General features: G+C 35.3%; 5 protein-coding genes and 1 non-coding gene across 6 annotated transcripts in view; 1 reads left to right on the forward strand and 5 right to left on the reverse strand.

Moving 5' to 3' along the window:
• The window catches only part of LOC130963235 (GDSL esterase/lipase At5g33370-like), a 17,274-nt gene extending 14,547 nt beyond the window's left edge, over positions 1 to 2,727 (reverse strand). Inside the window, exon 1 of the mRNA XM_057889369.1 lies at positions 2,679 to 2,727. Within this exon, the coding sequence (XP_057745352.1) occupies positions 2,679 to 2,727 (49 nt within the window). The remainder of the gene's footprint in view (positions 1 to 2,678) is intronic.
• Positions 2,728 to 5,326: 2,599 nt separating this feature from the next.
• LOC130960394 (small nuclear ribonucleoprotein SmD3b-like) lies at positions 5,327 to 7,021 on the reverse strand. Its single transcript, XM_057885777.1, has 5 exons — positions 6,626 to 7,021; positions 6,397 to 6,449; positions 6,228 to 6,294; positions 6,094 to 6,150; positions 5,327 to 5,627 (listed from the first exon to the last, which is right to left on the reverse strand). The coding sequence occupies exons 1-5, from the start codon at positions 6,782 to 6,784 to the stop codon at positions 5,568 to 5,570; spliced, it is 396 nt and encodes a 131-aa protein (XP_057741760.1). The 5' UTR covers positions 6,785 to 7,021; the 3' UTR covers positions 5,327 to 5,567.
• Positions 7,022 to 17,150: 10,129 nt separating this feature from the next.
• LOC130963236 (uncharacterized) lies at positions 17,151 to 21,291 on the reverse strand. Its single transcript, XM_057889370.1, has 2 exons — positions 21,070 to 21,291; positions 17,151 to 17,573 (listed from the first exon to the last, which is right to left on the reverse strand). The coding sequence occupies exons 1-2, from the start codon at positions 21,289 to 21,291 to the stop codon at positions 17,151 to 17,153; spliced, it is 645 nt and encodes a 214-aa protein (XP_057745353.1).
• Positions 21,292 to 30,844: 9,553 nt separating this feature from the next.
• LOC130962336 (uncharacterized) lies at positions 30,845 to 36,116 on the forward strand. The gene is made up of 3 exons (XM_057888556.1): positions 30,845 to 31,127; positions 32,258 to 34,881; positions 35,232 to 36,116. Exons 2-3 carry the CDS (start codon positions 32,338 to 32,340, stop codon positions 35,505 to 35,507), a joined length of 2,820 nt encoding a protein of 939 aa, XP_057744539.1. The 5' UTR covers positions 30,845 to 31,127; positions 32,258 to 32,337; the 3' UTR covers positions 35,508 to 36,116.
• A 138-nt stretch (positions 36,117 to 36,254) lies between these two features.
• Positions 36,255 to 38,707, reverse strand: LOC130961633 (F-box protein SKIP8). Its single transcript, XM_057887604.1, has 4 exons — positions 38,545 to 38,707; positions 38,139 to 38,198; positions 37,479 to 37,674; positions 36,255 to 37,072 (listed from the first exon to the last, which is right to left on the reverse strand). Exons 2-4 carry the CDS (start codon positions 38,166 to 38,168, stop codon positions 36,531 to 36,533), a joined length of 768 nt encoding a protein of 255 aa, XP_057743587.1. The 5' UTR covers positions 38,169 to 38,198; positions 38,545 to 38,707; the 3' UTR covers positions 36,255 to 36,530.
• Positions 38,708 to 64,385: 25,678 nt separating this feature from the next.
• On the reverse strand, positions 64,386 to 64,493 carry LOC130964773 (small nucleolar RNA R71). The gene has a single exon (XR_009080847.1). It is a non-coding gene; the product is annotated as a small nucleolar RNA R71 (small nucleolar RNA).
• Positions 64,494 to 72,089: the final 7,596 nt, after the last annotated feature.

The raw sequence follows: 72,089 nt of genomic DNA on the forward strand, positions 1-72,089 counted from the left end.
GGTGAAAATGGCGGGTTTTTTTTCGGATTTTTCAAAAAAATCCGAGGATAATTGGGTAAATTAGCAAAACCCTAAATGATACATGTAACCTAGTTCAACCGCTGCAATTCAAAAACGACTCTTCCTTTCTGAACGTCCAAAACGGCTCTCTATTTCTATTCTCTTTCTCTCTTCTCTTTGCCTCCCGTCGCCGCCGATTTTCACCACTTCCTGTTGCCATTCATCACCGCCCGTCGCCATCGCCTGTCGCCGTTCATCACCACCGCTCATCACCACAGTTTTTTCTTTTTCTGGTTCGTAGAAGTTACAGTACATACATTCCTTTTTTTCATTCAGTTCACTCCACTATCTCCTTCTCTTCCCTCATAAACCTCTCTTCCTCCAATTTTTTTTCTTTCAATTTAGTTCACCATGTCAACTTCTAGACCAGCCCATAATTCTGATGCCCCTGCCCCTGCCCCTGCCTCTGCCTCTGTTGGCCATGCTGCTGGAACTGCTGCTCGTCCTGCAGCTGCTGTCCGTGCCAGTAGAATTGATATAGGGTGAAAATATGTTAGTGTTGTGGAAGAAGAAAATATCAATGACACCATATGTAATTTTTGTGAAAAAAATTATGAGAGGAGGAATTACACGGGCAAAGGAGCACTTAATGATTAAGCCTGAGATTGTTGCTGGATGTAAAATGGTCTCAAAGGATGTTATTACTGGATTATGGGAGTTTTACAATTAGAAAAAAATAGAGGAAGACAAAGTTCTACACCGGCAAACACCAAGGAACATAGTGTCAATGCTAGGGAGCTTGATTTAGATGGTTTGGATTGTCAGAGAAAGATGCTCAAGGAATTAATAAAATTTCAAATCCAACTCTAATAGCAGCAGCTAGAGGGGGTGTAAGTTCTATGAGAGGTCCAATGGATTTGTTTGTGAAAAGACCCAAAACTGCCATTGCAAGAAACAAAAAAGGAGAAATTGAGGCAACAGAATATCAATGAAGCATGTAATAAGGAAGAGGTTCGTAGAGTTCATCGATACATAGCCCGGTGGTTCTACCAAGCTGGGATTCCATTGAATCTAGTGATGTTAAAGAGTTTTCAAGAAATATTGTGGACTGTTGGAAACTTTGGTCCTAATTTACCTGCTCCCACTTATCATGCTCTAAGGGTTCCATTCCTTAATGAGGAGTTAGAATACACCAAAGACTTGTTGAAGGGTCATAAGGAACAATGAAAAAAGTATGGCCGCTCTATTATGTCAAATGCTTGGATGGATAAAAGACAACGGAGCATTATCAATTTTTTTGTAAACTCTCCTGCTGGGACAATATTTTTGAAGTCTATTGATGCCTCTGATTATGTGAAGACGGGTGAAAAAATGTTTGAGCTTCTTGATGGTATTGTTGAGGAAATTGGGGAGCAAAACGTTGTTCAGATTGTAACTGACAACGGGAGCTATTATGTTCTAGCCGGTAAGTTGCTAATGGAGAAAAGACCGAATTTATTTTGGACCCCATGTGCTGCCCATTGTTTAGATTTGATGCTTGAAGACATTGGGAAGATACCATTAATCCAAAAAACCATAAAAAGTGCCATTTCTTTGGTTAGCTTCACTTATAGCCACTCTAGCACTTTATCCATGTTGAGACACTTCACAAATGGCAAGGAATTGGTGAGGCATGCAGTCGCCCAATTTTTCACTTCATTTCTCTCTTTGGAAAGGCTTTATGAGGAGAAAGAAAATCTAAGAAGAATATTCACTTCGGACAAGTGAGTAAGGAATAAGTTGTCAAGGAAGGCAAAGGAGAGGGAGGCAACAACGATTGTTATTAGGCCCTCCTTTTGGAATCATGTCAAGTACACTCTTAAGATTATGGGTCCTCTTATTCAGGTGCTTAGACTTGTTGATGGGGAGAAGAAGCCACCAATGGATTATATATATGAAGCAATAGAGAAGGCAAAGGAATGTATCATGAAAATATTTTTAATGATGGGAACAAATATTCTGAAGTTTTTAAAATCATTGACAACAAATGGAATTACTAACTTCATCGTCTGTTGCATGCAGCTGGTCATTTTCTGAATTCGGAGTTGTTTTATGATAATCATTGCATTAAGTTGGATTTAGAAGTTACAAAGGGGTGGTTTAAATGTATCACTAGATTGGTGCCAAGTATAGCAGTGCAAGAGAAGATATTGAATGAGCAAGCACTATATAAGGCCCGACAAGATTAATTCTCCAATGCATTATTAACTTGGTTAGAGTGTTAATTAAATTCTTAAGACATTTATTTTAATTTCATAGCATTTTGGTGGCGGACATACGGGCATGAAACTCCAAACATGCGAGACCTTGCTATCAAAATTTTGAGCTTGACTTGTAGTGCTTCAGGATGTGAGCACAATTGGAGAATTTTTGAGCATGTAAAATATCACTTAAACTCGTTACAATTTAGAAGTAATAAACTTCCAAACTCCATAGCTACTTAGATTATATTTAATGCTTTTGCAAATTCATACCAAAAAAAGAAATAGGCTTGATCATGAAAGGATGAAAAGTTTGGTATTTATAAAATATAACCAACAGCTTATCGAAAGGTACAACCTTAAAGATGAAGTTGACCCTATTATACTCAATGACATTGATGAGTGTAATGAGTGACTTGTTGGAGAACTTGGGACTACCACCTTTCAAAGTGATGATAATGTGAAAGATGATACTGATTTGGTTCATGAAGGTGACAACACTTTGAGTTGGAACCTTGTGTTTGAAGCAATGGAGGGACATGAGCTTACGGCAAATACTAGGAGAAGACAACAAAATAGAAAAAGGAAAGAACCTACAGCTCCAAATGGTGGACCAAGTGGTTTTAAGGCCTCCAAAAAAGGAAAGGCAACAATTGTGGAAGAGGAAGAACCAGAATTTGAAGATTCAGAAGATTCCGAAAATGAAGAAGAGGAGATTCAATTTAATGATACTGAATCAGATGATGATGAGGGGGCAGAGGGGCACGATAATAATCGTGTTAATTTGGATGAAGTTGATGAGAGCTAGAATTTAGATGGTTTATTTTATCATTTGTTAGTTTAAAGACATGATGAGACAATAGCTTTGGTCTTTCTTTTAAGTTTTTAGTTTTTATGTTCTATGTCTTATGTTTATTTGATTATTTCCTATATTTACTATTATATTTGCGGCATTAATTGGATGTTTTATAACTAGAAAAATAATTATATATATTAGATTTTATAGTTTATTATATTTGCAATTTTTCTACATGTTTTTTTTGTACACATGCATTTTTTAGGTAATCCGCCATTTTTCACAACGTCATCCGCCATTATTTTATGGCGGATTTTTGACTCACCACCATGAGCTGCCATCCGGAATAAAAAACTATGATATGTACATGTAATCCTTCCCCTCTCTCTCTATTTTTTTTTTTTTGTTGTCCACGATATTTTCCAATCCAATAGATTAAGGACTAATTCGTTGCAAATCTAAATTTTATTTAAGAGTCTGTCACTAGCCAATAAATTGTTGCATACACAAGACGGAAAAATTTTTACGTATGGTGATTTTTATAATTTGATCATTTTTTTTGGGGTCAAACATGAGTTAGTCTTGAATCAACGTTCCTCTTAGCACGGCCCATTTTCTACCCCAGCACCAACCAAATATGAGGATCTATAAAAGACCAAAAAATAAAAGAACTATATGGTTCTCAACATTATGGGAAGGCTTTGGAAAATGAGGAGATTTTAGTGTTGTAGATAACAGAAACGATTTACACAACTAAACGACTAATAACTCCCCTTCAAAATGTTAAATTGTATTTATTTGTTGAATACGTGAAAAATAATTGTCCACTAACATAAATTGTAATCACATTGCCATGCTTCAAAATTTTTTATGTTTAAGAATCATTTTCAGGAGATATTTGAGAGAGAAGATGGAAGTCAAATACACAATTCTGGGAGATATTTTATGGAGCATTCGAATTGTTCATTTTGCATGAGATATTGTTGAGAAATCCAATTAACGGATTCCGCCACCAAATCTTTGCATATAACTTAAGATTGTTTTAATGAGAGCAAAGAACCTGATAATTCCTTTAACTCCTTATACATGTTACCATGCATACAGGCTTATATAGAAAACTTAGACATGATTGATCCCTGCAGCACCTTAATCAAGCTCTAACAGTATTTGCTATTTCTTAAACTGAAGTGTAACAAGTTCTTGTTGATTATCAAAAAAGAGATCACATGAATAATTAGTAAATCAAACAAAATTAATGTCGACCCTTCATCTTGAATCAAAATAAGAAAAATTACTTGGCAAATTTCATCTTTCCTTGACACAAGGTGAAACAATTCTGCGTTTCACAAATGAAGCAGTTGTAATCACTGGATGACAACTGGACTATAGAGAAAGAATAATATGAAGATGAGCTTAATGTGGCAAAAGCAGTTTGCAATATATCACAAATGTCTTGGAGTTCAGGTGGAGCCCTTGGTGATACATCAGGGGAGGAGAAGATTAAAATGAATAAAATAAGCTCTAAAGATGTATGAACGAAGTTTAGCATGGCCGGTGATGCAAAAGCCAGAGCTAGATATGATAAGTAGGTTAGGCAGAGTCTGTTAACTTGCAACCGGTGGAGAAACCAGAATAACTTAAACGCAGCTTCAGTAGGTGCTCCTCAAACTGAAGTGATCCTAATGGCATTCTAAGTGTCAGTGTAGAAGATAAGGTCATGGAAATCAAAAAAGAATAGATGACCATTACAAATGTAATGAGGAAATGAGCTAGGAGTGAATTAGGAATATGGTCAATGAGATATTGATACTAATAATGGTCTTGAAACTTATGCCTATACAACATGGGAAAATAAATAAATTAAATAAAAATCAGTGACAAAGACAAGCTCACTAACTACTTGGACGCTGAGGCAGTGTTTGGGAGCCAACAATACCATGAAATGAGATGACTAAAAATGTTACAAGAAGGAGAGGCAAGGGAAATAGCATACGGATGGATGCCACCATCTGTTTGGTTATGCAACAAAGGATTGAACTTTGGAGGGTAAAAAGAAGTTGAGTTTTGAGTGGCAAGGGAAGAACACCATGACCGACCATCCAATGCCATTTAAATCCCTTTCTCTATGGCTTCCAAGACCAAACACACTTTAAGTGCATTTGGTCATTTGCTTCCTGGTGATTCCCCCCCTTCACCATCCTACCAAGCATAGACACGGGAAAATTTTGAGGCTTCAAAGACACAAATTGTTCCTGATTCACATATCAGATGGCATGGAAAGACTTGGTGCTGAACAGAGTCAAGAGCAAACCATTTTATAGATTCTATTTAGAGCACACTAGTAACAGGCATCTAGCAGCAAGTTTCAATATTTAACATAATATAAAATTATCCTAGAAGGAAAAATTGTTAGGAACACATTCTTCAGAGGTAACTTCTATTGGAGTTTCTCTCATAACATGAGTCTTCAACAACAAGCTTAAACATCATATCCAACAGACAGGGCAAATGAGAGACTATACGAATGGCAATCACCTGCGGACAGGTGGTACACCCCTTCCAGGTGCAGCTCCACGGCCAGCAGCCTGAGCCTACATAAGCAACAATTTTCAGTTACACCGCATGTATTAAATCAACAAGCCCTTCAACTACAACAATTTAGAATAAATAACAGAATACAATAGAATGTGATAGTAATATATGGGGTGAAATAAAACAAAAATACAGAATGTAATAGATTCTCCATTCCATTGTTAGAATATCACAAGATAAAGTATGGAGAAATCCAATTGCCATACAATGGAAAAGGGGGGACCAAGAATGTCTCTAAATTATATGGTCTCAATCTACCTTCCATTCGATTCCATTAAAATTGGAGGGGAGATAAAAAGGATTGTATTCAATATCATTCTATCCTATCCTATCCTATCCTAATTTTAAATATACAAACAATGAGACCTAACACCATTCACCCCATTCCATTTTAATCCCATAACTTTCCCTCTATCCAAAGCATAGCAAGAGAGTGAGATCTATAAAAAGGAAAAGGAAAAATACCTTTGCTCGCATTGCAACTGCTCTGCCTCTACCAACACCCAGAGATGCACCCTTGCCCTACATGAGATTCAAAGGTGTAAAATGCCAATAACAACAAACAAAGTATTCAATCAAAACACAAAAATAAAATGTACCTTAATTCTTGCATCCAAGCGCTTAAACATTGGAGCATTTTTAAGCATGTCTGGTATGACCATAAACCTGCCCCCCCAAAAATCATAGCCTTAGTTCAAAAAATAGAATTAATATATCATTCAAACACGCAGCAACATATAGTAGATTCAATCCATCCAATATCCATACCTAACTTTGCTTCCTCGAATAAACACATGCTCAAGTTGCGATGTCCTTCCATCCTGAAGCAGGTCAAAGAAAACATCAGCCAAAAATTCAGTAAAAACTCACATTACGAAGCACATATTATTTAAAATATTTGCAATAACACTAAAAATTTCTTCAAATAAGTTTGTAACGGAGCATAAGATTATTGATTCGAAAAAAAAAATAGCGATGTTGGGGGAAAATGGTGAACCTTCGCAGTGTATGTGATACTCTCGAGTTGGCAGTTCCAGTTGTCCTCACACTCAATCATGCTGCCACGGTAGAGTTCTCCGCTTTTGAGCTCAACGGTGACAACGTGACCCGAAGCCTCGTGAAGAAGCTTCACTGGAATTCCCAAGCTTCTACTCATCTTCTTCTTCTCTCTTTCAACGAAAAACCCTAGGTAATGTACTTGATGACCCTGTGCAAAATAATTATAAACAACTACGCAAATTCAAAATATACAAAGAGGAGAAGGCGGCGAGAGGAGGATGCGAAGCTGCTTCGCGGTGGTGTCAGTGAGAAGCGAGAAGAATTGAAGAACGAAGACGAAGAGAGTAGAGAGAAATTCAGCCAATTAGGGTTTCGGATTTCCTTTTGGGCTTTAGGGTTTTTGTTTTGACCCAAAACGAACTCGCTCGTCCCGATGCAAAATACATTGGGTGTTTTTGTCATGAAATATATTGGGTTGAACCATCTTGTTTCAATTGTTCTGGTAATTAACCGAATTGGGCTCAGGTTCTTATCAAACTGGTTTGACCATCAGCTCCGGTCCAATTTCTAGAGCTATGTATATTAACTTAACGTAACAACTTACAAGTTAATCATGACCAAAAATAAGTAACAAGTTAACCAACGACCAAAAACACCTAGGACCACAAAAAACCATAACAAGTTATCAAAATATCTGACTCCAAAAAAAAAATATTAATAATGAGTAATATATAATTATAATCAACTGAAGTGATGAACGAAATCCAAATTCCAATTCTACTTGTTTAATATATGAGTTTAAGTTTAGGTTCACATTAAACTTGGTATGAAGAAGCAGAACCACCAAAATTTGGGGTCAAACAATCAAAAAAGTTCCTCACGTGGGTGGTTTTATTTGCAACAATAGAACTTCTTAAAAAGGATGGAGTCAGTTTTTTACCCCCAAGAGAGAAATGATTTTCATTAACAAAATGTATAAGTACATTTTATTAATCATAGATAGAAATAGAAGAAAATGAATGAGGCATTATACATAAGCCCAAATCAATTAGTTTGATGGCACAATGCCACAATAATATCTCTACTTTTTTTTATCAAAAAAATGGAGCTTAATGTGTCTCAAAATTTCAGTGGCACGAGAAAAACAACAAATTTCATAAATCCTCTTAGCAGTTAGCACCAACAGGCAACAAGGAAAATAGTGAAATAGATAAGATAAAATAAAATTTTCATAAAATGTTGGTGCAGACGTGCAGTGGGCCAACTGCAGCTAATTAAAACACATGTTGAGGAGTGAGGAGGACCACTGAATCTAATAGCCCTAAGCAACTCAAGAGTCACATTCTAATCAACCGATGCAATGATCCTTCAACAATTGCTGTGTTTGATTGGGAACTCACGCATTAAAGATTTGTTGGCTCCTGAAGGAAACAACATGTTTTGATTTGCAAAGTTCCAAGTTGCAATTGATGCCTTCGTCTCTGCCTTTGGAAGTTTTTTCACATTTCGGCCACTGAAATATCTTTTGCCAGTTAGACTTAATATATATAGCGTTTGTTGATTTATGACCTTGACTGCGAGTAAAGATTTAATGTAACAAAAAATATACTACTTACATAAATTTCAGTTACACATTGAATACACTATTAAAATAATATTTAAAAAATTCTGATACCCACAGAAATACACTAACGATAAAATAACTAATAGAATGAATAACATGACAAAACTTTTTTTTTTTTGGAATAATGGAGCTCAACATTAACATGAGAAACAGTGATGGATCCAATAAACTTTGTTAATAAAAACAAAATATATATAATATAATAATAATTTTTATAATAAAAATATTATGTTATATAAAAATTATTTATTAAATTATTTATTAATTATTATATTTTTTATATAAATATATGTATTGTTTAATTTATTTTTAATGTATATTTTGTATTTTCATATATTTTATATATGTAGTTATTATTTTTAATGTACATATAACATAATTATTATTATAAGTATATTTTATTATTGTAAAATATGATTAATTTGTAAAATATCTAATTTATAAATTAAATACTAAAATAATAATTTAAATAATAATATATAATTTAAAAATCTATTTTTTAAGTTTTATATTTTAAAAAAATTGAGTAATTTTTTCTCAATAATATAATTAAAATGTCTCTCTTTCTATATATATATAATAGTAAATAATTATTTAGAAATTCACTTCGTATATAATTAGAAGTCAATTCTTACTGATATTTACAATTGAAAAAGTTTTTTTCAATTAGTGCAGTTACTACGAAAAGAATTAAAGCTAATTTAAAAAAAAAATAATACTCTTTCAAGTCAATTTTTAAGAAAGAACACCAATCTCTTTTTTTTCGGTATCTCACAATATTCCTCAACCTGATAGGCTAATGATTATTCCACTGCGGTAATGAGCTCCATTTTAAGAATTTGCCAGTGGCCAATGAATTGCTGCATGTAAAAAGCGAGATTCAAATTTCCGACACTTGCTTAAGCGGAATAGTAAATTAACCACTAGACCAATCCAACTTAATTATACTAATCTCATTTAAATTGAGAATTAATTATTCTAATAGACATCTAATATAAAATTCTAAAATTGATTATTAAGTACTAAAAGTTGAATAAAAAAATATTATGAGATCAAATTTAATAATTTAATAAAAACAAATAAAAATTTATCATATTCTACTCAAAACAATTTTAAATTATAATAAAAACACTTATCCCCACAATAATATACATAAATTATCCGTCCTTGAGAACAAACTAAGAGGTTTCTGGCATTGTTAATTATTTTAAAACTATATAAACTCTAATTTTCCAAATCAATTCCCCAGTCTCCTCCCTCCTTTCCTAGTTCTATATCTCTCTTTAGTTCCAAATCAATTTCCTCGTTATCTTTGATTTCTTCAAATTCAATTCCCTTCCTCTAAGATAATAGAAAATCACACAAGACAAAAAAATTTACAAGATGAAAAATCAAAATTCCCAAATTAAGCAAATGAATTCTCTATTTCATGACATAATCTTTATTTCTAGCAACTGATCATGTTGATGAACAAAGAGATTTAGCATTTTTATGATTCAAGTATCATAATGAACTGAATGAATGAATATATAGTCTTAAAATAATAATGGCATACAAAGTGAGTGCACATATATTCCGAGAAAAAAAATTAAAAAGAATAAAGAAGGTTATGTACAGGTTAAAAATCAATTTTATGTATTTGTATATATATAAATATATTTATTATTTAATTTATTTTTAATATTTATTTTGTATTTATATATATATATATATATATATTTTATATTGATAATCAATTTTGTAATTAATTTTTTTATACACGTAACATGGTTGAAGAAGAATTAATCGAAGAACTTAAGAAAACACTCTTTTAAAACAGTTGGCTATTTTCGTAAAATTTAATAAAATTTTAAAATTATTTTATCATTCATATCTTTTAAAACTAATTTTATGGGCGTTATAATTTTTTAGATAATATTTTAGCAATTTATTATTTTTAAAATAAGAATGATTTTTATTATTATTCTAGTAGAACGAAAATTACGTCAACAAGTTTTAATTCAAATGCGTATTCTCTCTATTACGAGTTTGAGTCTCCTTATTTTTTGATTAAAAAAAGGACGGAAATTACAATTAGAATTAGAATTAGATATTAGACAATAGATAATTATTACTAAGTCAAAACCTTGAAAGGTCGTGGACAATAAAGATAGCAAATGGTTAGCTTTTCCCATTTCTCACCTACAAAATATACCATATTGCTCCTTTCCGATTTAAAGAATAAAGGCATGCCAAATGCAACCCTAAAAAAGAAACAATTACAAATTAAAGCACGCCAATCTTTTCTTTTGTGGTTGAGCATATCATGATATCATGCCTTTATTTTAAGCCAAGGGAACAAAATATAAGAACAAGGAAAACTGGAAAAGAATGTAACGCATGATTCGGAGGCCTATGGGCGTATCAAAGAAAAGAATGTAACGCACAGAAATAAAGTTGATAGATATTTGAAGATTTGTCTCACCTTCAATACTGTTTACGTAATGCTTGATATAGTTTCAAGTCTTATAAGATAAAATTCAATAACTAAATTATTTTAAAACCAAATAAAAATAATTTTAAAAGATTGAAATAATAACAATCTTTAAAAGATGATATTAGTTCAATAAAAATAACAAAAAAAGAAACGATTAAATATCGCAAATGACAAAAAGATTTGTATATTTGATCTAAATTTTTGTATAAATATTTACATAGTTATTCGAAAAGTATATAAAAAAAAAATCAAATAAAAATTGATCTCTAAATTATTATTTTTTTAGTCATTTGCGTAAAGATAAAAGTGCAAAAGAAAAATCCACATAGCATAAAATTAAAAAATGGTTAAGAACGGAACAATCTCATTATTCTAAAATTATTGCAAAGAACTATATTAAAATCTAATTTTAAAATTTTTTACCAATATGTTTTTATATTTAATTATTTTTATCAAGTTAATATTATATTATCTTCAAAACTTCTTTTGGTGTTTTTATTTTCTTTTGGAAATTTTTGCTCAGCGCTTATATCAAACACTTTAATATATGATAAATTTAACCTATTGAATTTTTGTTAACAAATATTATATTTACACACACCCAAAAAGCATAAACTTATCTCATTTATACTGAGATAAATAATACAAATTTCTCACTTATTTTATTTAAAAATAAAATAAGAGTAGATCAATCTCTAAAAAGATTAGGTTTAATTTATATGCTAAATAAATAGCAAAAAATTATTATTTTTCTCGTTAATAATATAAAGATTAAAATTATTAAAAAAGATGAGTAGTAAAAAAAAGAGAATATAGACGGTGGAAGAAGAGAATTTTTTAAAAAAGAGACACAGAGTGAAGTTTCCAACAACGCCGGAAAAAGATACAAGGGAGAGAGTGTTGAGGCGGGTGCTTTTGATGTCAAGAGAGAGGATTTTAGGAACTGGAAAAGGAGATTATGGATTAATGACTGCAAGTGGAGATGGTATCCAAAATGCTACATTTGTGGATAACAACCCAGAGATGGGAGGTGTAGGATCGATTGCTATTTCTAATGGGAATGGGTCTATGAAGATCTCTTTCAAGGACAAGGTGGTGGGATATCAAAGACCTCTAGGATTTTGAGAGTTGCAGAAAATCTCGTAGGGATAAGATGACTATTGGTGCGCGAAATTAGAATTCGCACTACTTCACTGGCAAGTGCACTGGATCATCCAAGTAATACCTCAGGTGAGTGAGGGTCGATCCCACGAAAATTGTTGGATTGAGCAAGTAATAGTTATTTTGCTGGACTTAGTCAGGCAAGCAGTAAAAGATGGTTGTTATGTAAAATGCATAAACAGTAAAATAGTAAATAAAGAAAGCAAATAAACAAGATGGAGTAAAATAATGATGAGAAAATAGTTAAGATCTTGGAGATGTTTACATTTTCGGATTACAATGTCTTACCAACTATTTTAACAATGAGTGATTCATTCTATGGCAAACCATAACTGATTAAAACCTAATCTCTTAGCGATTTAACCTCCTCTGATCTTACTAAAACGCCACAGACAAGGTTAGTTAATTCAGATCAGAGGATGAAATTCAGAAAACTAGTTTAGCGCCACAAAAACCTCAATTACCCAAAGCTAACCGGATTTTATGTCACATATCTAATTAGCCCAGGTAAATTACAGTTTATGACGAATGTTTTCAAGCTGTAGCTCAAGCGAGATAGCTCTCTCGAGAATTCTAGGAGCTCATGTAGAAAAAAGAGTCATACTCTCATTCCACCCCAAATTCATAAGATTAAGAACGAAAACAACACCTTACAATTGAATCATACATTAATTAAAATAGAAAAATAATAATCTTAATCCATAGAAATAAACAGAGCTCCTAACCTTAACCAGGAGGTTTAGTTGCTCATAACTTTACAAAGAAAATAGGTTTCTGAAAAGTGAAGAAGAAGATCTGATGTGATCTCCTCGATTTAGACCTCAGTGATCTCCTCCTTAAATACTAAATGCTAAACCTAAAAGATATTATTTTAAATTAAGAATTACAAAGATAAAATAAGATAAGCCTGAGAAGTGCTAAAATCCACGTGGAGGCCTAATAGCATGTGAAACGGACAGTAAGCTGGCGTTCAACGCCAGGATTGGACGTTGAATGCCAAGAGAGGAGTTGCGCTTCTGACTGCTTACCCCTTTGCTGGCATTGAACGCCAGGTTGGGCGTTCAGCGCTCAGGGAGAGTTGACAACATTTTTGTTTCTTGCTCCAGGCTTCTCCAAACTGCTCCGAATTTCACCTAAAACCATAAAAACACAGAAAAAAAACTCAAAGTAGCATCCAAAGGTGAATTTTGAACTAAAACATACTAAAACTTAATAAAATCTAACTAAAAACAATATAAAAATAATTAGAAAAATGGTATAAGATGCCCATGCATCACAACACCAAACTTAAACTGTTACTTGTCTTCAAACAACCAAAAACGAAATAGAACCAAATGGAAGAGAAAAATATATCAGGTTAGAGTTGTCATTCAAGCTAAAGTCTAATTACTGAATGGAGCTATTAACACTCTATTTTTGAATAGCTTTGGCATCTCACAATCCTTTGAAGCTAAAAAATATTGGCATCCTTTTAGAACTAGAATCCGAATGATATTATTGGTTCTTTTCTTTAAGATCTTGTTGATATTTGAACACAACTTTTATTTTCTTTTTAGTACTTTGCATCTTTGAGCCTAGCCGTAACTCTAAGGTAGCGTTTATTTTGAGGTATTGAGACAGAGACGGAGAGATTGAGACTCAGTATTATGTTTGTTGGTTCAAAGACTAGTACTAAAATTTCTGTTTCTGTCTCCAAAATTTCAGTATTTCAGTACCTCCCAAAAGTGGGGACACAGGAGACTAAAATTTTTAGAGATGGAGACTGAAACTTTAATAACATTTTATATCTAAAATACCCTCATTTCAATTAATTAATTCCAATTTTACCTTTTGTGCAAATTAAATTAGAGTTTAATTCTTGTTTCAATTTCTGTCTCCCATTTTGCACTAAACAGAATACTGAGATTTATTTCAATCTCTATCTCTTAGTCTCTGTCTCTCAGTCTTAATCTTCCTGTCTCTGTCTCTCCACCAAACGCTATCTAAGTGTTTTGTTCAAGTTTAACTTGATACATAAACACCACAAGCACTTAATTGGGGGAACCCTTTAGGTTCAACTTTTTACTTGCTTTTATTTCCAGACAGTGGTGCTCAGAGCTTTAAGCGTACTCTTTACAGCATTGGGTCATGACTTTAAGTGTTCAATCTCAAGGATTACTTAACACTTTCACACCACAAGCATATAGTTAGGAAAAACTACTCGTTTGAGCTTTTAGATCAATTTTGACCCTCCTAACCATTGATGCTCAAAGCCTTGGGCCTTTTTCTTTTGATTTTTTTCTTTTTATTTTCTTTTCTTTTTGCTGTTTGTTTTGCTTCAAGAATCATTCTTTTTAATTTTTCAGAGAATCAATAATACTTCTCTAAATTCCTGTTCCTCAAGAACCAATATGCTCAACTTCAATATCAAACATGCACAGTTAATTCATACATTCAGAAAATAGAGATAAGGCCACCATAGTGAAGTAATCAGAACAACTCATAATATAACTCAAGACCTTATGTATTTTACTACTTCATTTTTAATAGACTTTTCTTTTAAGCTTGATGAGAAATACATAAGACATCTTTAAATAAAACAAAAAATAAACTACTAAGCTAAAAAGAAAAGAGACCTAAGAGTGACCATGCAACTAGAATAGAGAATAGATAATAAATTGAAATACTAGAAAAACGAGATAAAATAGAAATAGGGAGAATGGAACTAGACCACCTCGTGATGACGGCTACCATTCCCTCTGGGGAATCCTCTGGAGCATTTAAGCTCCTCAATGTCACGTCCCTGCTTCCTCTGCTCCTCCATCAATCTCCTTTGATCTTCCATCATCTGATGGAGGATAGCAGACTGGTCCTGACGCTCCAGCCTCAACTGATCAACTAATGATGTCAGCCCCCCTAAAGATGTGGTCAACTGATTCCAATAGTCACGGAGAGGAAAGTACATCCCTTGAGGCATCTCCGGAATATCCTGTGGAGGTGGTGGAACTGGCTCTTGCTGTGATCCTTATGCGGGCTCCCTAGCGTGCTTCATACCCTTCCTTGTGATGGGTCTCTCCTTGTCAATCAGGGTATCTCCCTCTACGTGAGCTCCAGCTGTTGCACATAAGCGGTGAATGAGATGAAGGAATGTCAACCTTGCTTGAGTGGAGGGCTTGTCAGCTACTCTATAAATCTCTTAAGAGATCACCTCATGTACCTCCATCTCACTGCCGAGTATGATGCAGTGGATCATCACTGCTCTCTCAACTATAACCTCAGAGTGGTTACTCATAGGGATGATCGAATGTTGGATGAACTTTAACCATCCTCTAGCCACTAGCTTAAGGTAAAGCCTACCCAGTTGGTAAGGCTTAACTTGAGCGTCCCTCCTCCACTAAGCTTCAGGCATGCAGATATCAGCAAGAACTTGGTCCAGCCTTTGGTCAGTGTTGACCCTTCGAGTGTATGACTAAGGATCATTTCTTGGTTCTGGCAACTGTAACGCCACCCTCACACTCTCGGGGCTGAAATCTATGATATACCCTCTGACCATGGTGCGCAAGTTTTTCGGCTCTGGGTTCACGCTTGTATCTTGTTTCTTCGTGACCCAGGCGTTGGCATAGAATTCCTGCACCATCAACACCCCAACTTCAGACACAGAATTGGCCAGAATTTCCTAATCCCGTCTCAGAACTTGGTCCAAGATCTCCGAGTACCCATTGTCCTTCAGCCTAAAGGGGACTTCGGGAATCACCCTCTTCTTCCTCACCACATCATAAAAATGGTCTTAATGAGCCTTGGTGAGGAATCTCGTGGTCTCCCATGGCTCGGAAGTGGAAGTGGAAGCTTTTTCTTGAGGACTCTCCAGTTTTTGGTGCCATAGATGTAAGATATCAAAAGCAACAAGTGGAGCTTCCAACACCAAACTTAAAAATTTTGCTCGTTTCCGAACAAAGAGAAATACAAGAAAAGGAAAAATAAAGAAAATAGAAAGAGTAGAGCGAGGGGATAGGGTATAGAGGCTTCGGCCTTGGGGAGGGAAAAAAGGAAAAATGAAGAAAGAGAATGTGTATGGTGAAGAATGTGTAAGAGGGGAAGAGTAGTGAAAGTGTGTTAGAGGTGGATGAAGTGAGGAGTATTTATAGGAGTGGGGAGGGGTGGGTTCAGTCATGGGGAGGAAAAAATAGGGAGAATTTGAATTTGAATATGAATGGAGTTAGTGGGAAGAGAGATTGATGAGATTGATGAGAGGTTATTGGGTAGAGTAAAAGGTGGGGTGAGGGAATCAAGGGAATTGATGGGTGATGTGATGGATGAATGTGAATGGAAAAGTGGGTAAGAGGGGAGAGAGAAGGGATAAGAGTGAGTAAATAGTAAAGTGGTTGGTGGTGGGGAAGTATCCTTGGGCCAAAGACTTCAAATTTCAGCATGCTGCCTCCCCCCTGGGCATTCAGTGCTAGCTTTGGCGTTGAACGCCAAAGGGGGATCCCTTTTTTTTGGCGTTAAACGCCCTAGGGGGACCAAAAATTGGTCTTGAACTGCTCCTGTATAGACGTTAAATGCCCAAGCTTCCATCCCCCTTCTGGCACTGAACGCCAGTGCTGGTGCTCAATGCCAGCAAGAGGCATCCTCCAGGGTATTCTGTTTTTCTGCTATGCATTTCTGTTTCTGTTCTAAGTGCTACACATGATCACAAACGTTAGAAAAATGAGAAAAAACTATGAAAATCAATAGAAAATAAAGGGATATGAAATCAAATTCAAGTAAACTAAAATAGCATAAAAGAAAGTAAAAGTAAACTAGAATACGTATGGTTGGGTTGCCTCCCAACAAGTGCTTCTTTACTGTTATTAGCTTGACGGACAGCTCCTTTATGGAGGTTCATAGGGGCTCAGATCTTCACCCCTCATAGTGAACTTCCTTCCTGTACTCTCATGAATCAGTTCAACATGCTCCAAAGATAGAATCCGGTTCACAGTGTGTGGTATGACTGGACTTATTGTGAAGACTACTCTTATGCCAGGTGAGAAGTCTTCAGTTGGAATCTTCTTATTCCTCTAGTCTTTGGGTACTTTCTTCTTGGTTCCTCCTTCCTCAATGATTGGTGGTGAATGCCCAACACCAAACTTAGGTTTGATGTCAGGGGGGTTCTGTATGGCTTTGCACTGAGAGAGAAGGTTGAAACACTAAGTGCTATATTGTAATACCTCCTTTATTATAGAGAGAGTGATGGTTGGGCATCTTAAACATTATATGGTCCTCCCATAACCTCAGAATCAACTCTCATTTCTCAACATCTATCAAGGCCTTCCCAGTAGCTAGGAATGGCCTTCCTAGGATGATGGAGTCGTTCTTGTCCTCTCTAGTGTCAAGTATCACGAAGTTTGCAGAAAGGTAAAGGTTCTCAACCTTCACAAGGACATTCTCCACCATTCCATATGCTCGCTTCAGGGACTTGTCTGCTATCTCCAGTGAGATTCTTGTGGGATGCACCTCTTGGATCCCCAGTTTCTTCATCACAGAGAGATGTATCAAATTTATGCTTGATCCTAGGTCGCATAGTGCCTTCTCAAATGCAATGGTCCCTATAGTACAGGGAATTAGGAAGCTTCCGGAGATCCGGTATTTTGGAGGTAGCTTCTTTTGTACTAGAGCACTGCACTCCTTGGTCAATATGATGGATGGAAAAATGCTGGTTAAGAATTTCTAATAAAAAAAGTGTTGTCAGTACAGTATTAACCGATGAAATACCCACTATCAATTTAATTTGTGTCACAATTAAAATCAAATAACTGGGAGTAGAATTCCCAGGTTGTTTCCCAAAGAGTTGACACAAGGTGCAATTTTTGAAGTGGAGAACGGAAAAATAAATGGCGAGAAATTAAAGCAGCGATATAATTAATTCCAATTTTGTTATGTGGTTTATTTCTCTTTTTTTGGGGGGTTGTATTAATTTTCATTAAAAAAATTTAGAAAAAATTTGATAGAATGGCTTCAACCTTGTCAACCGAGAATGAGAAAATAAAATCTGGATAAATACCAATACCTATTACGGGTATAAGGATAGAAATCGAAATAAATAATTCTCGCGGAGTATTTGAAATAAGAGATTTTGGTTAAGAGAGATAATTAGAATTTCTACCCTTGTTGTCTTTCCCCAAGTGCAATAGTAAAAGTTTATTACTTCCACTCAGTTATCCTCTTGCAGTTACAAAAGAAGGTTAAGTGGGTAGCACTAACTCTAACTCACAAGTCCTAGTCACTTCCTAGGAAGGACTAGAGTCAGTAAAAATTGAGTTAGCCAGCAATTCTCAATTACGCTTGAGTATTACAACTCAAGGGTTTTCAATTAATCAACTCCTAAACCAAGTTGGGAGCTCTACTCCATTAACATGAATACCATTTTTACAAACATGTAAAAGGAGTAAATAGGAGACATGGTAATTAAAATTAAATTAATAAAATCAAATTTAGCACTGATAATTGATTAAAAGAAATTAAACAAGTAATAGAATTAAATATAAAAATAATTCATTGCATTAATAGAGTTCAAAAATAACAATATCCAAATATGAACACAGGGCAACTAAATGAAAAAGAGTAATTGAGTTATTAGAAAAGCAAAATATAGAGATGACGACTTCAATCGAAGGTAGTAGTAACTCTCTCAATATCCAATCCAAAGTAAAAGCTAAGAAATCAAAGAACCTTAGAGTGAAGTAGTGTTTCTCTCTCTAGAATTCAAAAAAACTAAGGCTAAACTAAAGTGAAGTGTGTCCTCAGTCTCAGCTATACCCCTGCCTCTAGTCTGCGTTTTTGGACTTGAAACTGGATCCAAATCAGTCCAAAAATCGCCCCCAGCGAGTTCTGATATGTGCAGCACGTGACGCTCTGTCACGCGTACGCATCGGCCACGCGTACACGTCGCTGGACTTCTGCGCTTGTTACGCGTACGCGTCGTTGTGAAATGCGCCAATTCACGCGCACGTGTTAGCCATGCGTGCGCGTCGCTCCTCGCTTCTAATCTCTTTAATTTCTTGTATTCCTTCCACTTTGACATGCCTCCTCTTCATTCTTTAAGCCATTCATGTCCTGTAAACCTGAAAACACTTTACAAACACATCACGACATTGAATGGTAATAAAGGAGAATTAAAAATTAACGATTTAAAGGCTTAGAAAGCAAGTTTTCAATCATGGAACAAAATTAGGAAGGATTTGTAAAACCATGCAGTTTACATGAATAAGTGTATGAATAATTGATAAAATCCACTCAATTTAGAACAAGATAAACCATAAAATAGTGGTTTATCAATCTCCCCACAGTTAAACATTAGCATGTCCTCATGCTAAGCTCAAGGAAACCAAAAGAGTGACGGAAGACAAAGGTGAGACATATGCAATGCAACCCATCTATATGAATGCAACTACATGCTAAAATGCTTCAACCTACTTGGTTAAAAGTAAATAAATTCTCCAAGACAAACATAAATAAATTCCACTAATTCAAATCACGCAATAAGATATAAGTAAACTGACAAGAAGAAAGTTCATGAAAGCCAGGAACACAGAATTGAGCATCGAATTCTCACTGGAAGTGTATGCACTCTAATCACTCTAGTGTTTGAGGGTCGAGTCTCTCGGTTCTCTACTAATCTTTCTCTCTAAGGCTTGCTTTTCTTATACCAATCAACACAACTAATGCACAAATACACATATCAAGAGGTCTTTTCAAGGGTTGTAATGGGATTAGGGTCAAGGTAGGAATGTATTTGGTTAAGTAGACTAAAATTCGAATCCTTGATTAACCTAAACTTCTCACATAGCCTAAGACATTCTAAGTCATTACAATGCAAAACCTAGCCATCCATTAACTATTTTTCCACAAATTCATGCACCTTGATATCTTTTAAGTCAAGTCATATGCATTAGTTCACTTATTAACCTTGGGGCATTTTGTCCCCCTTTTTTTATTTGCTCTTTTCTTTTTTTTTCTCTGTTCTCATTATTCATATATTTTTTTCTCTTTTTTTTTCAGTGAATTAATGTATATGATTAATGTGCTAGATGTATGAGCAAGTGTTCAAACTGTTTTCACATTTTCACATAAGAAAATAAAATACCCAATTCCTTAAACATGTATTCCCCATTTCAATTTTCCCACACTTAATTCATGTGCACCTCACTAGTCTAAACTAATCAAGGATTCAAATTAGAGACATTTATTGTTTTACGCTTAGAGTTAATGATGTGCTAAAATAAAGAATAAATGGGGTAAGATAGACTCAACATGGGTTGCAAAGGGTAATGATAGAGTAAGGCCATATGGATATGTGAGCTATAGTAAAACAAGGCCTCAATCACATACGTGTATGCATATATTAAACCATGAAAATATAGAATCAAGCAAGATATAGATCACAATTTTAGAGAGAACAACACACACCATAATAAAATATTGGTTGATAAAATACAACCAAACAAGTAGGCTCAAACATCTCACTAGTTTTGTGTGTTCGAGTTCTAAAATCATGTTCTAAATTAAATATCTTCAAACAAGTTTAACAAAAATTTTGATTCAAATTAGTGAAATGCTATAAAATAGTATCTTAAAAAAGAATTTATCACTCAACCAAGTAATACCTAAATGCAAGTAACTACTACTCATGCAAGTTATCCTATCTAACAAAAGAAAAATAAAATATTGGTGTTGAGAGAGAGAGAGAGATGTTACCTTCGGAAGTCAGTTACCGACCTCCCCACACTTAGGGCTTGGCACGGTCTTCCGTGCCATCAGTGATGAGCAAAGTGGGGTTGGGAGCATCACTTCCACTATTCGGCTCATCATGGCTCGCCATGCTGTCATATGAAGTGGAGTCCGGGGTATCGGTCTCTTTCGGAGGTAGGCGAGTGCTGAAAAGGAGCTCCTTCAAATAGTTGTATCAGCGCTTGTTACGGTGCTCTATTTGTTCAATCCGTCGGTCTTTCTGGTCGAACCTCTCAAGGACCTGAAGTAACAACTAATTGTGGAAGGTGCCTGTGGTGTGGATGATGGTGTGCATGGCATTTTTGGAGGTAGCTTCTTTTGTACTAGAACACTGTACTCCTTGGTCAGCACCACAGTTTCATCTCCCCTCAGGGCCATCTTCTCAAAAATTACACTTTTTAAACAGGCCATATAGAGGAGTTTTTTTTTCCAACACCTCAGCAAAAGAAATATTGACTTGTAACTTCTTGAGGATTGCCAAGAATTGAGCAATTTGCTCATCCCCGGTCTCCTTTTGCTCGTCTAGAAAGTGTTGTAATTTAGGCTCTTTCTTCTCTAAAGGGACATGTACAAGTGCACTTCTAGTCTCTTCTTGAGCCTTGTCCTCCTTCAAATCCTCAGCAGCTTGCTCTTCCTTGGTTTCGTCCTCCTTGTCCATAGTAAGAGCCTTGCACTCTTTTTTTTATTTACTTTTGTGTTGCTTAGAAGAGTGTTGGAGAGTATCCTCTTACTCAACTGACCCACTTGTATCTCTAAGTTTCGAATTGTACAAGGTAATAATCAGGCAATATTTTTAAGAGAGATACTTGCTACAATTAGATAAAAATTAAAAATTATGTTTTATTAACCTTTATGATTAATTCAATGGAGATACTTGCTCAATATATATATTATCTAAATAGTTAAAGAAGAGAAAAAAAAGATATAATACTAAATAAATAAATAATTGTCAAATAATATAGAGTAAAAATTTCGTATTCTATAAAAAATGTTATAATCTTCAATGTATTCATTATATAAAATAAGTAAGTTAAACTTATTATCAAAATTTAAACACAACTAAAAATATTATTGAAAGTGTAAAATTTTTAATAAATATTATTGTTGATTTATTCGTACCTAATTATTAATTATTTTATTATTTGTTTACAATAATTTTATATAGTTGATTAAAATAATTGTCATATTAAAAATAATATTTATTATTTACAGTTTTTTAACTTAATTTTTTTTTAGTTATACTGAGAGCAAATAAAAATAGAAATAAAAATAATTTAAAAACCGAAGAAAGAAAGAAACTTCATCTTCAAAAATTTTAAAATTATATATTAAAGAAGAATAGTCGTAATATATAAATTGAGACAATAATTTAAATTTAAATTAATCTAAAACTAATTTAATCAAATACTAATATTATAACTAAATTAATTAAATAATATTTAATCTATTTTAGTCCTTAGACACGTATAGATTAGAGTCATTCTCGTAGATTAAAATCATTCTCGTAACAACAACCAATTGAAACAACATCATAAGTTCAAACATTTAGAATTCGTGTAAATTCAAACCTTCCCTTTGTTAAATAAACTTTATCATCCGCTATCCATGCAATGCGATAAGATACAAAATTGCTACACCGAGAAACTAAGCTGACCTTTATTCCTCTCAATGGCATTGCATTGATGCAAAAAAAAAAAAAAACGATAAATTCTGAAAAAAATCATAATATGTTATAAAATTATTTTAATTATGAAAAGCTTAAAATAAGAAAATTTAAATATATTACTAATCCTTGAAATTGCATCTCTGAGTTTGACATGAATTTACTAAAACTTAGCTTAAATTGAAGAAATTCAATCTCATTATGTGCTCCACTTCAAAGATTTTTGGACAGATGTAAAAAGTATAAACGGGATGGAACTTGAACTTGGCCTATAAAACTCCGTGAAAATAATTTTTCAATCAAAAATTGAGCTCCTCCCAAGAAAACTAACTTTACCCACAATTCCATTAGGTAGGTCATAATATGTGAGTAGATATCCAACTATCATTCGGTAAAATAGAGTTTACTGCCCTTCGTTGGACGCTTAGATATCCATGTAATTAGAACCCGAATCAGTGAATACAACTTGAGATGGTATTTGATGGATGTGGTGTAATGTAACGATTGCGGCAAAAGACAATCACACTGAAATATTAGACGAAAAGAATAAGTTGGAGTAAGAACAATCAATAAATTATCAAAAGAATAATATAATAGAATGAGTATATAAAAAATTATAAATTATACCTTAAAATAATTAACTTTGATGGAAAACGAAGAATACATTCTTATTCTATGAAGTAGTCACAAAAAAATAATAAATTAAAAACAATAAGTTGACTATCAGATCTAGATTCACGAACCACAAAAAAAATACTATATATAGCCTTTATTAAAATAAAAATAATTATAGAAATTAGTTATTATTAAGTTAATTTTTTATTATTTACGTTATACATCATATATTTATTTGCCGTAATTGAATAAGCCATTATCATATCATATTCATTTTTATCATGATTAGAATCATAGATTTTGTTTTAATTTTTTAAGGTAGATATCAATATCAACTTGTCAAGAAATTACGATTATTTTAAAATTATATTACAATGGTTGAAAATTAAAATTATTGACAATTAACATAATTATGTAGAAAATAAAATATAGCAACTAAAATTTAATTTGTTAACTAATTGAAGTTAGGTAGACAATATTTGATAATTATTTTAACATTTAATTATTGATATCTATTATTATTATTATTATTATTATTATTATTATTATTATTAATATAAATGGGTCACCATTAACGTAATAACTTGCCACTAATAAAATTATTGCATAATGAATAGAATTAGAATTGTATCAATATAATTAAAATGATTAAAAATATTCTTAATCTATAATTAGTTTAATAATGTATTAAATATTGATTTTATATAATTAAAATAAAGATATTTTTCTAAATTAGTATAATCATGCATTATTCATTAAATGCTAATTATAATATATTGTAATATAATTATAACAAATATATTTTTCTAAAATAAATTTAAAAGAGATAATGGTGTTTTCATTTTGGAGAAAAAATGAATTTATAAAAAATTAGCACCTCACTTTCATTAGTTGATAATGCATTAAATATTTATTTTATGTAATTATAATAAAGATATTTTTCTAAATTAGTATAATCATGCATTATTTATTAAATGCTAATTGTAATATAATTATAATAAAGATATTTTTCTAAAAATAAATTTAGAAGAGAGAATAGTGCTTTCATTTGGGAGGGAAAAAAAGTTAATGAGTTTTATTTTTATTTAGATTTTAGGCTTTAATGGGTGTCATGTTCAAATATAAATAGTGTCTTCAGAGTTTCGGTCCCAAATACATACTAAAGCCGCCTCCGCCTCCGCAACTCTTTTTCCATCAGAAGAATTGCGATTCAACCCTATTAGGGATATAAAAGGCTTTGGTTGAAGAAGATCAAAGAATCAAACTCTTTCAATCATACTCACGAATTAGGGTACGCTTCCACATTCAAGTATTTCATTCTTAATGATTTAATATGAATGATCTTGGGGTTAAGAAATTCCAAGAATTTCTAACATACCATACATATATTATTTTTCTAAAATGTTGTAAGTGAAGTTTGAACTCTAAACTTTAAATTTAAAAATTTTATTATTTATCATTATCTATCCAATCTTTTAAATAAACATATAAAAAAATTTGTTTGTATCTTGTTAGTTCTAGAGGTGAACGCGAATCGGATATGGTCGAAATTTCGATTCAATCCGCACTAAAATCATCGGATCAGATCGGATCCAATATCTGCAGTTTTTAAGTCTGAATCTGATCCGATCCGATCTGCATATTTGCGGATCGGATATTGGATATATCCAAAAAACATAAAAATATTTTTAGAAACTTATTTTTTTAAAAAATATCAATAAAATTCATTTTTTCTATTCTTTTAAATATGTCTACTCTTAAAATAATATTAAACATACTTTTTTAATAATAAATTAAAATAATATAACGTATATGATAATTATTAGTTGAAATAAAACATAAAAAGAATATTTATTTATTTTATTTTTATTTTTGCGTATACGTAAATATGCGGATACCTATACAAGATTCGCAATCCGATCCAATAATCTTGTGGATCGGATCCATATTCGCAATTTTCAGATCGAATTTAGATAAATACCGCGGATATATGATTCATGAATACTTCTAGTTAAATCTTAAATTCATTTAAAATTTTAACCAAATTTATTTATTTATTTTTTTGGTTAACAAGCTCGTCAATAGACTTCATGCTACCTTAGATTGTCAGCTTACATATTTAAACAAGTTTTAAACAGATCAAAAACTAGATTCGGATTGAATAACTATAATAAAACATAGTCTTTTAACGATAAAACCTGACCTATTTCTGTCCCACGAACAAAGTAAAAACAAGGTATGATACTACATATAAAAATGTAAATTTTTCAAAAATTACTGAAAAAAAAAAAAAACCTGTGCAAAGAACGACAACAAGGGATAAAAATGGGGTGAGTACTATAGTGAATTCTAAGATTCCACCAAGTAGGGCTTCCAAAAGAAAAAATAAAAAATTTGCTCATGATTATTTGTAGGGCTTCCAAAAGACCAAAACCGAGAGTGAAGCACCAGTGATTCTGTAGGAATCATTGAATAGGACTAGAAGTAGGAGTAGAAGTTCAGCCCCCTCTTACCAGCAACTTTTGTTATCAGCTTTTCAATTTTTGGGGCTTTGTTGTCTCTTTCTATTCCTAATGGTGTGTCCCTTTGCCCCATTCATCATGCTATTGTAAGTTCTAAGTTCCCTTTCACACGTACATAATTGATTAAACTGACTTTATTGTTATTTTCAATTATAAAATATCATATGTATATTAAAAATCGAAGAGTGTTAGAGCCAATAAATTTTGTGATTTGTAGCCATCAATTAGCCGTTATTAGTGATTTTAATGGTGTGAGATTTCATCTAAAAGTGAGAGATCACTCACTTTACTTTTGCTAGTTAAATACTGGCCAAATTTTAATAAAATTACTATCTTCTAGACTTTTCCTTAAAAATCAGTTAATATATTTGTATATATATTTTTAATATAAATTTTATATTTTAATAGATATTTCATATAAATAATTAATGTAATAATTGAGTTTTTTATACACGTAACTAACATGATTAATAGATTATTTGCCTAAATGCTTTTGTGACATAAGCACAATTCTTTATCTAAAATATATATTTTTTAATTCACCAAAGTCTTATGTTTAAGAAAATGATAGCCCCATTGTATAGGCCATATCTCTAAGCTAATCTTATCAACAATGTTTAAACTTCAAAATATTTGTAAATTATTCACCAATAAAAATTTATGAAAATTAACTTAAGATTTTAATTTGCATTTATAAAGAGTTGATTTCTTTTGTCTAAATAAAAAGTTGATTAGTGAGAAAATTTATTCACCAATAAAAAATTTCTAGAAATTAACTTAAGATTTTAATTGTGCATATATAAAGAGTTGGTTTTGTCAATGAGTGATAACTTAAATGACATAATTTTTTTATACTCACCTAAGAGATCTCACCTTTAAAATCTCCTTATCTTCGTAAAAAAAATTACAAAGAGTTGATTTTTTTTTGGTGTCTGACCAAAAAAAGAGTTGATTAGTGGGAAAAAAAAAACCTTGTTGTCAAGGACAAATGATTCTCTAAAGTGAAAGAAATTAAAAATAAAAAAGTAATTATCATTAATTTATAATATATATAAATTTTATTATTTTAATTTAAAGATATAATTTTATTTTTTTACTTGAAAAGAACTTAATCTATTGTGAAAAATATATACTAATATTTTTAACTAAATATGATTAAATTTGTACGCAAGAGAAGAGAAGAACTTGAAAAAAAGAACGAAAGTTATATAAAAACACAATTAAATTAAATTCATTTCCAAATGCTTTACCAAGTCCACTCTACTATTTTGTAATTTGACTAATTGTAACTGTGGCATGTGATGCGATTTTCACTGCACTTTGCGGCTTGCGCGACGGTTTATCCGGATCGCCGTTCCCGCGAAATTAGCTTGTTATAGTTTTTAATTAATAATTAATCATTTTGTTTAGGGAATTAATTTCATAATAAAAAAATAATTTAAACTATTGCATTTTTTCTCGTCAGAATAATGCAATGCCAAATGTGTCGCATTCGGAAAGTCCCACACACACAGATATAGAGGGACCCAACTTTGGGATACGCGTTAGCCAAACAAGTCTTCCACTGTGGGACCCACTGTTCTTTCTTTTCACCGTTTCCTTTGAAAACGAAACGCTCTCTCACTCACTCTCACACTATTTCTTACCACTCAATTGAAGGCTCTGTTTGGCGCGCGCCAAGTCCCTCTCTCATTCGCTGTCATGCTAGTAAATACTACTAGTAGTCAAATTTCTTCTATTTCATGCATTAATTGTTTTTTATTTCTTAAAAAATTCTATTATAATATAGTACTCTTATTAGTTAACCTTTTAATAAAGAATTTAATTATAATGTACGGATATAGTAAAATATTTTATATAATTATTTAATTATATTTATTATTTTGATCATATTTACAATTAATATAAAAATAGTTATTTTATTAATGTAATATACATAATTTGATACATATAAAATTTTATTTTGTATTAATGATGTATTAAAGTTAAATTCTTTAATAAAAATGATAATTTTGCATCACTAGACGTAGTGCGTTTTTGTTCTTTTGGTGTAGATATCACTAAATGTATTTAATTCTAAAAATTTATTTATATGTTTGTTAGTTTTGTGATATTTATTTTGTTTGATCTCAATTCTATTTCTATTTTAGTAAAAAAATTGAATAAATAATTCTTGGAAGCCTTATCTAATAATTAAATATATAAAAAAATTAAATTTAACATAATATTTTTATTTTCAAATAAAAGATATCTTTTACTATATATATATATATATATATATATATATATATATATATTCATTTCTTTTCTTTTTTAATATTTAAACCAAAAATATTTATAATTAAAAATTTACTATTTTAACTAATCCATATTTCTTATTATTGCACGCACATTGTTTAACCTCTAAAATAGGGGGATTAATTTTCATATCAGCCCTTATTGAAGATTGAAAATTTTTTAGATATTTTAAGTAATATTTTATTTTAATTAAAAACGGCCACAGATTAATATAGAAAGAAGGGTGCGTTTAAAATGGGCTCAATGTTTTAGTTATGGGACTCATTAGTGTGCTTTCACCGGATATGGAAATAGAGAGAGATAAACGAGAAGGTGGGACAGCTTTTTGTCATTTTTAGGTGAAAGAACTCGGACCCTCCGAGTTCTTTGTTAAGCAAAAATAAACAAACAAGTCGGAGGGTACGACTTGTTGATGGCTGGAATTCGGATTTTAACAATACAAAACGGACCGTGCGTTTTGTATATATATATTTTTTATCAAGCTAAACATGAAATTGTAGGGTCCGAGTTCCCTTTTTTAAATATTAATTTGAATCTGCCAATGGTAAACGGTGAGTCCGATTTAGGTTTATTGAAAATATCAGATTCCGTGTTCTTCTTCAAGTTTGCTCGCTTCTTTCTCTATTTTTCTGCATCTGTATTTTTTTCCCTCATGGTATGTAACCCAAAAATTTGTTAGTATGATTTCTGTTATTATTTAGTAGAGTAAGAAAAATAAATGATATAGTACTTTTGAAAATGTATTATTTTAAATGATAGAGTACAAAAGTAATACACATTTTTATTCATCTTCTAACAATAACAACAACAATAATAAACTTCCTAACAATAATAATTTTAATTATAAAATATTAAAAAAAATTCAAAAAAACCTATATCTGGTAAAAATGATAATAATTCCTAAATTCAATTTCTAACCACAATAATAATAATTAGCCACTTAACAATAATAATTATAATTACGAAACATAAAAAAATTTAAACGGAGAAATGAAGAAGAAGAAGATGGGAGAAGTTATTGCGCGATGCGTGTCCAGACTGCATCAAATCGGACCGTGCGTTTAGTAAAATGCAACTCGGACGGTTCGTGTGGTGAATGGGAACTCGCATGGTCCGAGTTGTGGTTTCACTGACACCACAAAATTGTAAAGCACCTCTCTCTCCCATACGAGAGTCCAACACCACTCATGCATCCATATGCAAATTAAAAAGCGTTTAAATGAATCAAATAATTTTGTGCTTAGTTGCTAGTTAAATACTGGCCAAATTTTAATAAAACAGCTATCTCCTAGACTTTTCCTTAAAAATCAGTTAATATATTTGTATATATATTTTTAATATACATTTTATATTTTAATAGATATTTCATATAAATAATTAATGTAATAATTGAGTTTTTTATACACGTAACTAACATGATTAATAGATTATTTGCCTAAATGCTTTTGTGACATAAGCACAATTCTTTAGTCACCAAAAAAAAAAAATTTGTGCTTATTAAATGCATCATTTTTTATGTACAGTTAAATTTTATTAAATAAAAATTATAAGATATTATAGAAAAAAATATTAATAAATTTATAAATATAAAAATATTAATACATATATACATAAATAAATTTTAATATATAATATTTTAAAAATAATAAGTATAATTTTTATTTTAAGATAAATAAATATAAAGTATATAAATACATACAAAATATTTTTTATTTATTAAAATTAATTATTATGTAGCATTATTATTGTTAGTTATAAAATAATTAAGTTATTTGATATTAATTAAAATAATTAGATTATTCGTTAAAAAATTTAAAAATATTGTAATAGTTAATTTTGTTAAAAAAGTATTATTATATAATATAATTTTTTATTTAAATATTTGTAAACATACATTTTGTTCAAAATATTATATATAATAATATATTTTTTAATGTGCTCAAAGTTATCATTTCATATTAATATATATTTTAAAATATTATATATAATACATAAAAAATATTGATTTTTTTTTACACTTTTAGACAAACATTTCTAAATTTCTTTATTTATATTCTTAAAAATAAAAATAAACAATATCATTTTTATTTTTTTCTAAAACATAGGTAAAAATTTACTTCTAAAGATTACATATATAAATACCTTTACGATTATAAATCTTTACATATATACACACTAATTTGTAAACTTTATAAATATGTATGCAATAGTTTTTTTATCTCTCTGATAGCTTTTAAATTAGTCATGGTGACTAATATTTGTAACAAATAAAAAAATAAATAAATAAATTTTTAACCTTTTTAATGGAGTTATCAGTTATTTATTAAATTATAGCTAGATAATTAGTTTTAATTTTTTGAATTTTACTTTGTAGTAATAACGAAAACATCGATTTTATGTAAAGTAAAAAAAATATAATGAAAATAAAAATATATATAATTATATAGAAATATTAATTATAATTATAAAATTTTCACGTCATTCTATAGATTTTGCTTTTTGTAAAAATAAATTTTTATTTATATTTAAAAAATAAAAATAATGTTATTTATTTTTATTTTTATGTTTTAAGAGTATAAACAAAAGAATTAAAAAAATGCTTACTTAAAAGTGTGAAAACATAAAAATATTAATATTTTCATGTATTATATATTTTAAATAAAATTCACGTTTATAAATATTTGGATGAAAAATTATATTATATAATAATATTTTTTTAACCAAATTAACTATTATAATATTTTTTATTTTTTTAAAGAATAATATAATTATTTTTAAGTAAATATAAAATATTTTAAATTAAAAATAATATTGCATAATAATTAATATTAATAAATAAAAAATATTTTTATATATATTTATATGTTTTAATTTATTTATATCAAAACAAAAAATTATAATTATTATTTTTAAAGTATTATATATATATATATATATATATATGTATACTAATATGTCTTATATTTATAATTTTTATCGATATTTTTTTATAATATTTTTTAAATTTTATTTAATAAAATTTAATAATTTATAAAAATTGGTGCGTCCAATGCATACAAAATTATTATTGGGCTAGTTTTAGAAATACCCAAAAAAACAAAACAAAACAGGAACAAATGTGAAGATGAACAGAGAAGAGAGAACGAAAATGATGATGATATGATGGAAGCAAAACAAGATTAGATTGCCTCAGAAAAAACACTGTCCTCATATTCATTCATTCATTCTTTCTCTCAGTAGTAATTCTTTACTTCGCTTCCAATCTACGTTCACTTCACTTCCAAACTCCATTTCCCGTTACGTTTCGGATCTTTCTCCACATAATATTGCCGCCATTACCACAATTCTTTCTCTTTCTTCCTTTCTCTCTTTCCATTCTTTCTTTTTATACTCTTGGTAAGTTGTTTTTTTTTTTTTTTGACAAGAAAACTGTTATTGTCGTGTTTGGATGCTATATTTTACTATTTTTTTTAATCACTGTCTGTTTTCTACTTGTTTTATTTGAAGGAAGTGTGGAAGGAGAAAAAAAAATGACTCTTGGGTTGAAGGGAAACGAATTGATAATTGTGATTTTGTGTTCTTTTCTTTGATTATGAATGTAGGTTTCGCTTCAATTGTTTTTCCATGTAGAGGGATTTTTTTTTCCTTAAAAAAATAAATTCTCGTTACAATCTTTCTCGGAAGCCAAACAGAGCTCTAACTTTTGTATTAATTTTCTGATTTTATTTTATTTTATTTTAAGTTTTTGTTCATTTTTCTATTCACTTTCTGAATTCAATTATGCCAAAACCCTCTTTTTCCCCTAATATCATGATATGATATATGGTTCTGTTTTACATCGTTGTTGATTTTCTCTATTAGGTATGTGTTTTCTCTTTTCTGTTGTTTTCTTATCTTTGTATTGCAACAAATTTGGAAGGAGGAAAAAAAATTAAGAAAATTTTTTTTTTTTATTGTGGGATGAATGAATGGTTTATTGGGACTTTTAAGTCAACTCTCAACTACACTTGTCACTGTCTTGGGGAATGGGGAGGAGTTGCATCATTAAAATTGTTCATTGAATGCTACAAGTTTTTAGCAAGTCTATGTGCATCTCCTTTAGTGTGAAACAATGCATTCAATTGTGTTTCCAATTTCACGTGGCTTCAATTCATGTTTCAATGTTATCTGGATCCCCATTACTCTATCATTCTGTGTTTGGTAGAAAAAAACAAAGTACCTCCCTTAAATTTGATTTGCATTTTTGTTTTTTCTCATCTTCAAAGATTAGTAATTTAGTTCAGTATGTCATGGCTTGTGTCCTAACCCTGATTTTTGTTTCTTTTTTCTCTTGAGATATGAAGTATGAACTTTATTGATGTTAATAAATGCAATTTAATTTAAGAGACATGTTGTAGATTGTTCTGCTAATCCAGTGATATGATTGTTAGGTCCACAACTTTAGTAGACTGTTAAGCATTTTAATTTTTTACCATAAATTTCATATGCTTTGGAACTGATTCACTTGTGAACATTTTCTTTGACAGATAACTGCCATATATTAAGTGAGGAACTAGTTTGCAGCATAGAATTGTGAGTGGTGAAAATTTGAGTTTATGTTTGTGCGATGCAATTCAGTGAAAAGCGAAGTGATGAGTTGTTGAAACCTTCTGAGGACATGGTATTTGGTTTGGAGCTAAGAAAGTTCAGCTCAAAACGGCATAGCAGCTTGAAGACCGCAAAAGAAAGTTCTGCGTTGCCCCAAACAAGTCGAATTCCAAAGGATGAGGATAAGTTGAAATTGAAGAGCAGCATTGGTGCAGAACACCTTGATATGAGGCATAAAGCGAAGAAGGATGCAGAGTGGAAGATTGAGAATCGAGGGAGCTTTAAGAGAAATGCAACTGATAGCGATGAGCTTGTCAAGCACATGTCGAATTTGCCAGGTTATCTCCTGCAACCTGATAGAGGACACAAGTCCCAGGAGAAGGCCTTTAATGTTGGCGTTCTAGATTGGTCTCGGCTCGAGAAATGGAACCACAACCACAACCATATCCCAGTTCTGTCTAGCAACTTTGCAGCATTCAGTAGCAGTGAATTATCATCAAGAGCAGTTACAAAATTGTCTACTAGAAGTGTCAGTTTCAGGGAAAAAAATGATGAGAAAAAGGGTTTGGCTTCTTCCTCAAGAACCAGGCCATCTAAAAAGAATAGGGAATGCCTTCCGGGAAATTCTAAACTTCTCTTTCCGGATGGCCGACAATCTGGATCTTCTAGAAGCAAAACTAAGTGCACTGATGAGCAGAGAATGGCACCCTTGGCATTTGAGTCCTTAAGCAAAACTCATTCAGATGTATCGCTTGAGAGGCGGAAGAGGAATGATCATAGTAAAAGAACTTTACAAGATGGAAATTCCACTTCAAATTCAAGGCGGCACCATGGGGTCTCACATGTTCCGAAAGAAATTTCTCAGCAGAATACAAACAGCTGGCAAGAGTATAGCCGCAATAAAAAGGAAAGACATCATAAGTTAAGCTCTGATATCGGACAGCCAGCAGTAATATCAAAGAACAAAGAGGTCTCTTTAAGATCTAAGAAAGTGAATTCAAGCAGCAGGGAAATTGGGAAAAAGGTGGATCAGTTGCAGCAGTCAGATTCCAACAACGGTCACAAACATTGCCATGATTTCCGGCTTTCTGAGTTAAGATCATCTTCTGATGAAAAGCGTTCAGAATCTAGCCAGAGTAGTTCGTCATATGTTTCTCTTCCTGAACAGGTTTGTGCTGAAGATGTATGTCCTGAAATCCCTCGTTCAAGTACGCTCAGTTCCGGGGTTGAGTTTACTTCTTTGGAAAGAGTTAGACGCAGCATTGGTGCTAGTCTGGATATGGATTGTTCTTCTGTTGTGTCTGAGACACCTGTTTATGCCAATAGGATTTCTAAACGTCGTTCATTAGGAGCTTACTCCGATGCTGATTTGTTTGGCACCAACCAAAGAAATCAGAGCGTTTTAAGTAATATAAAGGAACCACTGAACCAAGAATCGGCAGAGCTGACTTCATCCAGCCGGAGGGGCAGGAATATATCCCACAGTCGCCGGTTTAGCTTCAGCTTAAGTCGGATCGGAAGAAGTTTCAGCTTCAAAGAGCCTCCTACACTTCCACGATCTAGTGCTAATTATGTTGGTGCGAAGTCTGGTCCAGTCACGCCTGAATGTTCCATTCGTTGGGATAATCCTGGCAAAGAGAAGGCAAGTAGTACCCGGACCAACCCTAGCCCCTTGCGGAGGTTATTAGACCCTATACTGAGGCACAAGGCATCAAGTATACACCATTCTGCTGAAAGCAGTCAGACACAAAAGGGAAGCATGAATTCAGTTAGCTTCGCGGCATTAAGAGTTGATGAACTACAGCCTTCTGAAAGAAGCAAGGGATCAATGGTTCGTGGCCTTTTGCAGCTTACAATGAAAAATGGACTACCTCTGTTTAAATTTGTGCTCAACAATGAGAAAAATATTTTTGCTGCTACCAGGAGAAGTTTGTCACCACTGGAGAAGGATGATTGGGGCACATATTTTACATTCTACCTTGTCAATGAAATCAAGAAAAAGAGCGTTGGATGGATGAGTCATGGTAGCAAAGGAAAAAGCTCCGGTTATGCCTACAATTGCATTGCTCAGATGAAGTTTTCCAGCTCTAAAATCACCAAGCCAATCGATCAGAACTCTAACAGGCAGCGAATGGTTAAAGAATATGTCCTCATCGCCCAGACGGAACATGGACAGCCAAAGCTCGTTCAGAGCAGCGAGATTGCGGCTGTTGTCATTGAGACACCTTGGGAAAACACGAGCAATGAAGCAATGCATAGTGATACTGATTTGCTGAAACATGGATGCTTAAGGTGCTTGTCCAATGAAAGATGCTTGTGCAGCAGTTCAGGAGAAAATGACGTGTGTACCACCAAAGTTATACTCCCAGGTGGTGTTCATGGATCACCAAACAAAGGTGAACCGTCACCATTGATATTTCGGTGGAGAACTGGTGGTTCATGTGATTGTGGGGGTTGGGACATTGGTTGCAAACTGCTCGTCCTCTCTAACCAGAAGCAGCAAAGTTCAGACATTCCGAAATTTCCAAAACCTTTCCATGACTGTTTTCAACTTTATGCCGAGGTACAGCTTCCACACTTATTATATATGTCAATTTAGTCATTGTCACACTAATTAAAAAGAAAAAAGGCGTAAAATCAAGAAATGATTACAAAACTGCTGGTCAACATTCTCTTATTTAGTAACAAATGTAGAGTGTAGATGTTTCATTGTTTATTGTACTTGGAATGTGCGGAGACTGGGGAATAAAGATATAACTTTGTAAATAAATGGCACTTTGAAATGCAAGGATGATATATATATATATATATATATATATATATCAAAGTGAACCAAGAAAATTTCTCTATATTATGATCTGGATTGTTGTACTAGATAACAATTTCTCATAGCATACCTGTCATAACTCTCAGGAAGGAGATAAGCAAGACACACCCATTTTCACCTTGTCACCGGTGAAGGATGGATTCTACTCAGTTGAGTTCCATTCATCAGTCACTTATTTACAGGCATTCTTCATCGCTGTTGCCGTTTTGAGCTGCCAGAAACTTCCAAGCTTTTTGGAAATGGGTAGCATGCTTGAAGATAACCTTAAGGAACCTAGTTCCAAGAACAACAACAGGCCTCAAGGAAAAGCACCCTTAAAGTACACTCCTATTCCACCACTCTCTCCTGTAGGAAGAGTTTGATTTGATGAGGGTTTTTTCTTTTTTTATTTATCTATTTTTTCTCCCGGTTTATAGTTAGCTTTTAATGATCTACAAGTAGCTGAGAAGAGTAGCAATTTAATGCACTTTAACACGTTTCTCTAGCCCCTCCAAACTTTTTTCTTTCTACCCTTTTCATACATGCAATCTGGTATAGCATTACTCCTTTCACCAGAGAACATGTTGTTGCAGATATGGTTATGCTCATTGTGCTCTTTTTATTCATTGTACAAAAGAAACCGCTGCAACATCAGCATCTTTGTACAAAGCAAACCTTCAATAAATGAAACCGGCAGGGTTTATCCTCTGCAGTATGAACTACAAAAGCAGTCTAATATGCTTGGAAGTGAAATTGTCCAGGGAAGTTTTATGTACGAGTTTGATGTATAAATCAACATATGAATTCACTTATGAAAATTTTAATCACATTTTTAGCCCCCATAAACATACCCTCAGACAGATATTCTACTGCCATGAGTGAGGATAAATCAAAGTTAGAAGTATTTGTTGAATCACAAATTATGTTGATTTTTAGCATGAGGTAGTTCATTTCATTTCATTCCATTCATGATATGCAACGAGAGCAATATAAGTTTATAACCCGCAACGTAAAATTGTATCTCAAATTTGCAGAAATACGTCAGAGAAATATTCTGCGACAATGAAACTTATAAAACATGAGGTGTAAGAGCTTATAAATAAAGCAAATACTTATCATACATTATTATTTATTTGTTTAACTCCATCCTATGCATGAACATTATTTGTATTAAAGACTAGGGACAACTTAACAAATTCATTCATGCATGTACCACAGTTTTCAAAGATTACTATTTGAGCAGTGAAGTTACAAAACTTATAATGGACATTTTGGAGATGGTTGAAGACTTGAAGCTTTCAGCACAACCCAAAACAGAAATTGAGAGTCACAGAAAATTAGAAAGTGCGATGTGAACTATATATGAGGGAACAAAGGCAACTTCATATCTATATCCAAGTATTCATTCATAAGTCTATTGGGGAAGCATGATGGATACAAATATACCACTGGCCATCAATCTTCTCGAACACATTGGTTACAAATTGCCCTCCCCATCTTCCTCCTTTTGTCTTGACAAATTCCATGCAAGTAACATACCCCATATCCCCTCTAGCATGAACCTTGATGTCTTCTAGCCTAATTTCTAGTGGAAATTCATAGTTTGCCCAAACCAAATTCCAGCTCTCAATAACATCATCATAACCAGATATCCCTTTTAAACCAGGGTGAACACAGCACACCTCGTCTTTCTTTGACCACAGGGCTTGCATTGCTGCCAGGTCCCCAGTTCTGAATGACTCATAAAACCGGCTGTTTATGCCGAATATTGTTGTCTTGCTATCTTTTTGGAGGTTTTTGAGCGTATCCCTTATTTTTGCTGCTTTAGCATAGTTCTCTTCCGCAATGGCATTCCGTAACTCCTCCTCCAAAGTCTGTTCATCCAATGCGATATTCTCACTACTCAAGATGCTCTCTGAGTCTTCACTTTTGACTCTTTGTTGCCTCCCTGATAGAAAACACAGGCACATATTAATGCATAGCTACAATCTGCAAAACAAGGACTAAAGAAACTTGGGGTTGTAGACACAGAAATCTGAACTCAATTAAAGTCAAGATATAACCAAAAAGACACTGGTCAACAACATAGAGACTACACACTAATCATGATATTATCCAAAAAAAAAATGTCCCACCAATTCTCATTTTCACTTTTAAAAAAAGTTTTTATGTAGATATACAATCATTTTTGCCACTTCACCACCTAAAAGGTCTTATAAACGCTAATTGGATGATTGCGTATAACTCTTTTTTAGGTCATATAAACGCTAATTAGATGATTGCGTAAAACTTTTCTAAACTATCAATGCATACGCAATAAATTCTTAACTAAGGTTTCAAGCAAAGATACTTACTGTATCCTTGCTTTTGCAAGTTTGGCCATTGAGTGGCAGGCAGAAGACACAGTTGGTCACTCCTTCCAAAACTTTTGCCAAAAACTAATCTAACTGGATTAGAGGAAGGAAGAGAAACATAATGAAGCTTCTGAAAGTTATTGATGAATGAACCCGGTAAGAAATTAAATTCCTTGATTGTATTAGAAGAAAGACCCTGCATACAAAATTACAAATCAAGCGTTATGAAACAAGAAATTTTTTTCTTAAAACAGAAAAAGATGAGAAAATTATAATAATTTCAGGGGATGAGAGGAAAATGTGACTTTATGCTCAATCCTCAGCAACTTATCATTCAAATTTTCTTCAACAATATTCATAGAAGGCCATCTTAATTTAAAACAAGGTCAAATGCCCATATCATTGAAGATGCTTAAATTTTGCCAAAAGTTCCTGTTCATTCAGTTTAATTTAGGGTTTAGGGCCTAAACCCTAAGCAGTTTAATTCAATCTTCAATCAATCATGAAAATTTATTCAATTTAATGTTCAACTCATCCCTAGTGATCTTATCTGTTAAAATTCATCTGGAAACTTACATGTTACATCATAGAACTTCTCAATTCTATATATATATTTTTGGAAATTGTGATATAAGTGAAAAAAGAAAAATGGTAGCTCACATTGATGAAGATGGTTCCATGAAGCGCCATAGTTGGAAAATGCTGGTTCCAGAACTACAGCTGCAAGAAGAAAGCAAAACCTGAGTACTTGAAATCACAAGGTACGAAATATAAGATCAAGAATCAAGTACATGTCACATGGTTTCTTCTACTGAATCAATACATGTTCACATATCAAGAAATGGGCATGCTACATGGAATATTGTTGAAGCACCAAAATGAGTATTCAAGAACAACAAAGGGGGAAACTTTAAGCCATTGGGTTTCAGTTATTCAAAGCATTGATTCATTAAAGAAGAAAAGAAAAAGGATCTAGTAGAATGATAACATAGTGGGAATAAGAAACAAAGAGAAGTAAGAGCAAACATGTGAAGAAGAAGTTGAAAGAGAGAAGAGAGCAAGAAACCTTGGAGAGTAGAAAGGGCGAAAGGAAATGGAAGAACAGAGATCAAAGGAGACTAGGCGCGCTGGTGAAGAAGGTAAGGTGCCAATCGTTCATTGAACGAAACAAAAAAGTGGCTAAGCCAGAAATATGAAAGACGTAAGAAGATTGTAAGAATGAAGGAAACGGTGCCGTTTATTTCAGCAAAACCCTAAGACAGGATCTATTTTATTTTTCTCAAATAAAAATAAATTATGAAAATGATGACCTGTTAAAAATTTATTAAATTACAATGTATTTTAATTAAACATAAGAAAATTTAAATGCTATAATTAAATTCGTTTTAATTTAAAAATATTTTGTGCGGTTGAAATAATTATATTAATTATATTTTAAAAATATTTTAGTGTTCGATTATTTTTTTATAAAATATATAATTAATTTTATCATTTAAGTTAAATTATTTTATTAATTTTCATACATCTCTTAAAATTTATAACTAGGTCCATGCATTCTAAAAAATTTTAGATAGGTCTGTGAATTTTTTTAAAAATTTTCTAAAAAATCTATATTGTTCAAAAAAATCAACTATTTTTTTAAATATTGAGTTCAGTTAGGAGTTATCTTCGCATTATATATTGTACTAAACTGTGGGGGCACCGCAACAATTCTTTTAAATTTGCTACGGTAGTGTTTGGTGGAGAGATAGAGACGGAAAGATTGAGACTGAGAGACTGAGATTGAAATAAATTTCAGTATTCTGTTTGGTGCAAAGTAAGAGACAGAAATTGAAATAAGAATAAAACTCTAATTTAATTTGTACAAAGGGTAAAATTGCAATTAATTAATTGAAACGAGGATATTTTAGATATAAAATATTATTAAAGTTTCAGTATCTATCTCTAAAAATTTTAGTCTCCTGTGTCCCTACTTTTTAGAGGTACTGAAATACTGAAATTTTAGGGATAAAGACAGAAATTTTAATACCAGTCTCTGAACCAACAAACATTATACTGAGTCTCAGTCTCCCAATCTCTGTCTCAGTACCTCAAAACAAACGCTACCTAAAATAACAAAACGACAACGCTGTTTTTTATTTTTAAAATTTAAAAAAATAAAGAGTATATATCCATTTTAGTCCTCAAAGAATTTTAAACTGGATACTTTAGACCCTAACTAAAATTAATTACTCGATTGGTCCCTAACAATTAACTCCGTCAGTCACTTAGATCCTTTACTTCGTTAACTCTAACAGAGGACAAAATAATCCCTGACAACTCTAATAGGGGACAAAATAGTCCCTGATCTCCTCTGTTCGAAAACGACACTGTTCTCTCCCAATTTCTATCATATCTCGCATAACACTAACAGTCTAACACTGTAACTTCAAACTACACAATGCACACTCTATAAATTTAATGTTCACAAGAAAAAAAATCCTCAACTTGTTCTCAACCAATTCATACTCAAGAAACTAATGCATATGTCTCTCAACTAGTTGTCGTCTTCGATGGATCTCATGAATCTAGACAGCAAGTCTGATTTGTTAAGACCCGTCGTTGTCGTTGCCATCTCCCTCCTCCTCTGCCCTATCATCTCCATGACCACATTGTCCACCACTATGATCGCTTCCTTCAGCTTCTTCTCCGAACCAATATTCAGTAATCGCTTCAGTTTTCATATGAGTGGCAACGGCGATATTGCTCGTTGTACTGATAGATTGGATGCGAGATCGAAACTATCTGCCAACTTGGACTCTGGAAAAGAAGGAATGAAGCACTCGGTGTCTATTTCAAATGAGAATTTGCATATGATGTCGAAGGAGAATCTTCTCATAATGTCCTAATGTCCAACAATCTATATTGCTTGGCGGAGAGTGGAGAAAGGCGTGCCCTTGGAGTAGTCATGGAACTTGGTCTTGAGGATGTCGTGGACGTTGTCGGGGTTGGAGGTGATGTTATCGAAGACGTGGAAGTGGATGCTTTTGGTGGGTGAAGTGCAGAGGATGTGGATATATCAGTCACAAAAACTTAGGAAGTGTGTGGTCCATGACATGTTGAGGTAGGTGTGACACATGTGATAATTACACCATGGCTTAATCTTGGAGCTAAAGAGGAGGAAGGAAAAGATGGAAAAGAAAACTGTGAAGGTGAAGAAAGAGAGCATGAATGTTAGGGTTATGCGAGATATGATAAAAATTGGAGAAAAATAATGTTGTTTTCGAATAAAGGCGTTAGAGATCATTTTGTTCCTTCTTAGAGTTGTCAGGAATTGTTTTATCCCATGTTAGAGTTTTCAGGGACCATTTTGTCTTCCGTTAGAGTTGACAGAGCCAAGGACTTAAGTGACTGACGGAATTAATTGTTAGGAACCAATCGAGTAATTAATTTTAGTTGGGGACTAAAATGTCTGGTCTGAAATTTTTTGAGGACCAAAATGGGTATATACTCAAAAATAAAAAACAAAACGGCAATACTATTTTCTATTTTAATTTAAAAATATATAGAAACAAAATTGGATTGCCGTTTTGTACTTTAATAATTGGGTAAAACATTCAAATAAATTAATACTAACCCAAAATTATGCAAATCACTCGAACGAAAAAACGTTATGTGCATGTCTTCTTGCATATAACTATATAAATTGAATGAGCATATGTTGATTTAGTATGTTTAAGTGTAAATTGATACAGGCAGCTTCGATTTATCAGGGGAGCACATGATTTTGAGCTCACCCATAGTAAATCGATACCGGCATTGTCGATTTAACCTATGATCAGCCATAGTAGATTGAAACAAGGGAGTTCGATTTATATATAATGTGGTTCCAATGTAAATATATGCCCCCTAATTCGATTTACATGCATACCCTCTATATATCGAATTCGAATTACATTTTACTACTGTTCCGAGAGTTACCTGAAACGTTGGTTTGGACCTAAACGTGAGGTCCAGATCCCTTTATATGGCAGCGTCCGACTTGATATGTCGAGGTGCCGCCTGTCCGAGTTCCTCGTGAGGAGGTGGAGGGTGGTACCTGCAAGAGACTCCAATGTTTAAGTTAGCAAGATCTTTGAATAGGTTTTTAGTAGATTAGAACGTGAGTTATACTTGGGGGTGCCAGTGTATTTATAGTAGAGTAGATAACCATCTTTGTTGGAGTATATCTATCTTTTTTTATAGGTAAGCGTTCCCTTTATCTTGGGAGTTTGTTGGGATCTACCTTCTAGAAGTAGAAGTAGTTGGAGAGGCTTAAGGAGGCAGTTACTTGTTTAATCAAGCAGGACTGCACCTTTGTGTTTTTGTCTGACCTCTCTAAAAAGGTCGGATTTATGGTGAGGTCTACCTTTATTAGTGGGTCTTTTATCTTTATTGGGCCTGGCTTTTATCTGTTTGCGCCAGAGTATGAACAGTACCCCTACTTGAGGCCGTTCCTTTGTAGAGGTCGGGTTCGAGCATTTTGCGGCTTCTGTTGTGGACATCGGGCCTAGTTTGTCCGGGATGTCCGATTTATTTGAATTTTTTAAACGTTGAGGCTTTTATCGCTGAGCGAATGTTTGCGCGGCAATTGTTCCTTGGGTTCCGTGCACGTTTTAATGAGGAGTAAATGAGTTATTTGGAGCGGTTAAAGAGACTTCATCAGTTGATTCAGTTCCTCTTTCTCCCCTTTTTCTCTGTTTTCTAAAAGAACCATTTTGTTTTCACTATGCTTGTGTGATTTATCCACTTCTGTTTTGCTTTCAAGATTTTTTTTGTGGACTTCTGTGGTATTTCCGCTTTTGTTGTTTTGAAGAGAGGAACATTCGTGGCACTAGCTGTTTAGACATGCTTTTTCCTTTTCGCAATATACTTTAAGGTTGGTTTCGTCTTCTTCTTTCTCTTGAATTCTTATTTTGCTTGGGTTTGATTTTTTTCTTCTGAACTTTTTCCTTTTGCTATTGTAGCTTATAAGACCCCGAATTTTTAAAAATTAAATAATTAATTATTTATAAGTCATTATATTGTTGAGATTTTATTTTTAAAAAAATTATTTTATCAAAAATAATTAATTAAAATTAAAAAAATTATTGAAGTTTAATTTAATTTATTATTATATTATTATTATTATTTATTTTATTGGAAACAAAAAGAAAGAAAAGCCACAACGTGGCTTATATATGCATTATATATATATATATATATATATATATATATATATATATATATATAATTGAAACATGCTTATCTAGGTATAAATAAATATATATGTATATATATAATCAAAATTCAAAGGTAAAGAAATGGAAATGTGGCTTGTTTATATAAAAACACACATAACATAATGTGATACATTTCTTTTATGTCATTGATTACTTATCATTATCCTTCATTTCATTCTTATCACCACCGAAAGAAAGAAAAAAAATAGAGGGAGAGAACGTGAGTTTTCATGGAACCGTGATCCGCATAAAAAATTTTGTTTTTGATTTCTTGTAATTCGTAACTCTAATAAAAAATTTAATTTAATAAAAGTGTTCGTATTTTTTTTTATATATTGGTGTTATTTTGTTCGGCAGAAGTTAACGGTGACGTAGTTTTCATTCTCTTTAAGTTCGGCTAATTGGGGTTTTAGGAGGTATAGACGATTATTGACGTTTTTTTTTCAGCGATTCGGTCAGAAAGCTTCTCCGAAATTTTCATTGTTTTGATTTCGTACCTATTTCGTACGGAAATATGGGATTTTATTTTTAAATTAAAAATTTTCGATTTAAGAATGCCCTATAGTAGATAATTACAAATATGTTAATAATTATACTATTATTGAGTTTGGATTTTAGTTGTAAATGTTGATAAATTTGGTATTGGTTGCTAAATTAAAATTATGAAAATAAGGGTTAGGACAATTAAATTATTATTCTTGTGGCTGCGCCTGTGATGAGAATAGATAAACTATAATATGCTTGATTGATGATAAATATGGCTCTAGTATGTGTTTGAATGATGGTTAGGTTATATGAATTGTTATGTTTGATATAGTGCTGAAAAGTGGAAGTCCGATTATTGTTAAGTAATTGAAATTGTGAAAATTTATTGAATTTGGGTTCTTGGACTATGTTGGCTATGAAATCATCTCTGAATAACTGGAGAAAGGTTAGAGGGATGGTTTTGGAAGGTTTATAGGTTTAAGCATGGAATATGATATGTAAGATTGCTGAAAATGTCTAGATAGAATTTCTGCATAATTGACAGTAGAATAGATCCATTTTTGGCAGCAGACCAGATTCTATTTTTGAATGAAAATATTTTTTCATGAAACTTTAATGTGTTTTGAGTGTCTCATAAAATTTTCAGAATTTATTGATGAGTGGTTTGGAAGAAGTGATTTTTCAAAGATTGATGATTTTTACAGAAAATTCTATTTCTTTACTGTAGAAGCACCAACTTCCACTTAATTTATAATTCTGATGAGTATTTGGGCTGAAACTAACGGCAGTCTCAAGCTTTATGTGTCTAAAATATTGATTTTAAATTTCGTTTCAAAAATCTTTTTGACCAATTAGTTATGTTGCAAAGAGCGAGCGCGCTCGCTAGATTTTGGAAACAGAATTCTAAAAAGCAGGGCTATGTTCCTAAGTTAATAACTTTTTCATGTGATATGGTAATAATCTGAAGTTTTATTTTCTAGAAAGCTGGAAGAGTTTTATTTAAGGACATGAATTTGGAAATGCAATGGATGAAAATTGAATTTTTAGTGAATTTAATAAATTTACTGTCTCTGCAGTTTCTTGCGGCATTTTCTCAAAAACAATAACAGTATTTTTTAAAAAAAAGGATAGTACAAGTTTAAAATATGACCAAATTACCTCAATACCAAGCCTTAGGTTCTAAAATAGTAGTATTAGGACAACCAAAGAAGGTTTAAAGTTAATGGGTGATGCAGATGTATGTATAATTAGGTAGTGGTGCGGAGGTATATATAGTTAGGCGGTGATGCGGAGGTATGTTTTGTAGTGTTGGTGATGTGGAGGCATAATAAAGAAAGAGGAAATGAGAAACCATGTATGAAAGAGATAATTGAAACGAATAATAAATTATAAAGTGTGTATGTTGAATGGGCCTTGTGCCAAACTGCTAATGCGAAAGTGCCCGCCTAACGGATAGCCTGAGATTGCTAATGCGGGAATGTTCGCCTAACTGATAGCACTGTTTCTTACTGTGATGCACATTAAAATGTTATTATAATGAGGCCTAACTGACACGGGTAACCGTGATTCCAAGGTGTCTAACTGACATAGTAAAGAAACCATATTCGGGGTTCACTCTGAGTAACGTTGGGTTGCGGGTAGACAACTGACGCATAAGCTCGTGGCATGCACAAGGGATAGGCATGCATCATAAATTGTTTGTACGCTTGCATTTGTTTGTGGCTGTTTATTTTATTTTCTTGTGATTGTGTTGTTTGCTTGTATTGTTTGACTTGGTGATTTGCTTGTGTACTTAATTGGTTATTTTGTTATACTGCAAACTTAGTAATGTGGTTTAAAGAAAGAGATTTAAACAGTTTAAAGTAAGACTTAGGAAGAATTTGAAGGGTTTAATAAAGAAAATTGTGTTTGGGATATGAGTTAACTATTTGTATTTATTCTGTATTTTCACGGCATTCCCATTTCCTACTGAGAACGTGTGGTTTGTTCTCACCCCAAAATCTTCCACCCTTTCAGTGACACAGGTTCGAAGACTCAGTTTGAAGTTGCGGGCAGTTATTAGTCTATTTGAGTTAAGTTTATGTGTTGAGTTGCTTTCATAGAATTCCCTCGCCTTTGATATTTAAGATTTTATTTTATATAGAGGGATATAAATTGTATCTGAGTTTCATTTGAATTCTTTCGTATAATATTTATTGATATTAATAGTTATGTGATTATTATTACTTGGTGTTCTTTGATATATGATTTTAATTAATAGAAACAAAATTTTTCGGCATTTTCTTAAAAATTAAAATGCGGTATCGAACTAAAGGCTCAATATGAAATAGTAAATAAGGAAAAACGGGTTAGTAACGCCTCACTTTTGGTACGATCATGACGTGCTAAAATTAGGGCGTTACATAGCCTCCTTTCCTTTAAGGGAAGTTTTTGCTTTCTGCGCTGTTTGAGTGAAAGATGTTTCTTTGAAAAGACTTTTAAAAGGCTCTTTTTTCGAGCTTTCTTTTGTGTATGGCTGTGGCTGTAATTTTGTTGATATATGTGTTGTATTGCCTCAAATGGTGTTGCTTTGATGTGAGGACTTTGTATGGGAGAAACTCCATTTAACTGTTTGAAATAAGCCTTTTGAAAGAAATAGCTTTTTTTTTTTATTTTCCCTATTTGTCCGACTTCTTTTGTACGAGTTCTGACTTCTTGTAGTAACGGTCTTCTTTACTTTTCATTTGTAGGTGCAGCGTTTATGTCTTGCAAAGTTATCTTGAACATGTCAATTAAGATTCCCCCTGCTCTTTAGGTTTAGGTAGATAGAACTATTTTAGCTTGTGCCTCGGTAACCGATAAAGAGTACTGTGATGCGTTTCGTAGACATCATATTATTTATGAGAATAGGGAGGATGAGAGGAGCTATGTTTTAGAACCACCCGATCCTATAGTTGAGTCCGAACAACCTTTCTTTTACACATATAATTGCTTTTTTACTAGGTTAGGTGTTCGACTTCCTTTCTCCGACTTTGAGATAGAGGTGTTGTAATCTTTTAACCTTGCCCCTTGGTGCACGAAATTGTGATCTCAATGGCACCAACAACTTGGTACGCTCAATTGTAATCTCAACTGTTTTTCACAACTTCGCACAACTAACCAGCAAGTGCACTGGGTCGTCCAAGTAATAAACCTTATGTGAGTAAGGGTCGATCCCACGGAGATTATCGGCTTGAAGCAAGCTATGGTCATCTTGTAAATCTCAGTCAGGCGGATTCAAATGGTTATGGAGTTTTGATAACTAAAAGATAAATAAACATAAAATAAAGATAGAGATAGTTATGTAATTCATTGGTGAAAATTTCAGATAAGCGTATGGAGATGCGTTGTTCCTTCTGAATTTCTGCTTTCCTACTAGCTTCATCCAATCCTTCATACTCCTTTCTTTGGCAAGCTGTATGTTGGGGGATCACCGTTGTCAATGGCTACCGTCCGTCCTCTCAGTAAAAATGGTCCAAATGCGCTGTCACTGCACGACTAATCATCTGTCGGTTCTCACTCATGTTGGAATAGGATCCATTGATCCTTTTGCGTCTGTCACCACGTCCAACACTTGCGAGTTTGAAGCTCGTCACAGTCATCCCATCCCAGATCCTACTCGGAAAATACCACAGATAAGGTTTAAACTTTCGGGATCTCAAGAATGCTGCCAATTGATTCTAGCTTATACCACAAAGACTCTGATTGTGAACCAGAAGGCTAAGAGATATGCATTCAAGCTCGTTTGCATGTAGAACGAGAGTGTTTGTCAGGCACGCGTTCATAGGTTGAGAATGATTATGAGCGTCACATAATCATCACATTCATCATGTTCTTGTGTGCAAATGGATATCTTAGAACAAGAATAAGCATGAATTGAATAGAAAACAGTAGTAATCGCATTAATACTCGAGGAACAACAGAGCTCCACACCTTAATCTATGGTTTGTAGAAACTCCACCGTTGAAAATACATAAGAACAAGGTCTAGGCATGGCCGAATGGCCAGCCTTTCCAAATGGCATGTGAATTCGAAAATAGGGAAAAGACCCCTAATACAATAGTAAAAAGTTCTATTTATACTAAACTAGTTACTATGGTTTACAGAGATAAGTAAATGATGCAGAAATCCACTTCCGGGCCCACTTGGTGTGTGCTTAGACTGAGCATTGAAGCTTTCATGTGTAGAGACTTTTCTTGGAGTTAAATGTCAGTTTGCAGCCTATTTTGGGCGTTTAACTCTAGCTTGTAATCTGTTTCTGGCATTTAACGCCAGAATAGGGCAGGAAGTTGGCGTTTGAATGCCAGTTTGCGTCATCAAAACCTGAGCAAAGTATGGACTATTATATATTGATGGAAAGCCCTGAATGTCTACTTTCCAACGAAGTTGAGAGTGCACCATTTGGATTTCTGTAACTCCAAAAATTTTATTTCGAGTGCAGGGAGATCAGAATCCAACAGCATCAGCAGTCCTTTTTGAGCTTCTGAATCAGATTTTTGCTCAGGCCCCTCAATTTCAGCCAGAAAATACCTGAAATTATAGAAAAATACACAAACTCATAGTAAATTCTAGAAATGTGAATTTTGCTTAAAAACTAATAAAAATATACTAAAAAGTAGCTAGATCCTACTAAAAACTATCTAAAAACAATGCCAAAAAGCGTATAAATTATCCGCTCATCACCCCTTCTCAACTACACCCAAACTCTTGGGATTTCATGAAAATGTTTCAACTCTTATGTCGGAAATTGGACATTCAGCCTACTTTGAACGTTTACTTTTACCTTTTTGTGGCTACCAAACCGTACAGCTCCACCAAGAAGTCGGGATGGATATCCTTTCAAGCTGTTCAAGGTTAGAAGGTCTTTTTTTCATCTTTGATGACTCTTTTCATGACTTCAAAAACTACTTTTTTTAAGGTCAAGAGTTCTGTAGGTGTCCAACCTTTCTTCTTATCCGAGAACCAAGAACCCTTATTTCCTTTATACTGGCAGAACACCCTTGAGATTGTTAGGTGCGAACTGTTCGATTTAGATTATTTAAAAAGGGGTGTCATAGACTTTATTCTGGGTACTTGGGGCCAAGATCCGTATTTGTACACAAAGAGGTATTTGTGCCTGGTTTTGTTTTTGCAGAGGGTATGGCTCCTATGTCTGCTATGAAGCTTCTGCGTAACACCAAGAAGACTGTTGTGGCTCGGAACCTTCAGTGGCAAAAGGTGGTTGGGGAGGGATCTTCGTAGTAGGAGGTCGGAAAGACAACCCGATCTTTGCCTAGGAAGAGGTCGGGTTCGGATCTTTCTGTCTTATCTCTTCAGACTCCACCCTTTCATCTCCTTCGTCCACTGAGCCACCTCCCAAAAAATAGAAACTTGATGAAGAAGAGAGCATCTACACCAAAAATTTTGATGCCCTGGCTTGGGGAGAAGAGAACCTTGTCCCTCATCATCATGTGATCATGGATGATGTGGCAATCCAGAACCATCTCCAGACTCTTGCTCGCGAGTGACTTCGCCTTGTGGGAGTGTGCTATCAACCTTTCAGGGAGCTGAAGAGCTCTCCCATTTAAGCTACTACTGGGGTTCTGGTGGCTGCCCGAGCCGACGTGAAGAGGCTGAATGAGATCAAAGTGGAGTTAGAGAAAGAGAAAGAGACCTTGAAGGCCAACTTGGAGAGAGCTCGGGAGAGGGCGAACAAGTTGAAAGCAGCTGCTGCCTTGGCCGAGGAGAAAACAAAAAATATCAAGAAAGTTATACTCAGGTTTTCGGGGAGAGGTTGGCCCGTGAAGAAGAGCTGGAGAAGTTAAAAGAGGAGTTGGCCGGGTTCCAGGAGACAGCTACCTTGGGTATGTATGAGATGTTCGAGAATCTTGAAGCCTAAGTTAAGGTCTTGGTTCCCGACCTTGATCTGTCCCTCTTTAGCACAAATAGTATAGTGGTAGATGGGAAGATTGTTCGTGCACCTAATTCGGAGGATGAGGAGGAGTCTCCTCAGGATCCGAAGTCCTCGGGACTCCAGGTCAATCCATCTTCCACTTCGGGACCTCAGACAGTTCCGATCTCCTCCTCGGGAGCTCCAGCTGATGGTGTTGCTGTTGAGGCCTCCTCAATCACAGTATTGGCCGTTTCTATCTCCATGCTTCCTCCTTCTCTCAAAAGAGACGAAGCTACTGGGGAGAAGCTTGATCTCCTTTTTAGCAAGGAGTCTTAAGCTCTTTTTAATTTTCTTTTGCTATTTATAGTAGCTCGACATGTGGCCTTTTATAACAATCTGGGTTTGTAATAGTTGGTAGTTCTTTTGAACATTTTATTTTTATTATGCAGTTGCTTGTCTGCAACTTTTATTAAGCAATGTTCAGAACTCTTTCCATAGTTTGTGTGGTACCTTTTGCTGTAGTTAGGTATATTGTGTTTTGATTCTTGAATTTTTGCTATTAATTTCCTTTAATAGGCCCGACTTCGGATAGTCGGTCTTTACTAAGTTACTTTTGCAATTCTATTTTTGTTCCGAGCTATTTTGAGGTCGCATCGTACGAGTTGTTTGTATGACTTCTTACATTAACTTATACTTCGTTGCTTTATCTTTTTGACCACTTTAGGTCTGACAATGATTTTTGCAGTTTGTCGAGTTTAAGTTAATGCGCTTGAGATAGGAAACTTAAAAAGAAATAAATAAGGAATCTTTATTAATATTTAAGAAATTCCTTTACAGGGTTTTTTTTACTAAAGGCTTGGGTTCCCCTAGTCCGTGTACTAGTGCCTCATTAAAACACCCTTTTGTTGGGAAAAAGAGTGCCCCTAGGTACAAAATTTTTAGATGTAGTATCTTTTTGGGTTGCAAGCATGCCAAGACCTCGGGAGCTCTCGCCCTTGGAGGTCGGACACCTTATAGGAACCTTCCTCAGGACTTCTAATATGTTGTAAGGTCCTTTCCAGTTTGCAACTAGCTTTTCTTTATCCGACTTCTGTATTCCGATATCATTCTGAATCAGGATGAGGTTGTTGGTGGTGAAGTTTTTTGGTGCATGAAATTGTGATACACAATGGCGCCAACAACTTGGTACGCAGAATTGTAATCTCAACTCTTTTTTACAACTTCGCACAACTAACCAGCAAGTGCACTGGGTCGTCCAAGTAATAAACCTTACGTGAGTAAGGGTCGATCCCACGGAGATTGTCGGCTTGAAGCAAGCTATGGTCACCTTGTAAATCTCAGTCAGGCGGATTCAAATGGGTTTTGGAGTTTTAATAATTAAAAGATAAATAAAACATTAAATAAAGATAGAGATACTTATGTAAATCATTGGTGGGAATTTCAAATAAGTGTATGGAGATGCTTTATCCCTCTTGAATCTCTGCTTTCCTACTGCCTTCATCCAATCCTTCATACTCCTTTCCATGGCAAGCTGTATGTTGGGCATCACCGTTGTCAATGGCTACTTCCCGTCCTCTCAATGAAAATGGTCCAAATGCGCTTTCACCGCACGGCTAATCATCTGTCGGTTCTCGATCATGTTGGAATAGAATCCAGTGATCCTTTTGCGTCTGTCACTACGCCCAACACTCGCGAGTTTGAAGCTTGTCACATACATCCCTTCCCAGATCCTACTCGGAATACCACAGACAAGGTTTAGACTTTCCGGATCTCAGGAATGGCTACCAATAATTCTAGCTTATACCATGAAGACTCCGATCTTTCAGAATGGAGGCTAAGAGATATACGCTCGATCTAAGGTAGAACGGGAGTGGTTGTCAGGCACGCGTTCATAGGTTGAGAATAGTGATGAGTGTCACGGATCATCACATTCATCATGTTGAAGTGCAAGTGAATATCTTAGAATAGGAATAAGCATGAATTGAATAGAAAATAGTAGTACTTTGCATTAATACTCGAGGAACAGCAGAGCTCCACACCTTAATCTATGGTGTGTAGAAACTCCACCGTTGAAAATACATAAGAACAAGGTCTAGGCATGGCCGAATAGCCAGCCTCCCTAATGTCTAAGATCGCATAAACTGATCAAAGATCGATTCCAAGGTTCCAAGATGTCTAATTCCCAAGATGAAAATACAATAGTAAGAGGTCCTATTTATAATGAAACTAGCTACTAGGGTTTACAGAATTAAGTGAATGATGCAGAAATCTACTTCCGGGCCCACTTGGTGTGCGCTTGTGCTGAGCATTGAGCTTCACACGTGTAGAGGCTTTCCTTGGAGTTAAACGCCAGCTTTGGTGCCAGTTTGGGCGTTTAACTCCAACTTTTATGCCAGTTCTGGCGTTTTGACTTCAGAATAGGGCAGAGAAAGGGCGTTTGAATGCCAGTTTGCATCGTCAAAACTCGGGCAAAATATGAACTATTATATATTGCTGAAAAGCCCTGGATGTCTACTTTCCAACACAGTTGAGAGCACGCCATTTGGAGTTCTGTAGCTCTAGAAAATTCACTTCGAGTGCAGGGAGGTCAAAATCCAACAGCATTAGCAATCCATTGTCAGCCTCTGAATCAGATTTTTGCTCAGGTCCCTCAATTTCAGCCAGAAAATACCTGAAATCACAGAAAAATACACAAACTCATAGTAAAGTCCAGAAATGTGATTTTTGCATAAAAAAAATAAAAACATCCCAAAAAGTAGCTAGATCATACTAAAAACTACCTAAAAATAATGCCAAAAAGCGTATAAATTATCCACTCATCACAACACGAAACTTAAATTGTTGTTTGTCCCCAAGCAACTGAAAACAAAATAGGATAAAAAGAAGAGAATATACAATGAATCCCACAGTATCAATTAAACTTAGTCCTAATTAGATGAGTGGGGCTTGTAGCTTTTTGCTTCTGAACAGTTTTGGCATCTCACTTTTTCCTTTGAAATTCAGAATGATTGGCATCTATAGGAACTCAGAATTTCAGATAGTGTTATTGATTCTCCTAGTTCAGTACGTTGATTCTTGAACACAGCTACTTTATGAGTCTTGGCCGTGACCCTAAGCACTTTATTTTCCAGTATTACCACCGGATACATAAATGCCACAGACACATAACTGGGTGAACCTTTTCAGATTTGACTCAGCTTTGCTAAAGTCCCCAATTAGAGGTGTACAGAGTTCTTAAACACACTCTTTTGCTTTGGATCACGACTTTAACCACTCAGTCTCAAGCTTTTCGCTTGGACCTGCATGCCACAAGCACATGGTTAGGGACAGCTTGATTTAGCCGCTTAGGCCTGGATATTATTTTCTTGTCCCTCCTATCCATTAATGCTCAAAGCCTTGGATCCTTTTTACCCTTGTCTTTTGGTTTAAAGGGCTATTGGCTTTTTCTACTTCCTTTTTCTTTTTCTTTTTTTTTTTGCCATTTTTTTCTTTTTTTCACCCCTTTTTTTTCACTGCTTTTTCTTGCTTCAAGAATCAATTTCATGATTTTTCAGATTATCAATAACATTTCTCTTTGTTCATCATTCTTTCAAGAGCCAAAAACTTTAACATTCATAAACAACAAGATAAAAAATATGCACTGTTCAAGCATTCATTCAGAGAACAAAAAGTATTGCCACCACATCAAAATAATTAAACTAGTTTCAAGATAAAATTTGAAATCCAAGTACTTCTTGTTCTTTTGTAATTAAGCACATTTTTTCATTTAAGAGAGGTGAAGGATTCATTTGTTCATAGCTTTAAGGCATAGACACTAGACACTAATGATCATGTAGTAAGGACACAAACATAGATAGCACATCAAGCAAAAATTCGAAAAACATAAAAATAAATAAACAAGGAGATTAAAGAATGAGTCCACCTTAGTGAGGGTGGCGTCTTCCTCCTCTTGAAGAACTAATGGTGCTTTTGAACTCCTCTATGTCTCTTCCTTGCCTTTGTTGCTCCATCCCTAGTGATTTTGGTGCTCCCAATAGTTGTGTGGAGGAAAATGTATCCCTTGAGGCATCTCAGGAATTTCTTGATGAGGGAATTCCTCATGCTCTTGTTAAGGTCCATGAGTGGGCTCTCTTGTTGTGCAGTCAGATGCTCTACTACTGAGCTATGGACCCTTGAGATGAATCTCTCCATCTCCCATGACTTGGAGGTGGAAGCTTTTGTCTTCCCTTTCCTCTTCAGGTGCCATAAATGGTTATGGAAAAATAAAAAGCAATGCTTTTACCACACCAAACTTAGAAGGTTTGCTCGTCCTCGAGCAAAAGATGAAAGAAAGATGTAGAAGAAGAAGAAAATGGAGGAGATAGAAGGTGTATTCAGGGAAGAGTGTTGTAGAAAGGTGTGAAGAAGAGAGAGAGTGAGTTGAGGTTGGTGGGGATCCTGTGGGGTCCACAGATCCTGAGGGACCAAGGATTTCTCATCCCTGCTCTAATTTGGCATTCAAAGCTCCTTAGAGTGCAATCCTGACGTTTAAACGCCACTCTGCTGCCCTGTTCTGGCGTTTAAATGCCAGCTTTCTTTCCTGTTCTGGCGTCTAAACGCTAGTTTGCTACCCTGCTTCGGCGTTTAAACGCCAGCTTTCTGCTCTGTTTTGGCATTTAAACGCCAGTCTGGTGCCTTGTTCTGGCGTTTAAACGCCCAGAAAGGTGCCAGATTGGGCGTTTAAATGCCCATTTTGCTGCCCTTACTGGCGTTTAAACGCCAGTAAGTCCTTCCTCCAGGGTGTGCTATTTTCGAATTCTGCTTTATTTTTATGAGTGTCTTTGTGACTTCACATGATTATCAACCTAAAAGAAAATATAAAATAACATAGATAAAATAAAATTAGATAATAGAATAAAATTGGGTTGCCTCCCAATAAGCGCTTATTTAATGTCAATAGCTTGACAGTGAGCTCTCATGGAGCCTCACAGATGATCAGAGCATGGTTGAGATTTCTCAACACCAAACTTAGAGTTTGGCTGTGGCCTCTCAACACCAAACTTAGAGTTTGAATGTGGGAGCTCTGTTTGACTCTGTATTGGGAAAAGCTCTTCATGCTTACTCTCTATGGTTACAGATGGAGAACCTTGAGTCTTTACTACAAGGCATTCTTCATTCACATGAAGGATCAACTTTCCTCTGTCAACATCAATCACAACTCTTGCTGTGGCTAGGAAGGGTCTTCCAAGGATGATGGACTCATCCTCATCCTTCCTAGTGTCTAGGATTATGAAATCAGCAGGGAAGTAAAGGCCTTCAACCTTCACTAGCACGTCCTTTACTAATCTATAAGCCTTTTTCATAGAGTTATCTGCCATTTCCAATGAGAATTTGGCAGCCTGTACCTCATAGATTCCCGGTTTCTCCATTACAGAGAGTGGCATCATGTTTATCCCTGATCCCAGGTCACACAAAGCTTTTTCAAATGTCATAGTGCCTATGGTACATGGTATTAAGAATTTACCAGGATCCTGTTTCTTTTGAGGTAAATTTTGCTAAACCAATGTGTTCAGTTTATTGGTGAGCAAGGGAGGCTCTTCCTCCCAAGTGTCATTACTAAATAGCTTGGCATTCAGCTTCATGATTGCTCCTAAATATTGGGTAACTTGCCCTTCAACAATGTCTTCATCCTTTTCAGAAGATGAATAGTCATCAGAGCTCATGAATGGTAAAAGGAGGTCCAAGGAAATCTCTATGGTCTCTGTATGAGCCTCAGATTCCTTTGGTTCCTCATCAGGGTATTCCTTACTGACCATTGGACATTCCCTGAGGTCTTCTTCATTGGGATTTATGTCTTCCTCCTCCTTCCCAAGTTTGGCCATTTTGATTACATCAATGGCCTTGCACTCTCCTTTGGGATTCTCTTCTGTATTGCTTGGGAGAGTGCTAGGAGGAGTTTCAGTAATCCTTTTACTCAGCTGGCCCACTTGTGCCTCCAAATTCCTAATGGAGGATCTTGTTTCAATCATGAAACTAAGAGTGGTCTTAGATAGATCAGAGACTATTGGTGCGCGAAATTGTGAACTATACTTTTTCACAACTCTCATAATCCCTGGTAATGGCTCCAAAAACTTGGTGCGCTCAATACCATGGCATTACACAACTTCGCACAACTAACCAGCAAGTGCACTGGGTCGTCCAAGTAATAAACCTTACGTGAGTAAGGGTCGATCCCACGGAGATTGTTAGTATTGAAGCAAGCTATGGTCATCTTGTAAATCTTAGTCAGGCAAACTCAGATATATATGGTGATGAACGAAAATAACATAAAAGATAAAGATAGTGATACTTATGTAATTCATTGGTAGGAACTTCAGATAAGCGCATGAAGATGCCTTCCCTTCCGTCTCTCTGCTTTCCTACTGTCTTCATCCAACCCTTCTTACTCCTTTCCATGGCAAGCTCGTATAGGGTCTCACTGTTGTCAGCAGCTACCTCCCATCCGCGCAGTGAAAGCTAATGCACACACTCTGTCACAGTGCTGCCAATCACCGGTTTGGTTCCCTCCCCTACCGGAATAGAATAACTCTTTTGCGTCTGTCACTAACGCCCAGTAGGTTACAGGTTTGAAGCACGTCACAGTCATTCAATCATTGAATCCTACTCAGAATACCACAGACAAGGTTAGACCTTCCGGATTCTCTTGAATGCTGCCATCAGTTCTTGCCTATACCACGAAGACTCTGATCTTACGGAATGGTTGGCTCGTTTGTCAGGCGAGCACTCGGTTGTCAGGCGATCAACCATGCATCGTGCAATCAGAAATCCAAGAGATATTCACTAAGCCTCAAATGCGTGTAGAACAAGAATGGTTGTCAGTCACCTTGTTCATGAGTGAGAATGGTGATGGGCGTCAATCATCACCTTCATCATGTTGAAGAACAAGTGATATCTTGGTAAAAGAACAAGTGGAATTGAATGGAAGAACAATAGTAATTGCATTAATACTCGAGGTACAGCAGAGCTCCACACCTTAATCTATGGTGTGTAGAAACTCCACCGTTGAAAATACATAAGCATAAGGTCTAGGCATGGCCGAATGGCCAGCCTCCCAATGATCTAAGAACTAAAATGTCCAAAGATGATCTAGAGATCTAAAAGTGATCAAAAGATTTCTATACAATAGTAAAAGGTCCTACTTATAAGAACTAGTAGCCTAGGGTGTACAGAAATGAGTAAATGACATAAAAATCCTCTTCCGGGCCCACTTGGTGTGTGCTTGGGCTGAGCAATGAAGCAATTTCGTGTAGAGACTCTTCTTGGAGTTAAACGCCAGCTTTGGTGCCAGTTTGGGCGTTTAACTCCCAATTAGGTGCCAGTTCCGGCGTTTAACGCTGGAATTTCTTGAGGTGACTTTGAACGCCGGTTTGGGCCATCAAATCTTGGGCAAAGTATGGACTATTATATATTGCTGGAAAGCCCAGGATGTCTACTTTCCAACGCCGTTGAGAGCGCGCCAATTGGGCTTCTGTAGCTCCAGAAAATCCGCTTCGAATGCAGGGAGGTCAGAATCCAACAGCATCTGCAGTCCTTTTTGGTCTCAGAATCAGATTTTTGCTCAGGTCCCTCAATTTCAGCCAGAAAATACCTGAAATCACAGAAAAACACACAAACTCATAGTAAAGTCCAGAAAAGTGATTTTTAATTAAAAACTAATAAGAATATACTAAAAACTAACTATATCATATCAAAAACATACTAAAAACAATGCCAAAAAGTATACAAATTATCCGCTCATCAACTATGTTTGCTAAGTTAGAAGGATTCTGCTCAGAATGCTCTCTCTGTTGCTAAGATGATGATGGGAAAGGTTTGCTATTGCTAAACCTGTTTCTTCCACCATTATTATTATTGAAGCCTTGCTTCTGTTGATCCTTCCATGAAAAATTTGGATGATTTTTCCATGAAGGATTATAGGTGTTGCCAAAGGCTTCACCCATGTAATTTACCTCTGCCCTTGCAGGGTTCTCAGGATCATAAGCTTCTTCTTCAGAATATGCTTCTTTAGTACTGTTGGATGCATTTTATAATCCATTCAGACTCTGAGAGATCATGTTGACTTGTTGGGTTAATATTTTATTCTGAGCTAGTATGGCATTCAGAGCATCAATTTCAAGAACTCCTCTCTTTTGAGGCATCCCATTACTCACAGGATTCCTCTCAGAGGTATACATGAACTGGTTATTTGCAACCATTTCAATAAGTTCCTGAGCTTCTGCAGGCGTTTTCTTTAGGTGAATGGATCCACCTACAAAGTGGTCAGTGACATCTTGGAAAATTCAGACAGACCATCATAGAATATATCTAATGTGGTCCATTCTGAAAGCATGTCAGAAGGACACTTTTTGGTCAGTTGCTTGTATCTTTCCCAAGCTTCATAGAGGGATTCACCTTCTTTATATCTGAAGGTTTGAACATCCACTCTAAGCTTGCTCAGCTTTTGAGGAGGAAAGAACTTGGCTAAGAAAGCCATGACCAGCTTATCCGAAGAGTCCAGACTATCTCTATGTTGTGAGTCCAACTATGTTCTAGCTCTGTCTCTTACAACAAAAGGGAAAAGCATAAGCTTGTAGACTTCAGAATCAACTCCATTGGTCTTAACAGTATCACAGATATGCAAGAACTCAATTAAGAACTGATAAGGGTCTTCTGATGGAAGTCCATGAAACTTGCAGTTTTGTTGCAGTAGAGAAACTAATTGAGGCTTTAGCTCAAAATTGTTTGCTCCTATGGCAAGGATTGAGATGCTTCTTCCATAAAATTTGGAAGTTGGCGTAGTAAAATCACCAAGCATCTTCCTTGCATTGTTGTTTGGTTCGGCCATAATTGTTTATTTTGTTGCTTCCTTTTCGAAAATTTTAGTGAGGTCCTCTTCAGAGTTTTGTGCTTTAGCTGCTCTTAGCTTCCTCTTCAGAGTCCTTTCAGGTTCAGGATCAGCTTCAACAAGTATGCCTTTATCTTTGTTCCTGCTCATATGAAAGAGACGAAAACAAAGAAAATATAGAATCTTCTATGTCATAGTATAGAGATTCCTTGAGGTGTCAGAGGAAAACAAGAATAGAATGATGGAGTTTGAATTGACAATGGAGGAGGAATGTTAGTGTTCAAATAGAAAAAGATGAGAGAGGGGGGAAAGAATTTTTGAAAATAAAAAGAATAAGATTTAAAATAAATTTTTGAAAAATTAGTTGTGGTTTTGAAAAAGATAAGAAATAATAAAACAAACAAAAAGTCAATTATTCAGTTGAAAAAGATTTGAAAAATCAATTTTAAAAAGATAAGAAGTTAGAAAAGATTTTGAAATTGATTTTGAAAAAGATATGATTTGAAAAATATATGTTTGAAAAGATATCATTGAAATTTATTTTGAAAAAGATTTGAAAAGGAAATTAAAAAGATTTGATTTTTTTTGAAAAATATATGATTGAAAATATTTGATTTGAAAAAGATTTGATTTTGAAAAAAATATGAAGATTTGAAAAAGATTTGATTTGAAAAATTCCTCTCCTTGTGTCATCCTAGCGTTAAACGCCCAGGAGCTGCATGTTTTGGGCGTTTAACGCCCAATTGCTGCATGGTTTGGGCATTTAAACGCCCAGCCAGGTACCCTGGCTGGCATTTAAACGCCAATTTTCCTTTCTTGCTGGGCGTTTAAACACCCAACCAGGTACCCTGGCTGGCGTTTAAACACCAGTTTTCCTTCTTCACTGAGCGTTTTGAACACCCAGCTTTTTCTCTGTAAATCCTTTGCTTTATGTTCTTGGATATTCATTTTGCTATATCCTTTATTCAAGAAGATATGTTTTCAATTTTGAAAAATAGCAAAATGAGTCAAAACATATAATTCTTGGACCAAAACACAAGATATATGCAAGAACATTATGAACGTCAAGATGAACACCAAGAACAATCATGAAGATCAAGATGAACATCAAGAACTTAGTTTTCCATAAAAGAAAACTTGCAAGACACCAAACTTAGAACTTTCTCATGTTTTGGCCATATACTTTGCAAGAATGCACATGTAGAACATCGTACAGTGCAAAACAAGAAATCATGAAGATCAAACAAGGCAATTCATCAAGAACAGCTTGAAGATCATCAAGAACATTATGCATGTTTTTCGAAATTTGCAAGACAATTAAAATCATGCAATTGACACCAAACTTAAAATTTGGCCCTAGATTCAACAAGAACCATGAAATATTTTTAAGTTTTTATAATTTTATGAATTTTTTTGGGTTTTTCGAAAATTATTTTTAGAAAACACGAAAAAGAAGAAAAAAATTTTTTGAAAGATTTTTTAAAACTTTTTGAGAATAAAATAAGAAGAAAATTACCTAATCTGAGCAACAAGATGAACCGTCAATTGTCCAAACTCGAACAATCCCCGGCAACGACGCCAAAAAATTGGTGCACGAAATTGTGATACACAATGGCGCCAACAACTTGGTACGCACAATTGTAATCTCAACTCTTTTCCACAACTTCGCACAACTAACCAGCAAGTGCACTGGGTCGTCCAAGTAATAAACCTTACGTGAGTAAGGGTCGATCCCACGGAGATTGTCGGCTTGAAGCAAGCTATGGTCACCTTGTAAATCTCAGTCAGGCGGATTCAAATGGGTTATGGAGTTTTAATAATTAAAAGATAAATAAAACATAAAATAAAGATAGAGATACTTATGTAAATCATTGGTGGGAATTTCAGATAATTGTATGGAGATGCTTTATCCCTCTTGAATCTCTGCTTTCCTACTGCCTTCATCGAATCCTTCATAATCCTTTCCATGGCAAGCTGTATGTTGGGCATCACCATTGTCAATGGCTACTTCCCGTCCTCTCAGTGAAAATGGTCCAAATGCACTTTCACCGCACGGCTAATCATCTGTCGGTTCTCAATCATGTTGGAATAGAATCCAGTGATCCTTTTGCGTCTATCACTACGCCCAACACTCACGAGTTTGAAGCTCGTCACAGTCATCCCTTCCCAGATCCTACTCGGAATACCACAGACAAGGTTTAGACTTTCCGGATCTCAGGAATGGCCGCCAATAATTCTAGCTTATACCATGAAGACTCCGATCTTTCGGAATAGAGGCTAAGAGATATACGCTCGATCTAAGGTAGAACAGGAGTGGTTGTCAGGCACGCGTTCATAGGTTGAGAATAGTGATGAGTGTCACAGATCATCACATTCATCATGTTGAAGTGCAAGCGAATATCTTAGAATAGGAATTAGCATGAATTGAACAGAAAACAGTAGTACTTTGCATTAATACTCGAGGAACAGTAGAGCTCCACACCTTAATCTCTGGTGTGTAGTAACTCCACCGTTAAAAATACATAAGAACAAGGTCTAGGCATGGCCGAATGGCCAGTGATGAGCGGATAATTTGTACGCTTTTTGGCATTGTTTTTAGTATGTTTTTGGTAGTTTTAGTTGAGTTATTAGTATATTTTTATTAGTTTTTAGTTAAAATTCACTTTTCTGGACTTTACTATGAGTTTGTGTGTTTTTCTGTGATTTCAGGTATTTTCTGGCTGAAATTGAGGGACCTGAGCAAAAATCTGATTCAGAGACTGAAAAGGACTGCAGATGCTGTTGGATTCTGACCTCCCTGCACTCGAAGTGGATTTTCTGGAGCTACAGAAGCCCAATTGGCGCGCTCTCAACGGCGTTGGAAATTAGACATCCTGGGCTTTCCAGCAATATATGATAGTTCATACTTTGCCCAAGATTTGATGGCCCAAACCGGCGTTCAAAGTCACCTACAGAAATTCCAGCGTTAAACGCCGGAACTGGCACCTGATTGGGAGTTAAACGCCCAAACTGGCATAAAAGCTGGCGTTTAACTCCAAGACAAGTCTCTACACGAAAATGCTTCATTGCTCAGCCCAAGCACACACCAAGTGGGCCCGGAAGTGGATTTTTATGTCATTTACTCATCTTTGTACACCCTAGGCCACTAGTTTTCTATAAGTAGGACCTTTTACTATTGTGTTAATAGAGAATCTTGGTAGCTATGTTCTAATTTTATGCTATCTTAGATCATTTGGGAGGCTGGCCATTCGGCCATGCCTAGACCTTGTTCTTATGTATTTTCAACGGTGGAGTTTCTACACACCATAGATTAAGGTGTGGAGCTCTGCTGTACCTCGAGTATTAATGCAATTACTATTGTTCTTCTATTCAATTCCGCTTGTTCTTTATCCAAGATATCACTTGTTCTTCAACTTGATGAAGGTGATGACTGACACCCATCATCATTCTCACTTATGAACAAGGTGACTGACAACCATTCTTGTTCTACAAGCATTCGAGGCTTAGTGAATATCTCTTGGATTCTTTAATCGGAATCTTCGTGGTATAGGCGAGAACTGATGGCGGCATTCAAGAGAATCCGGAAGGTCTAACCTTGTCTGTGGTATTCTGAGTAGGATTCAATGATTGAATGACTGTGACGTGCTTCAAACTCCTGAAGGCGGGGCGTTAGTGACAGACGCAAAAGAATCACTGGATTCTATTTCGCGCCTGATTGAGAACCGACAGATGGAATGCCGTGCCGTGACAGGGCATTAGGAATCGTTCCAATGAGAGGATGGGAGGTAGCCACTGACAACGGTGAAACCCTTGCATAAGCTTGCCATGGAAAGGAGTAAGAAGGATTGGATGAAGGCAGTAGGAAAGCAGAGAGACGGAAGGGAAGGCATCTTCATACACTTGTCTGAAGCTCTTACACCAATGATATACATAAGTATCTCTATCTTTATCTTTATGCTTTATTCGTTTATCACTATACCCATTTGAGTTTGCCTGACTGAGATTTACAAGATGACCATAGCTTGCTTCATACCACCAATCTTCGTGGGATCGACCCTTACTCGCGTAAGGTTTATTACTTGGACGACCCAGTGCACTTGCTGGTTAGTTGTGCGAAGTTGTGTTTATGCCATGGTATTGAGCACCAAGTCTTTGGATTCATTACCGGGGATTGTTCTTGTGTAAAAGTAGTGATCACAATTTCGTGCACCAAGTTTTTGGCGCCGTTGCCGGGGATTGTTCTTGTGTATGGACAACTGACGGTTCATCTTGTTGCTTAGATTAGGCATTTATTTTTTTTCGAAATTCTTGGAGATGAACTCTAGAGTTTCATGATGATTTGTTGAAATCTGGCTGGCTGAGAAGCCATGTCTAATCTTATTGGACCGAGATTTCAACTGATCATCACAATAGCTTGTTGATCTCTATCAATCTTGCTATTGGAGCAATGATCTGCTAAGGCTTGGCTAGCCATTGGCCATGTCTAGTGTTTTGGACCGAAGTTTTCTTTGAAAGCTTGGCTGGCTGTGAAGCCATGTCTAATTCCTGGACCGGAGTCTTAGACTAGCATTGCACTGATTCCTGGAATTCTCATTAAGAATTTTGATTTTTCCAATTAATTTTCGAAAAACACAAAAAAAATTTCAAAATCATAAAAACCAAAAAGATTTTATGTTTCTTGTCTCATTTTAAGTTTGGTGTCAATTGCATGTTTTTGTTCTTTTCGCATTTTTCGAATTCATGCATGTGTCTTCATTAATCTTCAAGTTGTTCTTGATGATTTCCTTGTTTTGATCCTTAAATTCTATTGACTTGAGTGTTTTGTTGTTTATCATGTGCATTTTGATAGTGTCAGTAGTATACAAACTGCTAAGTTTGGTGTCTTGCATGCATTGTTATTTGATTTTATTGCATTTTGATTATTCCTCATTACTAAAAATCCAAAAATATTTTCAATTTGTGTCTTTTCAAGTCAATGATATAGAGAATTAAAGATTCAGAACATACAGCAGAGGAATTACACAGAAAAACTGGGCGTTCAAAACGCCCAGTGAAGAAGGACAGACTGGCGTTTAAACGCCAGCCAGGGTACCTGGTTGGGCGTTTAACGCCCAAAAAGGGTGCATTTTGGGCGTTAAACGCCAGAATGTGCACCATTCTGGGCGTTTAACGCCAGGATGGCTAAAGGGGAAGATTTTGTTTTCAAATCATTTTTTTTTTCAAGTTTTTCAAAATCAAATCTTTTTCAAATCATATCTTTTCAATCAAAGGTTTTCAAAATCAATTTCTTTCCTTTTTCAAAGATACTTACTAACAATTAACGATTTGATTGAACATTTTTTGCCTTTTCTGTTGAGAAAGGTTTTATGTTTGAATCATATCTTTTCTTGTTAGGCAAGTCATTAATTTTTTTTAAAAAAATCATATCTTTTCAAATTGTTTTCAAATCATATCTTTTAAAATTGTTTTCAAATCATATCTTCTCAATCACATCTTTTTAAAACCATAACTTTTCAATCAAATCTTTTTAATCACATCTTTTTCAAAATAGTTTTCAATCAAATCTTTTTAACTTCTAATTTCAAAATCTTTTTCGAAAATCACTTGATTTCTTTCCCACTTTTATTTTCGAAAATCAATTAGTGTTTTTCAAAAATGTTTTCAAAATCTTCTAATAAATTTTCGAAAAAAATTACTTCCCTCCTTCTCACATCCTTCCATTTATGGAGTATCACTCCTTCTTAATGCACAATTCGAACTCTATCTGATCAAGTTCGAATTCTCCTTCTTCTTTCTTCTATTTTTTTCTTTTCCTCTGACACCTCAAGGAATCTCTATACTGTGACATAGAGGATTCCATATTTTCTTGTTCTCTTCTCTTTCATATGAGCAGGAGCAGAGACAAAGGCATTCTTGTTGAAGCTGACCCTGAACCTGAAAGGACCTTGAAGCGAAAGCTAAGAGAAGCCAAAGCACAACTCTCTTTAGAGGACCTGACCGAATTCTTCAAAGAGGAAGAAGACATGGCAGCCGAAAACAACAACAATGCAAACAATGCAAGGAAGGTGCTGGGTGACTTTACTGCACCTACTCCCGACTTCTATGGGAGAAGCATCTCTATCCCTGCCATTGGAGCAAACAACTTTGAGCTTAAGCCTCAATTAGTTTCTCTAATGCAACAGAATTGCAAGTTCCATGGACTTCCAATGGAAGATCCTCATCAGTTCTTAGCTGAATTCTTGCAAATCTGTGACACAGTCAAGACCAATGGGGTAGACCCTGAGGTCTATAGACTGATGCTATTCCCTTTTGCTGTAAGAGACAGAGCTAGGATATGGTTGGACTCTCAACCTAAAGAAAGCCTGGACTCTTGGGAAAAGCTAGTCAATGCCTTCTTGGCAAAGTTCTTTCCACCACAAAGATGGAGTAAGCTTAGAGTGGAAGTCCAAACCTTCAGACAGAAGGATGGAGAATCCCTCTATGAAGCTTGGGAAAGATACAAACAATTAATCAGAAAATGTCCTTCTGACATGCTTTCTGAATGGAGCATCATAGGTATTTTCTATGATGGTCTCTCTGAACTGTCCAAGATGTCTTTGGATAGCTCTGCTGGAGGATCTCTTCATCTGAAGAAGACGCCTACAGAGGCTCAAGAGCTAATTGAAATGGTTGCAAATAACCAATTCATGTACACTTCTGAAAGGAATCCTGTGAACAATGGGACTAGTCAGAAGAAAGGAGTTCTTGAGATTGATACTCTGAACGCCATTTTGGCTCAGAATAAAATATTGACTCAACAAGTCAATTTGATTTCTCAGAGTCTGTCTGGAATGCAAAATGCACCAAGCAGTACTAAGGATGCTTCATCTGAGGAAGAAGCTTATGATCTTGAGAACCCTTCAATGGAAGAGGTGAATTACCTAGGAGAACCCTATGGTAACACCTATAATTCTTCATGGAGAAATCACCCAAATCTCTCATGGAAGAATCAAGAGAGACCTCAACAAGGTTTCAATAATAATGGTGGAAGAAACAGGTTTAACAATAGTAAACCTTTTCCATCATCTTCTCAGCAACAGACAGAGAATCCTAAACAGAACCCCTCTGACTTAGCAACCATGGTCTCTGATCTAATCAAAACCACTCAAAGTTTCATGAATGAAACAAGATCCTCCATTAGGAATTTGGAGGCACAAGTGGGACAGCTGAGCAAGAAAGTTACTGAACTCCCTCCAAGTACTCTCCCAAGCAATACAGAAGAAAATCCAAAAGGAGAGTGCAAAGCCATAAACATGGCCGAATTCTGGGAGGAAGAAGAGGAAGTGAACGCCACTGAGGAAGACCTCAATGGGCGTGCACTGACCTCCAATGAGTTCCCCCAATGAGGAACCATGGGAATCTGAGGCTCAAAATGAGACCATAGAGATTCCATTGGACTTACTTCTGCCATTCATGAGCTCTGATGAGTATTCTTCCTCTGAAGAGGATGAGTATGTCACTGAAGAACAAGTTGCTAAATACCTTGGAGCAATCATGAAGCTAAATGACAAGTTATTTGGAAATGAGACTTGGGAGGATGAACCTCCTTTGCTCACCAAAGAACTGGATAACTTGTCTAGGCAGAAATTACCTCAAAAGAGACAAGATCCTGGGAAGTTTTCCATACCTTGTACCATAGGCACCATGACCTTCAAGAAGGCTCTGTGTGACTTAGGGTCAAGTGTAAACCTCATGCCTCTCTCTGTAATGGAGAAGCTAGGGATCTTTGAGGTACAAGCTGCTAAAATCTCACTAGAGATGGCAGACAATTCAAGAAAACAAGCTTATGGACTTGTAGAGAATGTTTTGGTTAAAATTAAAGACCATTACATCCCTGCTGATTTTATAGTCCTAGAGACGGGGAAATGCATGGATGAAACCATCATCCTTGGCAGACCCTTCCTAGCCACAGCAAAGGCTGTGATTGATGTGGATAGAGGTGAAATGATCATTCAAGTGAATGAAGAATCCTTTGTGTTTAAGGCTCAAGGATATCCCTCTGTCACCATAGAGATGAAGCATGAAGAGCTTCTCTCAAATCAGAGTCAAGAAGAGCCCCCACAGTCAAACTCTAAGTTTGGAGTTGGGAGGCCACAACCAAACTCTAAGTTTGGTGTTGAACCCCCACATTCAAACTCTAAGTTTGGTGTTGGGAGGTCCCAACATTGCTCTGAGTATCTGTGAGGCTCCATGAGAGCCCTCTGTCAAGCTACTGACATTAAAGAAGCGCTTGTTGGGAGGCAACCCAATGTTATATTTTATATATTTTCCTTTGTTATTTTTTGTTGTTTTATAGGTTGATGATCATGAGAAGTCACAAAATTAATGAAAAAAGCAAAAACAGAATGAAAAACAGGAAGAAAAAACAGCACACCCTGGAGGAAGATGCTGCTGGCGTTCAAACGCCAGTAAGCCTAGCAGTTGGGCGTTTAACGCCCAGTCTGGCACCATTCTGGGCGTTTAACGCCAGAAAGGGGCACCAGACTGGCGTTAAACGCCAGAAAAGGGCTAAAACTTGGCGTTAAACGCCAGGAATGGGCATCAGCCCGGCGTTTAACGCCAGAAATGGCTCAAAACGTGAATTTTGATGCCATTTGGTGCAGGGATGACTTTTCCTTGACACCACAGGATCTGTGGACCCCACAGGACCTCACCACTCACATCCATCCTTCATAAAACCCCACCAACCTCACCCTTCAAATTCAAAACACTTTCCCTCCCAAACCCACCCTCAAATGGCCGAACCCTCATCCCTCTCTCTCCTATATAAATCTTCCTTCACTCCTTCATTTTCACACAACCTAAACACCTTCTCTTCCCCCCTTTGGCCGAATTCAAAGCCATTCCCTTTCTCCTCACTTCTTCTTCTTCTACTCTCTTCTTTCTTCTTTTGCTCGAGGACGAGCAAACATTTTAAGTTTGGTGTGGTAAAAGCGTTGCTTTTTCGTTTTTCCATAACCATTTATGGCATCCAAGGCCGGAGAAACCTCTAGAAAGAGGAAAGGGAAGGCAAAAGCTTCCACATCCGAGTCATGGGAGATGGATAGATTCATCTCAAGGGTGCCTCAAGACCACTTCTATGAAGTTGTGGCCTTAAAGAAGGTGATCCCCGAGGTCCCCTTTTCACTCAAAAAGGGTGAATATCCGGAGATCCGACATGAGATTCAAAGAAGAGGTTGGGAAGTTCTTGCCAACCCCATTCAACAAGTCGGAATCTTGATGGTTCAAGAGTTCTATGCAAATGTATGGATCACCAAGAACCATGATCAAAGTGTGAACCCGGATCCAAAGAATTATCTTACTATGGTTCGGGGGAAATACTTGGATTTTAGTCCGGAAAGTGTGAGGGTGGCGTTCAACTTGCCTATGATGCAAGGAGATGAACATCCTTACACAAGAAGGGTCAACTTTGATCAAAGGTTGGACCAAGTCCTCACAGTCATATGTGAAGAGGGCGCACAATGGAAGAGAGATTCAAGAGGCAAGCCGGTTCAATTGAGAAGGCATGACCTCAAACCCGTGGCTAGAGGATGGTTGGAGTTTATCCAACGGTCAATCATTCCCACTAGCAACCGGTCCGAAGTTACTCTAGACCGGGCCATCATGATTCATAGCATCATGATTGGAGAAGAAGTGGAAGTTCATGAGGTCATAGCCCAAGAACTCTACAAGGTGGCGGATAAGTCCTCTACCTTAGCAAGGTTAGCCTTTCCTCACCTCATTTGTCACCTCTGTTATTCAGTTGGAGTTGACATAGAGGGAGACATCACCATTGATGAGGATAAGCCCATCACCAAGAAAAGGATGGAGCACACAAGAGACCCCTCTCATCATGAGATCCCTGAGATACCTCAAGGGATGCACTTTCCTCCACAAGACTATTGGGAGCAACTAAACACCTCCCTAGGAGAATTGAGTTCCAACATGGGACAACTAAGGGTGGAGCATCAAGAACACTCCATTCTCCTCCATGAAATTAGAGAAGATCAAAGAATCATGAGAGAGGAGCAACAAAGACAAGGAAGAGACATTGAGGAGCTCAAGCACTCCATAGGACCTTCAAGAGGAAGGAAGAGCCGCCATCACTGAGGTGGACCCGTTCCTTGATTTCCTTGTTATTTCTTCTTCTGTTTTTCGAATTTTAGTGCTTATGTTTATCCATGTTTGTGTCTTATGATCATTAGTGTCTTAGTGTCTATGCCTTGAAGTTATGAATGTCCTATGAATCCATCACCTCTCTTAATAAAAACGTGCTTAAATTAAAAAGGAGAAGGATTGCATGAATTTCAAATTTTATAACAGTTTAATTATTTTGATGTGGTGGCAACACTTTTGTTCTCTGAATGTATGCTTGAAAAGTGCATATGTCTTTTGAATTTGTGGTTCATGAATGTTGGCTCTTGAAAGAATGATGAAAAAGGAGACATGTTACTGAGGATCTGAAAAATCATAAAAATGATTCTTGAAGCAAGAAAAGGCAGTAAATACAAAAAAAAAAACGAAAAAAAGGGAGAAAAAGAAAAAGAAAGAAAAAAAAAGAAAGAAAAAGAAAGAAATAAAGATGTGATCCAAGGCAATAAGAGTGTGCTTAAGAACCCTGGACACCTCTAATTGGGGACTTTAGCAAAGCTGAGTCACAATCTGAAAAGGTTCACCCAATTATGTGTCTGTGGCATGTATGTATCCGGTGGTAATACTGGAAGACAAAGTGCTTTGGGCCACAGCCAAGACTCAATAAACTAGTTGTGTTCAAGAATCATCATACTTAACTAAGAGAATCATTAACACTATCTGGATTCTGAGTTCCTAAAGAAGCCAATCATTCTGAATTTCAAAGGATAGAGTGAGATGCCAAAACTATTTAGAGGCAAAAAGCTAAAAGCCCCGCTCATCTGATTAATACTGATCTTCATAGATGTTTTTGGAGTTCATTGCATATTCTCTTCTTTTTATCTTATTTGATCTTAAGTTGCTTGGGGACAAGCAACAATTTAAGTTTGGTGTTGTGATGAGCGGATAATTTGTACACTTTTTGGCATTGTTTTTAGTATGTTTTTGGTAGTTTTAGTTGAGTTATTAGTATATTTTTATTAGTTTTTAGTTAAAATTCACTTTTCTGGACTTTACTATGAGTTTGTGTGTTTTTCTGTGATTTCAGGTATTTTCTGGCTGAAATTGAGGGACCTGAGCAAAAATCTGATTCAGAGACTGAAAAGGACTGCAGATGCTGTTGGATTCTGACCTCCCTGCACTCGAAGTGGATTTTCTGGAGCTACAGAAGCCCAATTGGCGCGCTCTCAACGGCGTTGGAAAGTAGACATCCTGGGCTTTCCAGCAATATATGATAGTCCATACTTTGCTCAAGATTTGATGGCCCAAACCGGCGTTCAAAGTCACCTACAGAAATTCCAGCGTTAAACGCCGGAACTGGCACCTGATTGGGAGTTAAACGCCCAAACTGGCATAAAAGCTGGCGTTTAACTCCAAGACAAGTCTCTACACGAAAATGCTTCATTGCTCAGCCCAAGCACACACTAAGTGGGCCCGGAAGTGGATTTTTATGTCATTTACTCATCTTTGTACACCCTAGGCCACTAGTTTTCTATAAGTAGGACCTTTTACTATTGTGTTAATAGAGAATCTTGGTAGCTATGTTCTAATTTTATGCTATCTTAGATCATTTGGGAGGCTGGCCATTCGGCCATGCCTAGACCTTGTTCTTATGTATTTTCAACGGTGGAGTTTCTACACACCATAGATTAAGGTGTGGAGCTCTGCTGTACCTCGAGTATTAATGCAATTACTATTGTTCTTCTATTCAATTCCGCTTGTTCTTTATCCAAGATATCACTTGTTCTTCAACTTGATGAAGGTGATGACTGACACCCATCATCATTCTCACTTATGAACAAGGTGACTGACAACCATTCTTGTTCTACAAGCATTCGAGGCTTAGTGAATATCTCTTGGATTCTTTAATCAGAATCTTCGTGGTATAGGCGAGAACTGATGGCGGCATTCAAGAGAATCCGGAAGGTCTAACCTTGTCTGTGGTATTCTGAGTAGGATTCAATGATTGAATGACTGTGACGTGCTTCAAACTCCTGAAGGCGGGGCGTTAGTGACAGACGCAAAAGAATCACTGGATTCTATTCCGCGCCTGATTGAGAACCGACAGATGGAATGCCGTGCCGTGACAGGGCATTAGGAATCGTTCCAATGAGAGGATGGGAGGTAGCCACTGACAACGGTGAAACCCTTGCATAAGCTTGCCATGGAAAGGAGTAAGAAGGATTGGATGAAGGCAGTAGGAAAGCAGAGAGACGGAAGGGAAGGCATCTTCATACACTTGTCTGAAGCTCTTACACCAATGATATACATAAGTATCTCTATCTTTATCTTTATGCTTTATTCGTTTATCACTATACCCATTTGAGTTTGCCTGACTGAGATTTACAAGATGACCATAGCTTGCTTCATACCACCAATCTCCGTGGGATCGACCCTTACTCGCGTAAGGTTTATTAATTGGACGACCCAGTGCACTTGCTGGTTAGTTGTGCGAAGTTGTGTTTATGCCATGGTATTGAGCACCAAGTCTTTGGATTCATTACCGGGGATTGTTCTTGTGTAAAAGTAGTGATCACAATTTCGTGCACCAGCCAGCCTCCCCAATGTCTAAGATCGCATAAACTGATCAAAGATCGATTCCAAGGTTCCAAGATGTCTAATTCCCAAGATGAAAATACAATAGTAAGAGGTCCTATTTATAATGAAACTAGCTACTATGATTTACAGAATTAAGTGAATGATGCAGAAATCTACTTCCGGGCCCACTTGGTGTGCGCTTGGGCTGAGCATTGAGCTTCACATGTGTAGAGGCTTTCCTTGGAGTTAAACGCCAGCTTTGGTGCCAGTTTGGGCGTTTAACTCCAACTTTTATGCCAGTTCTGGCGTTTTGACTTCAGAATAGAGCAGAGAAGGGGCGTTTGAATGCCAGTTTGCGTCGTCAAAACTCGAGCAAAGTATGAACTATTAATATTGCTGGAAAGCCCTGGATGTCTACTTTCCAACACAATTAAGAGCGCGCCATTTGGAGTTTTGTAGCTCCAGAAAATCCACTTCGAGTGCAGGAGGTCAGAATCCAACAACATCAGCAGTCCATTGTCAGCCTCTGAATCAGATTTTTGCTCAGGTCCTTCAATTTCAGCCAGAAAATACCTGAAATCACAGAAAACACACAAACTCATAGTAAAGTCCAGAAATGTGAATTTTGCATAAAAACTAATAAAAACATCCCAAAAAGTAGCTAGATCCTACTAAAAACTACCTAAAAATAATGCCAAAAAGTGTATAAATTATCCGCTCATCATTTTTCTTGATCACCTTTATGTTGTACCTTAGACCATCCTTTGCTTCAGAGCTTCTTCCTTAATTTGAGCTCTTTCTCGGACTTCATATAGGAGGTCAAGCTCTTCTTTTTTAGCCTGGTTGTTAGCTCTTTCATTGTAAAACAAAACTCTAGGTGATTCTTCAGCTACTTCTATGGGGATTACTGTTTCTATTCCATATGCAAGTCGAAAGGGTGATTCTCCCATTGTGGAATGTGGAGTGGTTCGATAAGCCCACAAGACTTGAAGAAGCCCGTCAGCCCAAGCTCCTTTCATGTCTTCCAATCGGCGCTTTAACCCTGCTAATATGACTTTGTTTGCAGCTTCAGCTTGCCCATTGGCTTGGGGGTACTTTATAGATGTGAAATGGTGTTTTATTCGTAGGTTAGACACCAGGTTTCTAAAAGTCGAGTCGGTAAATTGTGTTCCATTGTCCGTGGTGATGCAGTAGGGGACCCCAAACCTTGTGACAATATTTTTATACAAGAATTTTCGACTTCTTTGAGCAGTGATGGTTGCCAAGGGTAGGGGTGACAAATGGGTCTAAACCTATCGGGCCAGCCCACGTAACCCGCCAAAAAAGGCGGGTTGGGCTGGAAAATTGGGACCGCGAAATAGCAAAAGCCCGCCTAACCCGCACCGCTTAAACCGCAGGCTTTGGCGGGGCGGGGCGGGCTTCTCCGCCGGGCTTAGGTTTTTTTA

This window comes from Arachis stenosperma, chromosome 2 (assembly GCF_014773155.1).
Source record: "Arachis stenosperma cultivar V10309 chromosome 2, arast.V10309.gnm1.PFL2, whole genome shotgun sequence".
NCBI classification, from domain to species: Eukaryota; Viridiplantae; Streptophyta; class Magnoliopsida; order Fabales; family Fabaceae; genus Arachis; species Arachis stenosperma.

What these genes read in the sequence shown, in the direction of transcription:
- LOC130960394 (XM_057885777.1), bottom strand. Translation starts at nt 6,784, where the DNA reads ATGAGTAGAAGCTTGGGAATTCCAGTGAAGCTTCTTCACGAGGCTTCG. An exon ending in ATTCGAGGAAGCAAAGTTAG is followed by an intron (nt 6,295 to 6,396) that starts GTATGGATATTG and finishes TTGGGGGGGCAG; the next exon opens with GTTTATGGTCATACCAGACA. An exon ending in GCTTGGATGCAAGAATTAAG is followed by an intron (nt 6,151 to 6,227) that starts GTACATTTTATT and finishes AATCTCATGTAG; the next exon opens with GGCAAGGGTGCATCTCTGGG.
- LOC130963236 (XM_057889370.1), bottom strand. Translation starts at nt 21,291, where the DNA reads ATGGACAAGGAGGACGAAACCAAGGAAGAGCAAGCTGCTGAGGATTTG. An exon ending in TCAATATTTCTTTTGCTGAG is followed by an intron (nt 17,574 to 21,069) that starts GTGTTGGAAAAA and finishes TTTTTTTATTAG; the next exon opens with AAATTCTTAACCAGCATTTT.
- LOC130962336 (XM_057888556.1), top strand. Translation starts at nt 32,338, where the DNA reads ATGCAATTCAGTGAAAAGCGAAGTGATGAGTTGTTGAAACCTTCTGAG. An exon ending in GTTTTCAACTTTATGCCGAG is followed by an intron (nt 34,882 to 35,231) that starts GTACAGCTTCCA and finishes CATAACTCTCAG; the next exon opens with GAAGGAGATAAGCAAGACAC.
- LOC130961633 (XM_057887604.1), bottom strand. Translation starts at nt 38,168, where the DNA reads ATGGCGCTTCATGGAACCATCTTCATCAAT. An exon ending in ATGGAACCATCTTCATCAAT is followed by an intron (nt 37,675 to 38,138) that starts GTGAGCTACCAT and finishes TTTTGTATGCAG; the next exon opens with GGTCTTTCTTCTAATACAAT. An exon ending in CTTGCAAAAGCAAGGATACA is followed by an intron (nt 37,073 to 37,478) that starts GTAAGTATCTTT and finishes GTTTTCTATCAG; the next exon opens with GGAGGCAACAAAGAGTCAAA.